This window comes from Prionailurus viverrinus, chromosome C1 (assembly GCF_022837055.1).
Source record: "Prionailurus viverrinus isolate Anna chromosome C1, UM_Priviv_1.0, whole genome shotgun sequence".
Taxonomy (NCBI): Eukaryota; Metazoa; Chordata; class Mammalia; order Carnivora; family Felidae; genus Prionailurus; species Prionailurus viverrinus.
Window position 1 is genome coordinate 55,109,872 of NC_062568.1, and position 72,089 is coordinate 55,181,960.

The 72,089-nt window shown below is 41.5% G+C and overlaps 1 non-coding gene and 1 pseudogene across 1 annotated transcript; both read left to right on the plus strand.

Moving 5' to 3' along the window:
• Nucleotides 1-30,274: 30,274 nt before the first annotated feature.
• On the plus strand, nucleotides 30,275-30,587 carry LOC125171614 (dynein light chain roadblock-type 1-like; annotated as a pseudogene).
• Nucleotides 30,588-32,613: 2,026 nt separating this feature from the next.
• TRNAQ-CUG (transfer RNA glutamine (anticodon CUG)) lies at nucleotides 32,614-32,685 on the plus strand. Its single transcript has one exon. It is a non-coding gene; the product is annotated as a tRNA-Gln (tRNA).
• The last annotated feature ends 39,404 nt before the right edge of the window (nucleotides 32,686-72,089 follow it).

The window sequence follows — 72,089 nt, forward strand, 5'->3', positions numbered from 1 at the left end:
TGCCTTAACAGGCCGGGCTCTTTACTCATTTTTCCTTGGCAGCAAGCATGACGTTAGGTTGGTCAGTAGAGGGAAGAAGAGAGAAAATGCAGGAGGAAGAAGCTTCCTCTCCTGATTCCAGAACTTTTCTTTCATTTTTCTTCTTCCTTCAATACCACTACCAGACGCTTTTGCCCCAGATGCACACCCAGAGCATGCTGTCCCTCAGCAGACACTCAGCCCCACCCCAGCCAGCGACCACCTTGCTGCAGTCTTCCCAACAGGGACACCGTCATCCCAGGCTCCATTCATCTTGCCAGCAAGCTGACTCTTGGGAACCCAACTGCCTCTGAGCATCTGCCCTGCAGAGGTATGTTCCCGGATTGCCTGGTCTCTGTGGACCAGTGTTGGCTCAGGCAACCCAAGAATGTCACCATCCAGTGGGGCTGTCATCCTCTCCAGGAAGGCCTGTGTCTGCTCTGGGAAGGAGGCCCCTCCTTTAAAGTCGTTCCTCCCTTGGATGTTCTTTCTCAGCCTTAGGGTATTCTTTTGAGTTTTGTTTTCACCTTCCTAATTACACCTATGTTATAGTTAATAGTTCTTTACAATAAATTTTCTGTGTCCAAATTGCTGTGTGATTTCTGTCTCCTGATTGGACCCTAACACACATGTTTACATATAGGAAGAGAGAAAAAACACTGAGACAGAATGGCAAAAGCTTAACAGAGGTTGCCTCTGGGTAGTGCGATAATAGGTCTTTTCCATGTTGGTCTTTGTGGATTACACTACTTTCCAAAATATTTTGTGAGAAGCCTTTTATTTATTTTCATTTCTATTTCTAAGATTCATTACTGTGCCAGCAAAAGTTAAACCTTTATATGAGTTTATCTTTTTGCTACATAATTCAGATTCAAAACCAAAATGGTCATTATTAGGTGTCTATTCAATCAGCAGATTGGATGGGGATGTGGGGGTCACACAAAGTCCCCCAACGCTGACTTTCATTTTAAAGTCACCCTATTGATGCAAAGCTGTTAAGAACTGCTGTTGTAAATAGAAGACATTTTTTAAAAATACTGTAGCAATCTTGAACAATTTATCATGCAATTTTATTGCAGTCTTCTGCTATTTAGAGATCTGTGTCTATACATATAGCAAATTGGCTTCTCACCATTTCAGCAAAAGTACCGCTAATGAAGGAGGACCCTGTGGTAGGATGAATTCTAAGATAGTCCCTCAAGATTCACAACCCTTAAGGTATAAACTCCTTCTCTCAGTTATTCAATCAAACACCGCAATGAAAGGATTGTACAGATGTCATTAAGCTTCCAAACCAGCTGAGCTCAAGATAGGGAAATTATCTCTAATTATCATGTATTAGGCCTGAACTAGTCCTATGAGCTCTTTAAAAGCAGAGGGTTTTCTCTGGCTGGTTGCAGAAAAGGAGAAAATCCAAGATCGGGAAGCACAACAGGGATTCAACATGGAAAAGTTCTCCACTGCTGCCTGAAAACGAAGGGACCAAGTAAGTGGCCAGAAATATGAGCTGAAAACAGCTCCTGCTCATAGCCTGAAGGGACAAAGGACCTTAGTTCTACAGCCACAGGAACTGAATTCTGCCAACAACCTGAACACGCCTAGAAGCATATTCTTCCCTAGAGCCTCCAAAAGAGAACAGAGAACAACTAGAAGGCAGATAGGCTGGATCTCACCGGCCACTCCTATCCTTAAGGATTTAACAATGGACACCGACTTTAAAACTCCTGGAGGCAACTAGAGATTCCTTGGAAAACTGAGCCTTGACCTTCTCGCATCCATGTGGCTATCCCTGGTGTCCCTGGTGTCCCTGGGAAAAGGCATCTTGGGCACCACCAACACACACACATCAGGATGAGGCATTCAGGTTCTGGATTACAGAGTGCACACATTCACTCATTATCGGACATACTAGGACTACCTTTCTTTATTCACATTCCTTGAGGTTTTGATTTTAAAGACTGACTCCATGGTGAGCAAAGACTTCGAAATGACCACTACTTTTTATGTTTTGGTTACAACTTTGCAATTGAGTAACCTCTTAGTAACAGCCTTCTGTTCCAACACTTCTTTCTACTCCTCCTATTAACCCTCTCCCTTACTCATTGTCCTTCTTGCTCTTATTTTCCTAACATGATCTGATTTGGTTACTTTTTGCTTTTGCTTTTAGTTTTCTGGATGGCCACCTTTTCTCCACTCTGCTTCTTGTTTTTGGTCAGTTGCACAGGGCGGGAAATAAGAGGTATACATTTTGGCCTATCAGCTTTCAAATCTTGAAAATTTGAAATCTGGTTTCAGACCACTTTAATAATTTCTGCCAGTTATCAGAGAAGGAGAAGCTAAACTCTTAACAGAGGAGAATGAATCTGGAAAATCCTAAAAAGAACAGGTTTGCCTGTGTCACTTTGAACTTAGATGATGTCGCCAGAGGGAAGAAATCGCCACCCTTGGATGGGAGCTGCAGGATTTCCTCTGCCCTCCAAGTGAGTTTGTTTTTTCCCCGGTTTCCTGATAGATATTAATCCTGGTCCACTAATTCTGAATGCTCCCTCTGCAAATGGTTATTTCTCTAGTCTCCTACAGCCACTTCAAGAATAGGGCAAAACAACGCTTTATTTCCCTTTTGAAGTCGACTGGGAATTGAATGACAGAAGCCATAAAATCACAGCAAAAGCCCTTGAGATGATCAAGTTGGAAGGGCAGTGATGCATGTTTCCTCTGTTGACAAGACTGACATTAGAGGTTTGAAAAGTCTTTATTGATGTTTCAGGCAGCACTCACAGAGACAGAAGATGATTTCGAAATCGAGTTGAAAATTCAGCTATCAGAGGAGTCCCTCACCTGCCTTCCCTCTGCACAGAGTAATTTCCTTGGGGACACTTCCCCATTGCAGAAGCTAGAAACACCCCAATACAGCAGCAGGGGCCGGAATAGAAGTTAAATATACAGGAAACAGACTTGATGAGTGTTACATGTTGAATGGTGTCCCCCCACAAATGCTTATGTGGAAGTCCTAACCCCCAGTACCTCACAAGGTGATCTTTGGAAATAGGGTCATTGCAGATGAAATCAGATAAGTTAAAATGAACTCAAACTGGAGTAGGGTGAGCCCCTAACCACTATGAGCAGTGGTCCTTCTAAAAAAGGAAAATTTGGGGCTGCCTGGGTGGCTCAGTTGATTGAGTGTCTGACTCTTGATTTTTGGATCAGGTCACCATTTCACGGTTTGTGAGTTTGAGCCCTGCGTCACGCTCTGCGCTGACAGTGTGGAGCCTGCTTGGGATACTTTCTTTCCTTCTCTCTCTCTGCCTCTCTCTCTCTCTCAAAATAAATAAATAAACTTAAAAAAAAAGAAAAGAAAATCTGGACACAGGGACCCCCACAGAGAAAGAATGGCATGTGAGGATTGAAGGTTATGTAACCACAGGCCAAAGGAGTACCAGAAGCCAGGAGAAAGGCCTGGAACAGACCCTTCTAGCACCTTCAGAGCATGTGTGATCCTGCTGACACCTTGATTTGGAACTTTTGGCCTCCAAAACTGTGAGACAGTAAATTCTGTTGCTCTAAACCACCCAGTTTGTGGCACTTTGTTACAAGAGTCCTAAGAAACGAATACAATGAAGACAGTGACTGTCCCCTCTTGGCTTTTGAGTGCCTCGGGGCAAACAATACATCATCATTGCCCTTAAACCCACTGCCCAAATTAGAAAACTTTGAACAGGAGGAATAGGCAGGGCTGCAAAGGTCTTTGACCTAGGAGCAAACCAGAGATCCCCTGGGAGCTGCCCAGTAGACCGCGGCCCAGTCCAGAAATGAATGCTCACGATATCCCTCGGCACCAGCATTTCTCTGTGATGACTGTGCCCAAGAGCTGCTACCTCATGCTTACGATCCAACATTCTTTTCCGCTGAAAGTGGATGGGAGCAGTAGTTGTCTAGAGATCATTAGTTCATTCAAATATGTGTGTGTGTGCGCCTTTCAAAAAAATGCTTATTTATTTAGAGAGAGGGAGTGCATGCACACGCAGGAGGGGCAAAGAGACAGGGGGAGAGAGAATCCCAAGCAGGCTCTTTACTGTTAGCACAGAGCCCGTTGCAGGGCTCGATCTCACGAGCCATGAGATCATGACCTGAGCTTGAAGTCATGAGTCAGACGCTTAACTGAGTGAGCTACCCAGGCGCTCCTGTCTGCCTCTTTTTAAATAACAAAACTGCTCACTAGAAAGTTAAGTTCTTTAAATTCAGTGTAACAACTTTTTCCAGTATAAAATATTTAAAAAGTAGGTACTCTAACACTATTTTTCAAATTTATCTGTTGCTCACAGTTACCTAAATAGAACTTTTGGACACTTTACTTCTCTTGCTCATTTTGGGAAAATCAATATTGTTTTAGCAACTCACCGTTTTAAGTAACTACTGTCAACTTAGCCTGATTTGTTTTTCTTTCTGTGTCAAGGTCTTTTGTGACGATAAAATCGAATTGACTCATTTAAAAAATCTCCTGCACATTTCATAATTTTTTTCCTGATATTGAAGCTTGCACATGTTGCAGCTGACAGCAGTATTGCTTCGTTTCACTTAATATTAGCATGTAGTTTAAGTAAATATATACAAGTGCATGCAGGTTATGCCCCATTTTTTTAAAAAAAATTTTTAATGTTTATTCATTTTTGAGAGACAGAGAGAGACAGAGCATGAGTCGGGGAGGGGCAGAGAGAGGGAGACACAGAACCCGAAGCAAGCTCCAGGCTCCGAGCTGTCAGCACAGAGCCCAACACAAGGCCTGAACTCACAAACTGTGAGATCATGACCTGAGCCGAAGTCGGACACTCAACCGACTGAGCCACCCAGGTGCCCCAGGTTATGCCCCATTTTAACCATAGGGATCCCACCCTTATATTCTAAGATACAGGAAGCATGTTCTTTAGAAGGGACAGGTAGGAGTGGAACTTTCCTCCTCTTCATTAACATCAGATTTATGGGTGCTTTTAGCATCAGATTTAAAGATGGATACAGGGGCGCCTGGGTGGCTCAGCTGGTTGAGCGTCCAACTCTTGATTTCGGCTCAGGTCATGATCCCAGGGTCGTGGGATCAAACCCCGTGTCAGGCTCTCTCTCTCCCTCTCTGCCACTCCCCCCCCCCCACACTCATGCTCTCTCTCTCTAAAATTAAAACAAAACAAAACAAAACAGAAAGATGGATACAAATCAGTGTGTGTTATTCTGCCCTTAGCTTTGCTCGTCCCATTCTCTGTAATGTAAACCTGCAAGGGGAAGAATGGCTGGCTAGGGAGGGCAGGGATCTTAGGCTTGTTTTGACGTCTCAGGTTTCTCAGACTCCTGCCTAAATTTATTTCACCTCATTCTCCAGGTTCCAGGATGAAGGAGTCACAAATGCAGAAGTAAAACAAAGTACCTTCATCAAAATGCAAAAGAGACTCTTCATAGTAACAAAAGAGAAAACTCTAATTTGATAAAGGAGGAGGGTGGATTTAAAATGCATGATAATGTCTCAGACTTGGATGAGGAAAGAAGCTAAAGATTGTTTTTGAAACATGATTTGGCAGTTTCTCACCAACCCCAGTTTCTTCTGGATTTTTCGTCCTTGTACATTCTGTTACTTTTCAAGAGCCACCCAAGCTTCCATGGCAGGAAGCTGTCCAAGGAGTCCCAGTGTTGTTTTGTGATTTTGTGTCCCCCCCTCCCTGCTCCATATTCACCAGGCATGTCCAGTATTTCCACAGTTGGCATCTTTTTGGTAAGCATTTTCACCACAGAACTAATTGGCTATAGGGCAATTTTGCCATAAAAGAAAAAAATCACACAAAAATAAAAGAGACATTCATTGAAAAGGACATGTGGAGCATGAAAAATAAATAACAAAGTCAAAAATATTTCATTGTGAAATACAAAATATTTGAATACATTTAAAATGGGGGTAGTTGTGTGGCAATACTGTGCAAATGTGGACTGTACCTAAGCACATCTTCAGAGTCTTTCTTCCATAGTGTTATATATACATATATAGTTTTTTCTTATTGATGCATCTCCTGTGCATTACACTTTTTCTATTTTCTGAAATTTCGTCCTTCACTGAGAGGTGTCAGTTTACAAATACCAAGATGCGTATCTGTAACTGAGCTTGTACTGCACTGTGAAAGCCTTCCTCACTGTTTATTTTTGGCCTATTGTCCCGTGCCTGTTGATAGACTTTCCAAAATTCTATGGGAAATGCGGGTTAAAAGCTCTGTGCCACTGTATAGACCACTATACATACACACACACACACACACACACACACACACACACACACACACACATATGTATTACAGAAATGGGTGTAACTGTATCAATGGAGAAATGAAACCAAACTGTCAACTACTTGATGGAACCAACAAATTGTCAAACCGACTGTCAACCAGCTTTTTTTTAATGTCTTACTGTACAATTGCCTTATGCCAGTTAGCTATGTGGCAAAAATGTGTGCCACAAAGATGCTTATAGGGAAACTACCAAGAAACTTCATTAGAGCCACCCTCAGGGTCAAGGACAACATAAAGAGAGTATGTGAACACATCAGAGAAACACTTTTCTCCATTGCAGCAAAACCGACTCAAAGAGCATGCCCTCCTGGTAGAGGGTCACAAGCATCATCTTTTTAGATGACAGACAGTACATTATACTTTCACAACTATCTCAGCTATCTCTGGCCAGAATACCTGAGTTTGTCACGCAAACACAAAATGTGATCTGTGGGAAATAGGAGTAATCTTGCAAAATGTTAAGATTCTCTTCTTGACTCAAATCTTGGCTAAAAATATTTCACTGGGAAGGAGTTTTCTTACCAGCTGGATGTGGTTGATTAAGGAATTTGTCTGGAACAGATTGGCTAGTCTCACCTATGTGTGATTTTACTTTGTCACTCAGGATTTTCTGAATATACAAAGGCCCCTAGAGACTCAAGCGGTGGGTACAAATGTGCATGCAAAAATCCAGAAAAAGCACTCTGCTACATTTTTCCTTGCTTTATGATTCATCAAGGCAGACTGAAATCATTAATGCCACCCTAAAAGAGAATAATTTACTCTGGTCTCACAAGTAGGATCAGGGCCAATAAACTGTAACAAAGTATTATATTTAGGACACACATATAACTCCACACGAGGATAACATAATCTACACATGATTCATAGAGTTAGTTCCAATCAATTCTCCTCCTGTGAATACATGGGGCTAATAGGTCTACTGTGGCTTTTGCATTTCCATCCACATTTTGATGCATTCGTTCACTAGCAAGCACAAATTATTAATCAGAGTAGCCTTTTTCATGCTTCTGCTATTTGTACCCAGAGCCATCTGGAATGCAAACCAAGAAGAATAAAATTCAGAGGTCAAACATACCCAGTTTGCCATGTAAAATTAAGGGTTAAGATGGGAAGTTTTAAAAAAGCAACATATTGTTGGGATGAGCACCGGGTGTTATATGTAAGCAACGAACCATGGGAAGCTACCCCAAAAACCAAGAGCACACTTTACACACTTGTGTGTTAGCCAATTTGACAATAAATTATATTATATTAAATAAATAAATAAATAAATCAACAAACAAAAAACTTCCCTCTATCCACTTCGAGGACTCTGTTCTGGTTTCAACTTTATGGCTGCCTGCTGCTAGCATGTCACGTGAAATTAGCTATCAGGCATTTGAAGGTGAAGAGCTGATTTTACAGCTCATTGACGTCTAAGGGATGTACTGCATTTAATTAAGATAGTTCTTTATATAGGGTTTAAAAATATTTATAATGCTTCCCAGACTGTCAACAGATGAAGTTAACCAAATAAGTGGGAAAAAAATTTTGCCTCCAGATAATAATGAACCAGCCCAAAATTTACATACTGTTCATGCACGCACACATAAAAATTCTACTTAAAAAAAGTGATAGGGTGGAGAGAAAAGTTACATAGATAAAGAAGAGTAGTATTTTTAAAACACAGCAAGTATTCAATTATAGCTGATTTAAATGTACCATCAGGGGTGCCTGGGTGACTCAGTTGGTTAAGCCCCTGACTCTTGATTTTGGCTCAGGTCATGATCTCAGGGTTTGGGAGGATCAAACCCCACATCAGGCTCTGTGCTCATGGCACAGAGCCTGCTTGGGAGTCTCTCTCCCCCATCTCCCTCTGCCCCTCCCCCCCCCACTCTCTCTCTCTCAAAATAAACTTTAGAATAAATAAAATGTACCATCAAATGGATTTAATCACAGAGAAGAAATTACCAACTAGGAATAAAGGCTGTGTTCTCTAGGAGATAGAATGTGGGAGTGAAGGTCACATGACTTTTTGGCTTACCTGTATACCTCTACTACTACTCGGTGACCTTCTGTCTACATGCTTTGGGTTCTAGTTCATCCATAGTGGGAAAGCACCCATCTGACAATCTAGAACAATAATATTTCCCATATACCTCTTAGCTTTAATACTGAAGAATTTTGAGACTATACCATAAGTGAAAATATAAATAGAAACATTTACTGTGAGTCTCCACCAAGTAAGGGAAAAAAAGGAGTGGCTGTGGTTTTAGAAACGGTTGAGAGAAGTCCCACTTAATGATAGAGAAATAATAATGACACCATGACATAGCGATTTACAGTCTCTTACTGGAACTCCTTTGCAGTGGATGTGTTTCAGAATTTAGAAATGTTAGGAATTTAAAACTGTAACAGTACATATGTCATACATTATATAATATCTGCATTATAATACGGGCAGTATTCCATAATTAAACATACTCATATTTCTGTAGCTAACTGTAAGTTTGTACTAAATGAAGTAAAATAAAAATTATCAATAGCCTCATAGCAGGTCATGCCATGTTTTGTCACCAAGGGAATTATAAAATAACTTCCAGTTTTCAGAAAAAGTTTCTGGAGTGTGGCTAAGGGCTTATACACCTATATTATCCTTTTCAATGCAGCATCACCCACAAATTTCATGAGCACCTGTCAAAGATGCACTAAAGTTGGTAAAATAGGTAATAACATCCCTGTCTGATAATGTGGATCTGAGGGTTTAAAGGTGAAATAATTTGGCCCAAGATCTTATACCTGGTTCTTGGGAAAGTGGGAACCAAGCATTAGTTTACAGAAATGCTCAAATGGTGGGAATGCACAATGAAATATCACCCCAGCACTGTCCTCAAAGTCCACACTCTTGAAGGAAGAGGTAATGACCTCATTTCCTGGTTCACTGCCACTTCCATTAATAACTACCCTCATGGGGGGTTGCCTGGGTAGTTCAAATAGTTAAGCGTCTGACTCTTGATCTCAGCCCAGGTCATGATCTCACGCTTTCATGAGCCTCACGTCAGGCTCTGAGCTGACACCATGGTGCCTGCTTGAAATTCTCTTTCTCTCCCTCTCTCTCTGCCCCTCCCCAGCTCACTTGCTCTCTCTCTCTCTCTCTCTCTCTCTCTCTCTCACACACACACACACACACACACACACACACACTTTCTCTCTAAATAAAAAATAAACAAACATTGGGAAAAAATTAAGGGGCACTTGGGTGGCTCAGTTCATTAAGCATCCAACTTTGGCTCAGGTCATGATCTCACGGTTTGTGAGTTTGATCCCCGCATCAGGCTCTCTGCTGTCAGCACAGAGCCCACTTCAGATTCTCTGTCCCTCTCTCTCTTTTTCTCTCCCTCTCTGCTCCTCTCCCACTCACACTCTCTCTCTTTCTCTATTTCTCTCTCTCAAAAATAAACATTAAAAAAATTTTTTTAATGAAATAAATACCTTCCTGGTGATCCAATGTCCAGCCTTATAGTAAATTGCATGTATCCTATTTCATGTGCTGAGAGAGTTTTTTACATACTTCTCTAAAAAGGAACTTCTCTAAATAAAAACTATTTCTATTACCTTCTACTAGCACAAAAAAAGGTTTTTCTTTGCTTTTTTTTTTATAACTTCTTCGTAGAAGAGCATAGAAGGCAGGTTTCTCTTATTTGTGCATGGAGTTCCAGGCTCTTGCTGAGAGGAAGGAAAAGGATATATAAAATGACAAGAATGAGACAAAACCTAGGAGAATGATTATCAAAAGAGCACTCCTTCCCAAAGAGTGCAGTATGCAAAGAAGAGGCAAGGGTACCATTTCTATGGAGAAATCCGACAAACATTTCCTCAGCCAGTGATCAAGGTGATGGCATGGGGATACAATATGCCCTTGACACGATGAGAAGGGCACTTTTCCTCTGTGTCTTCCCCTCAAAACCCCATAATCCCAGTTTAATCATGAGAAAGACATCAAAGAAACCCATATTGAGAAGCATTCTACAAGATACCTGACCAGTACTTCTCAAGACTGTCAAGGCCATCAAAAACAAAAGTCTAAGAAACTATCATAGTCTAGAGGAACTTAAGGGGATGTGATCACTAAGTATGATGCGGTGTCCTGGATGGGATCCCAGGAGAGAAAAAGGACATTAAGTAAGGACATTAAGTAAATCTGAAGAGAATATAGACTTTGGTTAACAGTCATGTATCAGCATTCATTCATTAGTTGTTACAGGTGTACCATACTAATGTAAGATGTTAACAATAGGGGAAATTGGTGTTACATGGGCAACCGCTGTACTAGGTTTGCAACTATTTTACAAATCTAAAACTATTATAAAATAAAAAATTTATTTTAATTTTTTAAGTGTTTTATTTATTTTTGAGAGAAAGAGAGAGAGGCGGCACGAGCAGGGGAGGGACAAAGAGAGAGAGAGAGACACAGAATCTGAAGCAGACTCCAGGCGCTGAGCTGTCCGCACAGAGCCCGACACAGGGCTTGAACTCACAAACCGTGAGATCATGACGAGCTGAAATCGGATGCTTATTAACTAACTGAGCCACCCAGGCACCCCAGTAAAAAATTTATTTTAAAAATATTCTTCACAATATGCCAAATATATCTAATTAAAAACAGTAAAATGGAAAGAAATACATAGGATAAGAAATAGCTTAACTTACAATACTCCTATAATAATGTTCTTCATTGTCTGATATATAAAGCTGGATTTCTAGAAATGTTCATTTATTCTTATCCTAAGTTTTCCTATTTAAAATCGGGAAAACAGATCTGTAGAATTTGGAACTGTGTAGGAATTTGTTCACCCTTTTGTATCACGTTTGCAAATGTAACTCATGCATTAACTCAATTGTGCAAAGAGAGGATATAGTTCTATTCTTTTGTGTCCTAATCTTCCTTTTGACTTCTCACTTTCTGGAGGGAAGAATAACTTCTTGTTTTATGTCATTCAAAACTGAACCTGTTCTACCATTTAAAAAATCCCTTTAGGGGCGCCTGAGTGGCTCAGTCAATTAAGTGTCTGACTTCCACTCAGGTCACAATCTTGCAGTTCAAGAGTTTAAGCCCTACATGGGGCTCTGCACGGGTGGTACAGAGCCTGCTTGGGATTCTCTCCCCTTCTCTCTGTCCCTTCCCCATTTGTGCTCTCTATCTCAAAATAAATAAATAGACTTTAAAAAATCTCTTTATGTATATTTTTTCTGGTGTGTTCATCATTTATTTTTTAAGTTTTTATTTAAATTCCAGTTAGTTAACATACAGTGTTATATTAGTTTAGGATGTATAATACAGTGATTCAACACTTCCATACATCACCCAGTGCTCATCACAAGTGCACTCTTTAACCCTCATCATCTATTTAATCCATCCCTCCACCCACCTCCCCTGTGGTAATCACCAATTTGTTCTCTAAGTTAAGACTCTGTTTTAGTTTGCCTCTCTTTTTTCCCCCTTTGCTCATTTGTTTTGTTTCTTAAATTCCCCATATGAGTGAAATCATATGGTATTTGTCCTTCTCTGACTGATTTATTTTGCTTAGCATAATATTCTCTAGTTCTATCCATGTCATTGCAAATGACAAGATTTCATTCTTTTTGATGGCTAAGTAATATTCCGTTTAGTGTGTGTGTGTGTGTGTGTGTGTGTGTGTGTGTGTGTGTACATATTCTGTTTAGTGTGTGTTAGTGTGTGTGTGTATACATATACCACATCTTCTCTACCCATTCATCAATCAATGGACACTTGGGCTGTTTCCATAACTTGGCTATTGTAGATAATGCTGTTATAAACACCAGCGTGCATGGATCCCTTTGAATTAGTATTTTTGTATTCTTCGGGTAAATATCTAGCAGTGTGATTGCTGATTCATAGGGTAGTTCTATTTTTAACTAAAAAATACTTTTAAATATTATGCACTCTCTTAAGAAAGAACTATTTTCAGGCACTCAGTTTGCTCAATCTTCTTTCTGATTCCCTTATTTTTTTTAAAAATTTTTTTTCAACGTTTTTATTTATTTTTGGGACAGAGAGAGACAGAGCATGAACGGGGGAGGGGCAGAGAGAGAGGGAGACACAGAATCGGAAACAGGCTCCAGGCTCCGAGCCATCAGCCCAGAGCCTGACGCGGGGCTCGAACTCACGGACCGCGAGATCGTGACCTGGCTGAAGTCGGACGCTTAACCGACTGCGTCACCCAGGCGCCCCTCTGATTCCCTTATTAACTGAATTCTCTAGATGGTGACTAGATGCACTAAGGAAAAACATGACCCCTTGCAAAAATGTAGTGGAAGGAAAAGTTGGTGCCTCTGGATTATATGGTCTCCATGGAAATCTCCTGCCCACCAGGTTGCCAGGCATCTACAGCCTCTGATGCTAAGGACCATTGCTGATAAACTTGGCATACTTTCTTCTAGCTCAGAGAAAACATGTCTGAGTTTCAGCAACATCCTACCAGGTTACAGCATCCAATATTTACTCCAGTCCAAGACATTCCTCCCCAAACCACATTTAATTTTCCTTTCTGAGAGATCAAGACTATTTTTTAAGCTGTAACTTAAAAGATATTGTATATCTTTAGGTCAGAATAAAACCGTCAGAGTTAATCTCTTCCTATACCCTCAGATACATCCTAAAACTGAAGATCCTTCTTCCTCCTCAGTAGGGGATTTTCATTAGTCAGACCCAAAATAGAGTTGTGTAGAGTTGGATTATGTCACTTGGTTTCTCTAAGGTCAGATGTCATAACCCCATGCTTTCTAAAGGGCTTGCTGTGTACTTGCTCAGCAACTAATTCAGAAAAGGGCTGGTACAACCCAGTGCTTCTGAAGCAGTGTGTACTCAGACTCCTAACTGCTATTGACAGAAGGATTAGTTTTATAAAGAAGACCAACCAGGTCTTTTATGGATTAGCACTTGGGGGAACTTGGAAGTCTTCCTTGTCTGGAACTGTTTGGACTTGTCTAATATGCAGACAGACGCTGGGCCCCTTCCTACTCTGAAGCTCCCCCGTGAATATAATGGGGGACCTCAGGCCTTCCCCTTTCTTGTGAGCAGTAGAGCTTGCAGCTGGAAAGCTTTTTGTGCGCCTTGTCATGCCAATAAAGTTACTGAAGTGAGGGTGACAGGTTAGAAATGCATCAGGAACAATGAGGGGAACACTGTCCCCTCCCTTCTGATTCTCTGAAGGTTTGATCTTTCTGTGCCAAATGGCGAACTTTAACTCTCCTGTCTCTTAGTTTGGCAGGACAAAAGAAAGGTTGAAGAGATTGCAACTTTAATAGAAGACCTTTTTTGTTCAAAGAGGAGATTCCAAGGTAGATTCGGCCTTCCTCTGCATCCACTACTCATTGCCTCACACTCCTTGAACGAATGGCACAATTAGCCAATACAGAGACCTGGGAAAAGGCTGTCTTCCATAGGGAAACAAAGACTCCAAGCACCCCATGATCACTGCAACTAGGTCAGAGACTCCTGAGTCCCTCACCACCTCTCTTCCATCTTCAAACCCTCTATGCTCTATGGAATCCCATTTATCCCCCAACGGCCTACTGTAATATCCTCTCTTCTAGGACATCTTCATTTATCTCAATCTATCCCTCTCTTTCTCCTTGGAAATTTGTAACTCTTGCCGGGATTCTGTCCACTCCTAACATCACCTTAATTCATCGTATCACACCGCATTACAATTCACTGTTTGCACTATTTTCATTTCTAGAATATTGGGAACTCCTTGTCTTATGCATCTCTCTTTCCCCAGTACCTTGCTTAGATCTAGTACAGAGCACATGCTCAATAATTCTTTGTTGGATTAATGAATGAATACTAGGAGCAACAACTGCAGATAAAATCCAGGAATTATAATTGTCACATGTTCTCAGGGAAGAACAGTCCTTCCCCTAGCCTCAGAAGATTAATTATGACTGGTAGAAGGCTGTAATCTTCTAACCACTCTTTACCAGTGATTGAACTAGCAGGGGGCATGGATCTATGACTTGCCCATGAAACAGTAGCCTCTGGAAGGCTCCCAGGGAGACATCTGTTTTCCTGAAAGAAAGGATGAAAACATACAATATTCTCCTTTCTACTCTTTGTCTTCTCTTGTCTTTCCATTCACAGTGCCCACTTTAGTATTGGCACATGGCAGGTTCTCAGTAAAATATGTGTTGAATGAATGAATGGATACTAGAAGCAACAATTGCACTACCTTGTCCAGGCACTACCTTGAATGTGGATGTGGTGGCTGGTGCTGCAGGAGACATCTTGCCACCGTGAAGGAAAGGTTGAGCATTCTAGATCTATACTGGGCTGCTGAACTGACATCCAGTATTTGTCGATCCCCAGACTTCTCTATGTGAGAAAAGCAAACCCCTATTGACTTAAATCACCATTAGTCAGGATGTTTTGTTACTTGCAGCCAAAAACATCTTAACCAATACAGGAATCATATTCTTTTCACTGGTGCCTCCTTACCACCTACTGTGTTCCACTACACCTCTTCTGTGGGTGCCTCTCCATAGTATTGAGTATTGAGAGCCTTCACAGTTCCATGGAAGAGAAAACTTGAGATTTTTCTAGGTCTATAAATTTCTACATTAAATCTTTAGATATGGCCTAGTTGTTCACAAATATATTTGAGGACCGCAAATAAGAGATTTTAATGCAGTGTTATGTGCTACACTGGAGGTTTTGATAAACTGTTCTGGGAGCATCACACACATACAAAAATAATTACTACTAATACTGAGCAATCTCAAATGTGTTACCCTATTTTCAGCAACAAGAAATCCCCACCCCCTTGATCTCCTGCCACTTTCTGTTTCCTTCTGGCAGTGAAGAATAAACCCTCCTGTTTTCACTAGGTCTCTGTCACTGGCAAGTCTTAGAAATAATGTTACTGGGGAAATAACAAATAAGCAAAATAAAGTCTTTACTGTTCTATTTCCTCATAGATGAGCTTTATAAATTTAGGACCAAAAGGATATATATTAGTTCTTATTCCAGTTGACTCTACAAAAGCAGATCAACGTGTCTGTGTGAAAAGCTCATTTCCTCTTCGGGAAATTTATTTACTGACTTTCCTACAACTTTTCTCTCTCTTTCGTCCCCACAACAGTTCTCCCTCCTTAATCCCACCACAAAACAATACTGTACATGGGACTCTTCAATATTGTGACAGAGGTCAATAGCCTGATTGATGAGTCAACCATTTCACGTTCATTGTTGTCCATTGTGGCCTACTGAGACAAATACATCCACTCAGTAGGTATCTTGTTTTCCAACTTCTTTAAATAAAATACTTGTGATGAGTGTATGTGCATACTGTGACCACATGCATTAAAGTAAACTGTGGTGCTACTCCCCAACTTTTTTATTAGCACAGATAGGTTCCTTCACATTACTCTTTTATTTACATTTCTTGAGGACAGGTAGGGCATTTTACAGGTCTCCAAGAGGTTAAAGTAAATGTAAATGTAATGATTTACATCTTTTTACATTTACATTTATAGCTTAGTACCACAAGCCTTCTTGACATGGAATTAACTTGACCTATATGATAAATGTTTGCTTTTTACTGAGGAAGAGTTTATGGTCACTACACAGATTCATCATCTAAAGATGAAGGATGGTAGAGGAAATCTTTTTCAAAAAATTTTTAATGTTTATTTTTGAGGGGGGGAGGGGCAGAGAGAGAGAGGGAGACACAGAATCCGAAGTAGCTCCAGGCTCTGAGCTGTCAGCACAGAGCCTGACATGGGGCTCGAACTCATGAACCATGAGATCATGACCTGTGCTGAAGTTGGAGGCTTAACTGACTGAGCCACCCATGTGTCCCAGGATCGTAGAGGAAATCTTGAAACAAGCATTATACATTCACATTTATAGTATCACAATGTTTACATTTTTATTTTACATGAATGATTGACTACTGATAAACTACTGTGTGTGACTATTACCAGAAACTAAACATTACATGATCATTGCCTCACCAAAAAATTAAAATCTTCTCAAGTCTGATAAGTAGTGGCAGATTTGTTCCTCAAAAACCTTCTAGAAAATATTTTTTTAATACAATGACCTATCAGGAAGGGTTCTAAAATGATAAGAGAGAGAAAAAATTCTCACAGTGTACATCCCTAAACCTTTCAGGATGAGTAAAGAAAGGAGAGAACAAGAGAAAAAGGTAGGAAACCAGAGATTCTGGATGCTTGGGTCTGCCATGCCATATGGGCTCCCTGGACAAAAGCCATCTGGAGTGGAACAGATTGTTTCACGATGTTAAAGCTGCCAGATCACAGGATTTCTGGGATTTCTCTCTATTCCCTGGGGCAGGCTAGAAATTTAATTCTAAGCATATCCTAGTAATGGGATGTAAACTGTGTGTCCTTAACCAAGGAAGACAGAGGGTCTCATCTTTATCCATCCAATCTTTATTAGAACTCTAGAAATGTAATTCTTTGTGAGTGGGGGACAGGGGGTGGGAATTTAAGGGTCAAAAGTTTAAGAAACATGTTATACCATCCCTGGAAGAGGCATAATGGACAGAGCAAATGAAAAGTCTTGAGACATATTTGATCTGAAAAAAAATCTTGTATTTCTCATACTTATTTGATTTATAGAAACTTTTTTGGTTTGCATTTGGGGAAAAAATTGCTGTGGAATGATGGACAATAAAATCTCTTTTCTAGTACTGCCTCTACATGCTTCTAGACACATCACTCAGGTATGTGCAAATGTAAAACAAATACTCTTGTTGTTCTTGGGAAAGACCAGAATGCATACATTCTGACTGGGAAGTTCAGTGCCTTTTTCAATAATGTCAGTTAGATGTGGTTTTTGATGGGACCTATACTTCTGCAAATTAAGTTTCCTTCAGGAAAAATGTGGCCTTATTAATGTGGATTTAGGCAACATAGACTCCAATAGGCCATAGGAAGTGCCCTCATGTCAGGAGACTGGAAATGCCAAAGCCCAACACTGACCCCTCTGCAAAAGCCCCAAACCTACGTCATCAAATTCTGGGACATGTATTGACATCAAACTAGTGAATTTTCAAGTCTTTTATAAATCAAAGGGCAAGGTCATGGGGATGGAGTTGCCCCTAAAAGAAGTAAACAAATTCAAATATCTATAATCTTGGGAAGGAACAATTCTTACCCAAATTCCTATACAAAGTTAAAGAAGAATCTTTTCCTTTTTCTCAATCTGTAAGATGTTGGGTCTGGACTCCAGTGAGGGAAACATAAACATGCTACCTGTGGCAAGGGGCAATTGTCTCCCATTTAAAGAAGATAAGTAGGTCCTGCAAAGTGGTTGTTGACAGGGTCTAGGAAGAAAGGTGTCCAGGTGGGTATCCCTGTGATGGATGGGGTGACTGATGTTGTAAGCAATCCTGTCTGCAGTCTTCGCCTCTGGGATTTAATTCATTTCCCACAGTCCCAACTCTCAAAAGTTATAGCTTGGTCTCAACTTCCACTGGGGGATTGCAGGAAGGGTCTGTGTCCACTGTCAGGATAAAGTAGGATAGAGAAAACAATAGAACAGAAAACTGGTCACAAAATGGGGAGAGCGCAGAGCAATGGTGGGGAGGCAGAAAACTGGATTAGACGAGACACAGCCAGAAGAGATACGTGGAAATTACAAGACTGTTAAACAGAATGGGGCCTCAGATGAATGTGACAGAAATTCCAGAGTGATGAATCCAGAACATTTGGGATACACATTCAATATAAGACATTGCTCATATATTTCTCTGACAAATAAGGAAACAGCAACGGTTCTATAGAAAATATCATCTTCATAGAAATGTCTAGTATTATTCCTCATGGCCAAGGACGACAATATGAATGGTAGTAGGTATTTCTGAGTGTGCTTGTGGGAATTCCAAAGAAGGGACTAACGGTAAGAAAAAATATGAATGTGTAATATGAGAGTATTTTAACTCCACATACATCTGGAAATAACTGCCTTTGTTATTTAGTGTTGATAAAGTATCAGGACCTTGTTTTTCAGAGTCACTTTTTTTCTTAATGTTTATTTATTTTGAGAGACAGAGAGGGACAGCACAGGCAAAAGCAGGTGAGGGGCATAGAGAGAGAGGGAGGGAGGGAGAGAATCCCAAGCAGGCCCTGTGCTGTCAGCCTGTCAGTGTAGGGACTGAAACAGGGCTGGAACTCACACACTGTGAGATCATAACCTGATCCGAAATCAAGAGTCAGACGCTTAACTGACTGAGCCACCCAGGTGCCCTCAGAGTTACTTTTCAGTGAATAGTATGCTACACATTTTGTTATCAATCCTCTCAACTTTGGTTGTCCTCTATGCCTTCTCATTAACAGAATATTAAATAAGCAAGCATTTTTTAAAAACCAAAATGAAAGAACCATTCTCCAATAATTTCAGAGATTTGTTTACTCTTCTTTACTAAAGAAGGCATTCCAGAACATAAGGCCCAGAAGATCCTCACCTCTGGCAGAAAAGCATTCTCTTGTACAAACACAAACCTACTATGGATTCTTTGCTTTTAAAAGTAACATTATAATTTAACTGTCCTATGTGAAGAATAGTAGTGAAAGAGCTGACCAAGTTTAGCTGGATATTCTGACTCACACACACAAAAAAGCAAGTAACTCTGTAAATACAATTTAAACTTAGCTGGAGCCAAGGCAAACCAAGCTGCTTTGACGGTAATGTTAACATTTAGGACACCATGAATATTAACTCTGAGCTTGCTACTCACTGGGGAGTTCTGTGGACCAATTTGCTTAAACTCAGAGGCTAAAACACCTTTTTAAAATGTCAAACATGTGTAGAATATAAAGGAAAAGAGCAAGGTAAATGCAATTAGCAAAAATAGAAAATTGGGGAAAGTGAAATTTTGGCATCTGTATTTTGACTTCACATAGAGATAAGTAGTGGCTGTGAGTCAACTGAGCATAGGACTTTGGGTCCAAGTCTTGCCTTACCTAGTTGTGCTCTAGAAGCTTCCATGAGAGGCACAGGCGTGTCAGCTTTTGACTGTACTGGCTGCCTCAGGCCTGCTGGTGAACAGCAATGGTGTTCCATATTTCAAAACTGTACATCGGGCATTACTTTTGAAGCCTTCTAGCCATAGAGCTACTATTTTTGAAGCCTTCTGACCATACAGTTTTTAACCTAGAATGAGTTGTTTACATCTTAAGTAGTAATATGTGGCATTTCAAAATAGCATTTTAGAGCTATATAATGAGTATACTCAAAATAATATGTAAGAGACATAATGGTCAACCTCCATTTATCCTATGGCATGCCTGTGAAGCTCTCTATAGGTTTTTCTACTTTTCCTGACTTTTAAAATAGTTCTTGTGTCTCTGTACCCCAATAATTTCAGGGTGGTCCTTAAACAACAAAACAGGTCACTCTGAGGAAAAATTGTGGTAAAAAACTAGAATTAATTTGGGGACTTGGGAGAGACTTTGAGAAGGTCTGGGGAAAATAGGGTTCCCTTGGCACTACGTTGGAGTCACCAAAGGGTGACAAGGAGTTGGTTCAATGGCTACAAGGAAAGCTATAAAAGCAACTCAAACCAAAGGCTCTGGAGAAAGGCATTTGTAAGTATGTCTCAAAAGATTTTAAAATGTACATTCCACTCTAGGAGCTTATCATCATAAATAAACAACGATGGATTATGAAAAGGTGTAACAAGGAAGTTCACTGCAGTTCTGTTAATAATCATGAATATTGGGAGCAACCAAAAGTCCCAGCAATAGGGGATTGAGGAAATAAATTAGAGTACACTCAGACAATAAAATAATGTGCCAGCTATTAAAGATAATGTTAGATAAATGTCTCTATCACCAACAAAGAGGTGTTTATAATATATTGTTAAGAGGCAATGCAGGTTACACAACAGAACATATAGCATGATGCTATTTTTATTTATACACATGTGGATTGAAAAGTGGAATTAGGGGCGCCTGGGTGGCACAGTCGGTTAAGCGTCCGACTTCAGCCAGGTCACGATCTCGCAGTCCGTGAGTTCGAGCCCCACGTCAGGCTCTGGGCTGATGGCTCAGAGCCTGGAGCCTGTTTCCAATTCTGTGTCTCCCTCTCTCTCTGCCCCTCCCCCATTCATGCTCTGTCTCTCTCTGTCCCAAATAAATAAAACGTTGAAAAAAAAAAAAAGTGGAATTATATGCATCAAGGTGGTAAAGTGGCTAACTTTAAAAGGAATTAACTATCCTGGCATTTTTGATTTGCCACAACGATGGAGGGACCTGCTGGCATTTGGAAGGATGGGTCAATATGCTAGACAGTCCACACGAGGAAGAAGTGTCCCACCAATTGATGTTTCTTGAGGAGTATCCTGCCACATGGAGTAGTTATACATACACTGGATGTAATACTGTGGTATTGTGCATAGATCCCTTTGTCTTTTCACAATATTCATTAATGCTATTACATATAAAATTTATCTGAAAATGAAGAAGCCAATGACTTGCCATACAAACCTCTTTGGAGAAACCTGTGTAAATGATCTGAACTAGATAAACCCAAATTGCAAATGCTTTACCCAAAAAATATTTAACTCCATTTCCTCTAGGCACTAGAGGCACTTCTGGGTGCCCTAAAAGGTACAAAAATGAATAAAATATGACTCTTGCTCTTAAAAAGTACATGATCTCTATGCAAAAGACCAAAAAAAAAAATCAGAAAGAAGTGAATGCCATAAATGAGATGTGTGTGTGTGAAAAAGAGAGAGAGGCAGAGGCAGAGGGAGAAGGAGAGTGAGGGGGGGAGGAAAAAAGGGAGAGAGTGAAGGAGAGTGGGAGGGAGAGATAGAGAGAGGGGGAGACAGAGAGGGAGCAGGGGAAAGGGAGGGGGAGAAGGAGGGAAAGAGATCTCAAAATCTCTCCAATATCTCAGAATTAATTCAATGCCCAGAGAATCTCTGGATTTTGAAATCTTCACTAAAGGACCAGCATATAGAGGCACCTGCTGAATGATGGTGGTACTTATCTATCTGTCCATCCATGTATTCATTACAATCAACAAACAAACATATATTAAGCACCTATGTGCCAACTGTGGGAATACAAACAAGAGGAAGACCAATCTCTACCCTCTAAGTGGGAACAGATGGGTAAACCAGTAAGTACACTATGGATTAAAAGCCCCGCAAAGACAAGAGATGAGAATGAAGAAATGGGAGAGCTGTGTGGGCACAAAGGAGGGAGGAAGAGTCGATTCTACTTGGGACATTCGGAGAAAGCTTCATGGAAGAAGTAATCCTCCAAAGGTAGGGAGAAGATGTAGGGAAGCTAGCCTGAACTCTCTGGGTTCTTCCAAGTATGGCGGTCATGACTCTGTTGATTCCAAGTCACAGACCCAACCCGACCCCACTAAGGAGAAAATGGGAAGGTACTCGCTCAAGGACCTAAAGGGCAGGAGTGTGGCTAGAGACTCCTGGAGCCAGGGATTCAGGCTAGTCACACTCTCATCTCTTCCTCTCTCTGAAGACTGGCTTCTTTCTCTCCTACCACAGTCCAGTTTTCTTCACAGAACAGAGGCATGGCTGCCGCAGCTATGGACTCACATCTCCCAGCTCCTCCTCAAGAGAAAAAAGTTCTCTACCACCCAGGTTTAGTTATTGAAACCCTAGGGGAGTTTGATTGGTTTCTTGAGTCACCCACTCAGGACAGGTCACTGTGGCCAGAGCAGTGACTTCCATGATTAGTCTTGCTTGGCCATGGGCCTACCTTTTGACTAAACACTATGTACAGGCAAGTGGGATCATGTAAAAGTATAAATTCCCCATTTGATCCATATAGGGTAGAGAAAACAGCTCCCCCCAAGAAAGGGGGACTATTGCCAGAAGGCAGGAGGAACACAAAATGAGAAATATCCACCATGCCAGGACTCCCCCAATCCATTCCTAATTTCCAACTGCTGACAGAATCTCTCGTTCCGGGGTTCATATTACAGCAGCAAAGATGAAACTACAAATGTAGCTGCATGAGCTGACCTCTAACTGGATTGAGGTGGTACAAGTCCCTTCAGAGCTGATTGAGTCACAGCCAGCTAGACCAGCACTGGGGTCTGGCAAAGAGCAAGCCTGCAGACAGAGAAGGAATGCTGACCTTCTGCCAGGGGCAAACACCTAGAATGCTCATATCCTCAAGGCCACAGTCAAAGCCACCTACTATAGTTGCCCCTGAAAAGGATGGACTAGAAGGCTGCAAGGCTGCAGTACACGCTCATGTTGCAGAGCAGTAAGAATCTGGGAGAGAGGGAATGTCAGAGGGGATGTGAATTGGAATGGGTAGCACAGTTCCACTGGCAGATACGAACTCCCCAGTCCCCTTGTACTCAAGTGGTGGGAGGCTTTCTCCGTGTGAAAGCACCATCCCTCACAATCCCTCATTTGCCCTTCCCCACTTTATGGTTTCTCTTGCTCACTCCTAACCACCCTTCCCACTTTATATTTTCCTTATTTCCCTTGTTTATTCTCTGTGTCCCCCACTAGACTGTAACGTCCACAAGGACAGGGATTTTTGCCTGTTGTTCACATCTGGGTTCCCTAAAACAGTGCCTGTCACATGGTAGGTATTAGTGATATTGGAAAATTATCTGTTAAAGGACTAAATTTCCAAGAATTCAAAAGGGAGATTGTCACCTATTGAGGAGAGAATTGTTTCCCCACCCCATAGGTAGGAAGCTACCTAGCGTAACATTCCTGGACTCACCTCTCAATTCCTTCCTCCCCGGGGAAGGTGAAGTGATGAACTCATGGATGCATTTGAGACAAAGCGCAAAGCCTCAGTCATCCTCTGGAAAGGCCTGCCTTCTTCCTCTGTGCCCACCTGTGCGTGTTCTGTGGGGCTGGCTTTGGTCCAGCACCGCTGTGGCTGATAACAGAGGTGTTTCCATCTAAGTTCTGCAGATATAGGTCCTATGCCTGGAATCAGCTTTCTTGGTAATAAAGGTGATGTTTTGATCCCATACTTGCCTAACTTGTCTGTCTTAATTCTCTATTGGTTCAAAACTATTTATTGGTCCCTGTGGAGATCTAGCATCACCTAAAAATGGCATAATCAGGGGGCTCCTGGCTGGCTTGGTCAGCAGAGCAGATCTTGAACCTTGATCTCAGAATCTCTGGAGTCCAAGTGCCAAGTTGGGGGGTGAAGATTGCATTAAAAATTTTTTTTAATTTAAAAAAATAAAATAATAAAATACATTAAAAAATAAAAATGGTATAATCAATAAAAATGATCTTGTTACAAAGTAGCATATGGTAGCACCTAAATTATGCCCCGTCACAGATCAGATTCCCTGGAAACAGACCATAAGACTCTGAGATTTGCATGCAAGAAGTTTTGTGGGGGCACAGTTCTCAGCAGCAGCCACCTGTGAGGGAGAGAAAGGCGAAGGACTGGCAGGCGGAAGGACTGAACTGTGATATGGTGGCAGGTGGCCAAGGCTGGTGACCCTATTTCCCTCTTCCTTTCGTTGGCCAGTCACTGCATGCAGGCAGCGTCAGGCCAAGGGCATAACCCTGGCCCAGGGCAATTCCCTGGGAAAGACTGGCAGGAGTCATAAGAAGCACATTCCAGGTCCTTCCAGCAGAATCTGTGTGAGCACCGTGGAGTTAATCTACCTACCATTCCCCTGTAGCAGATTAGCTATAATGCAGAGTAGGAAGTGAAGTTGGTAAGAGAATGTTTTGAGCTTAGGCCTGGAAAGATGAGTGAGTGACAGGGAAGAAAACATCCAAGGGACATCACGTGCACTCAAATTCAAGTGGGTCAAGGGGAATGCTTGTCGGAGAGACTGGGGCTTAAGGAGAAAGGAGAAGTCTGGAGTACCTCTGTGAGGTGTCATCCAAAGAGAAAGAGCAGATGCTTTGTTTGTGGACATGAGCAGCAGGAATTCATACTCCCACTTGCAATACTCTCCAGTATAGGATGGATGCAGTGAACAGTGGGTTCTGTTTTTCCAAACTTCTGCAAAAGTAAAAGAAATCTGTAGGTGTGTAAGGGACCCCAAGAGGTGATTCTGGGCTTGCATAACACCCTGGGTGTGCCTCTATCACTGTATTTACACTCTGAGCTGATACAGACAAAAGACTTTAAAGGGACACATCTGATCCCCTCCTGTGTTTATTTTTTTTTCAATGTTTATATATTTGAGAGAGAGACAGAGACAGAGAGATTACACACATGAGCAGGGTAGGAGTAGAGAGAGAGGGAGACACAGAATCTGAGACAGACTCCAGGATCTGAGCTGTCAGCACAGAGCTGGACGTGGGGCTTGAACCCATGAACTTTGACATCATGACTTGAACCAAAGTCAGACACTTAATCAACTGAGCCACCCAGGTGCCCCTCCCCTCCTGTGTTTAAGCACTGGAACCCTTGGCCAGAATGGCTGAAAAATACCTCTGCTTCCTTGCTCAATAGGGACACTGTGACAGGTCTTCTCCACCCCCCCCCCCCAACTCATTAGCTCTACACAGTCCTATCTCAGGCATGCACACTAGCATGGATTCGGAACTCAAAAGAAATTAGAGCAGATCCAAGAAAAGTCAAGTTGGGGAAAATAGAAGATTTAATGAAAATTCACAATCTTGCCCAGAGACTACCTTCTGTCTAATAACTGGGAGCTATTAGATTAATTATAATAAGCTTTACATTGGAATGGTCAAGGTCATTCTGTGAGAAGTTACAGGGTTTTATGCTTATCGGTAGATTGTCAGAGCACGGACTTGTGCCAACAGGACACATAGGAATGAGACTCAGTGATACAGCAGCATATTTGTGATTAAGCCTGGTCACTGTGATACGTCACTAAAGTTGTCCTGTGCACATATTTTATATGCACAAAATTTTGGGTGAAAAATAAAAGCTCCTTTCAAACAAAAGAATGCCTATGCTCAAGTGTAATGAAAGATAAATTATTAAGCAAGAAGTGTACATTATTAGCACAAGGCAATTAGATGTATTCACCGAAGAAAAAGTTCGAGTACCACAAGTAGTTCAACTTAAAATAACTCTTGGAATCCACATGGCAATTTCAACTTAAAATGGACATCCTGAGATTTTTCTGCTCCACTAATCTAATTTAAATTTTTAAAACACAGTAAAAATCTCCAAGGAAATATGAAATAGGATAAAAAATTATAACAGTTAAATTTAGCTGTTTAAAAAAATCAGTATATAATTATTAATCCGTGACATTTAGAGCTTAAAATTTCACAATTCTTTATTGCACTTCTATAATTTGATGTCTAGTCAATTTATGGTGTGTACAGAATGTATTATAATATGCCAGAATAGTACATTTAAGTTTTAAGTAAGTATCCAATCTACTCACTCATATTCTCTAGCAAAGTGCTTAAGTGTTCACTGAATTTTTTTTTATTTTAATTAAGTTTATTTATTTATTTTGAGAGAGAGCATGAGCGAGGAAGTGGCAGAGAGAGGGGGGGAAAGAGAATCCCAAGCAGACTCCGTGCTATCAGCACAGAGCCCAACGCGGGGCTCAAACTCACAACGGTGACATCATGACCTGAATTAACATCAAGAGCCGATGCTCAACCGACTGAGCCACCCAGGCACCCCTAAATGTTCACTGAATTTCTAAGAAAAATAAGGAATAATTTTAATGGCAATTTATATTCCTAGATCTTAAGGATATTTCAGGGAAATAAACATTAAATTTTGTTTGACAGCTGAAAACTAGTAAAGTGATATACCAAGGCTATTCAATAAAGTTTGGGTGAAAGTATATAAATGCAATGATGCATCAGTGGTCCTGACTTTCATATCCTTACTCAAAGTAGTAGGCTTTTCTTCAATAGTAGAGTTTGAAAATTAAATTCAAAATATCGCTTATTTGAAAGGGAGACACTTTTGCATGGCTGGTGGGAATGCAAACTGGTGCAACCACTCTGGAAAATAGTATGGAGATTCCTCAAAAAGTTAAAAACAGAACCACCCTATGATCCAGCAATCGCACTACTAGGTATTTATCCAAAGGATACAAAAATGCTGATTTGAAGGGACACATGCACCCCAATGTTTATAGCAGCGCTATCAGCAATAGCCAAATTATGGAAAGAGTCCAAGTGTTCACTGACTAATGAAGGGATAAACAAGATGTGGTGTATATATACAATGGAATATTACTCAGTGATCAAAAAGAATGAAATAACGTGGCTAGAACGTGGATAAAGTACATTATGCTAAGCGAAGTAAGTCAGTCAGAGAAAAACAAATGTATGATTTCACTTATGTGGAATTTAAGAAACAAAACAGATGAACATAGAGGAAGGGAAGGAAAAATAAAATAAGATAAAAAGAGAGAGGGAAGCAAACCATAAGAGACCCTTAAATACAGAGAACAAGCTGAAGGTTGCTGGAGGATGTTGGGTGAGGGGATGGGCTAAATGGGTGATGGGCATTAAGAAGGGCACTTGCTGGAATGAGCCAGGGGTATTGTATGTAAGTGATGAATCACTGAATTCTACTCCTGAAACCAATACTATGCTATATGTTAACTTGAATTTAAATTAAAAAAACAAAAACAAAATCACTCATTTGATTTTATACTTCCACTTCCTATAATACAGCCTAAGAAAATAATTCTAAAAATAGAAAAAGCTCCATGCTCAAAGATTTGACGCAGCATTATGCATAACTGAAAATTTTAAAATAACTAAAATGTCCAATGATATTTGAGGATGTAATCTTGAGTATATCAGCTGTATGGAATTGTATGTGGGCCTTTTTGCATGTCAGAGTCACATAACTGGGACATACTCTGACCCAGTGTGAAGATCACTGTACCTGGATCATTTCTTCAGGGATGCCTAAAAATGTACAGTATATCTTTTCTATTTTGAGGTAGCAAAAAGTGGTATTTTGGTATCTATAACCACTTCTCTCTCTTGTAACTTATTCTCACGTTAGTTCTGAAAGTATGATCAAATAAGTCTACAGATTTAAAAGAATGCCTGGAAATGTTGCCAAATGTCAACATATTATAAAGTCAATTGTGTGGTTGACCAGAGAAAAGGGCATACAGCAAACAAACAGAAAACTCCCTGTTCTCAAATTGTTTATGCTCTTGTGAAGCTAGTACGCTAGAAAAAATTTTGAAAGCCTCGTTGAAGCCTACTTTAAAATATAGTATAAATCAAGTGCATAAACCCTGAGGGGTTTTAGCATAAAAGGGGCTAAACCAAGTCAGGTGGTGCTAATCAAGGTCAGCACACCGGAGCCAGGAACGGGTCAGGACCCACACAGAGCCTGCTGCAGTGTTTCTGCAAAGTTTTAAGGGGCATGAACAATGTACAGTCACTGATCCAGTTGGTGGCATATTTGCTCCCTTCATAATCTGCTTCCTATATAAGCTGTTACTGAGGAAAACAAATGCAGACACATCGAGTCTGTGAACAGATGGTGCTTCTGTATGATGAAGAAAAAATGAGGGTGAGAGGGACAGCAAGTTTAGAAAAGATGGCTCTCTCCCCTGCCCCCCCCCCCCACCATTGTCTGCTGGTTTCCTCCTGGCCCTCCTCCTGCTAGCCCCAGCTCTCTCTTCAGCTCCTCCCACCTTTGTTAGGATGAAAGAGGTTACAGGTTAGAGAGACAGAAGATGATGCTTAATCCTAAATCCCCTTTGTGCATTTTAGTGGAGCCCTTGTCTTCCAAAGTAAAATAAAAAGGCTAAGGCAGCTGTAAAATGGCAGCGAGGCCGTGCACAAAGAGCACGGGGCATATGGTGACCTTCCTTTTTCCGAGACGGGTTGAGCCTCCGTTGTCATGCTAGGGGGTTGTTCTTAAATGTCATTTGGAGGCTATTGTTTGTCTGAGGCCCAGAAGAATGTGACCGTCTTGCTGAGTTGGAGGGAAAAAGAATCCAAAAAGGGTTTATGGAAATGCCTGGAAATTTTGCCAAAATGTCAGTGTACTAATTGTCTGCCGTATTACATCTAAGGCAGCTCCATCTCTGTGTATGGGTTTGAAAGTGTATGTGTACTTTGTTATTGTCCTTTGGTTCTTTTTGCCTTGTTTTGGATCAAGATTCTATAGTATTACAGCAAAGGTGGTGTGGTGTGTGTTACAACGAAGTGTTACACTATAGTGACGGTGACCACCCTAATCAGATTTTCCAGAGTTGTTCTTATTTCTATGTGTCTATTTAGTACTCTCCTACTTGTCAGATCACGTTTGTCCATGTGTTTAATTCCAAAAATAAATTACTATTGGTCCCCTGTTTATTATGAAAACATGTACATGATAGGCATGAATAAATACTGAAGGAAGGAAGGAAGGAAGGAAGGAAGGAAGGAAGGAAGGAAGGAAGATAATGAATAAATGAATGAATGAAAGTGCTATACTAGGAGGTGTCCAGAAACTTAGACTTCAGTTCTTTTTTTTTTTTAAGTTTATTGATTTATTTTGAGAGAGAGAGAGAGAGAGAGAGAGAGAGCGCGCGCGCCAGGGAGGGACAGAGAGAGAGGGTGAGAAAGAGAATCCCAAGTAGGCCTGGGGCTGTCAGCACAGAGTCCAATGTGGGTCTCAAACCAATGAGCCGTGAGATCATGACCTGAGCCAAGATAAAGAGCTGGACGATCGTGACCTGAGCTGAGATCAAGAGTTGGGCACTTAACTGACTGAGCCACCCAGGTGCCCCACTTAGACTTCAGTTCTAACTTCACCACTATTTGTGTGGCACTTGACCAGGAAAAGTAACCTCCTAGGTCTTTGGTTTCTTCATCTAGCAAACGTCCAGACACATCTCATTTATTTCTGAGATCCATCCAGACCCCAAGAACCTATATTCTAATAAAAGATGGCTTCATCCTTCATTTTTAAGCCCTTTTTCTTGGTTCCTGGTCTGATGACTTAATTGCGACTAATCAGATTTACTGGTCCTCGACCAAACATGGGCAATGACATTTAAGTTTCTCTATCCTAAGGTAGGTGGAGAGCCCAGGACTGGTAGTCACTCAAAGAACAACCTATCACGGGGGGAATATACACAGAAACAAGATCATTTAGGCCTACTGTATTTCTTTAAGGAGAAAATGAGTATAAGCTTTAGGGCAGAGGGGATATCAAAGTGTAGAGGCAAAAATTAAAGGAAACTTAGTCAAGAATTTCAATAGATGATTTAAGAATAATATACTAAGTGAACTGAAAGACGTAAAAGTGAAATATGAGCAATTTGGGGCTTGTGTGGGGCTGTTCCATAATGAAGACAAGACATCTGAACATACAGCCAAAGAAAGAATGCCTTGGACTTAGCTGCATGCACTCAAAATGTGGTCCAAGTTATAAGAGAAGACATGAGGGGTATTTTTGAAAATCATTTTTATTCTGATATTTAATGTTGCTACAAAGAATGTTGTAATCTAATGCAGTAGCTAAGTGAAAGCTGATAAAAATATAAGAAATGCATCCCTTCAGAGCCCAGGGTCTCTAAGGGGCCCTCCAAGCTGGAGTAAGGTGAGAAATCCTAAGCAAAAGAGCTAGCAACTTCTCCTCCAACACCCCTACCCCTCAGCAGGCTGGAGGAGGAGGAGGAGGAGGAGGAGGAGGAGGGGGAGGGGGAGGGGGAGGGGGAAAAGTGGGGAAGAACTCTGTGTCTGTGCATGTTTGGGGGTTCATCTCCCAGGAAGACCCCACAGTACTACCATACATACTGCAGAACACCAACACTGAACAAGCAGCGTGTGCTGTTCGCTACATTAGCAATAGAATTAATGTTTTAGTTAACTGATTCCATTTTTACCCGATGCTTTTTACTGATCGAACAGGGAGATAAAGGGATCTGTTTTTAGAACTGATAATTTTTTAAAAGAAAGAGAATGAGCGGTGAGCGGCTGAGTGCCAGTGTCACAGAACTACCCAATCAGTGGGAGATGGCAGAGGTAGAGGAGACACTGAAGCCACTTCAGAGAAAGGAGTACAGGGAATCATGGTGGTGAGGACAGGCCTTCCCATCAAGAGCACCATGGACAATCCCACCACCGCACAGTATGCCAACTTCATGCACAACCTCACCTAAATGCCCGGAGCACCATGCATGAAATTGACCCCCAGAATGACCTCAACTTCCTTTGAATTTGCCCCAAGAAAAATGAAATTATGGTTATACCAGATTAAGACGATTTCCTGAGTGTGATTCAGAATCCAACTGAATCCACGCTCTTGGCTTCCTGCATCATTCCTTAATTGAATAGCCTCCAAGAATTATAATATTAATCATGTCAACAAACTCACAGGTGAAAATCACCTTTAGAGCCTCCTTCGACAAATCCAGTGACCAAAGTCATCAAAGTCATCCCTCTGCTGGCCAATCACCCTGAGTTCTTGGGAGGGCCTTCTTTCTTCGCCTCCAGATCCTGAAGCAAGAGCTCTGAGCAGCCCACACCGTGCTTCCTTCTGTTCAATTTGTCACCCTTGGAAAAGGCTGTTTTTCTTTAACTAAAAATAACTGAAATGCTAAAAAGGATAGAAAGAATGATAAAGAAAGAAAAGAAGAAAGGAAAACGGGGAGGAAAGAAGAGGTGAGGGAGGCAAGGAAGAAAATGTGCAGCAACGCTTCTGTACCCAAAGTCAAAGATCTTGCTGCTGTCCAAGTCCAGGCTCAGAGTGTCGTTTCTTGCTAAAATCCTAGCCTTTGGTCCTGGCCAGGAACGTAAACTGCCGGTCAACAGGATAAAACTCTGAACTTGTCTCCAGTATCTACCGAAGTTCCCAGCAGCATCCAGAGACAAAAAACAAAACAACTGAAGTTTTTGCATGGCCCTGAAGCAAGGAGAAGAAACTGTCAGCTGCTCTCCACTCCCTACTGCCTGTGTCCTGTGAGCCCCCTCCTTGCTTAGGAACACTCAATTGAGAGTGAAAATTTTTTTCTAAACATAGGCTATCCACATTAGATTTTGCACAATTTTACTAGCTTTGCCATCGATCAAAGTACCTATTCCGTCTAAAATAATAATAATAATAATGATAATAATAATGATAATGATAATAATAGTAATATCATATATTGAGCACTTATCTTGTGCTGGGTTGTGTTCCAAGCACTTTTCATGTATTAACTTATTTAATCCTCATAGGAACCCCACTGGGAAGTTACCAAATATTAGTCCCATTTACAGATGAAGAAATTGAGGCAGATGAGGTAAAGATGTTTACTGAGGTCGTGTGACCAGGATCAACTACAGGCATTCTGGCTGCAGTGTCCATTTTCCTAATCCTGATACTGTGTGATATTAAAAGCTTTTTTGTGGGAATTAAGCCTCCTTATTTTCACTTAACTTCCTCCTTGTTAAACCATACGTAATGCTTTAGCTTTCGTTTCTTCAACGAAATCTGGAATCAGAATCAGGTAAAAAATACATATATAATGTAGATCTACACATATATGTATGTATATGTATATTGAAACAGAGTAGTTCAAAGAGATTGAAGTCTGAAAAAGCTTTGGAAGCATATTTGTTCATTTTAGAAGATTTTCAGCAAAAATGCCAGTGCTTTTAATCTCTGCTCCCATATGTTTAAAATAAAAAGCTTTCATTAGAGCAAGTCATTGAACTAAGATGTAATTTTAAAAAGAAAGAAAGAAAAGAAAGGGAAAGGAAAGGAAAGAAGAGAAAGAAAGAAAGAAAGAAAGAAAGAAAGAAAGAAAGAAGAAAAGAAAGGGAAAGGAAAGAAGAAAAAAGAAAGAAGCAAAGGAAGGAAGGAAGGAAGGAAGGAAAGAGTCCTGAAAATGACCAGAGTCACTGTCTTCCAAGAAAAATGATAAATAGGACCACAGATATAAACAGTTTTAAAAATCTAAAAAAATATGTGTTTGGGTTTAGTTTGGATATTTTTTACATGTACCTCTAATCAACAAGGATGGCCACTGTTACCATTTTGGAGCACTTCCTCCAATAAGCATTAATATTTCTAACCACAATCAATGCTTACATCATTTAACTCTTATATGGGGGTTTGGGGGGAATTTTTGTGCCTTAGAAAGGGCCCACATAGCCTTGGGGAAAGAAATGGTATTAATGTGTTAAAAGAAAGCACTCGTGGCACCAAAAAACCCACAAAAAAGTTCCATGAAGAGGTTAGTTCTGCTTTAAATAAAAGTCTATGTTTAATACCGTTGAGCGTTTACTACTTCTCATCCACAGAATGGACTCTTGCAGCATCAGAACAACTTGCCAGGTGAATAGCTAGATTCTAGTTATTAAAACAAAGATCCAGGGCTGGCTCAGTTGGTAGAGCATGCAACTCTGAATCGCAGGGTCATGAGTTCAAGTCTCATGTGGAGCACGGAGTCTACTAAAAAACAACAATGACACAGATCCAATCAAATAAGAGTTTTGAGATTATGAAAATGAATAAAAGAAATTAATGACTGGAAATGTCTACGTTTTAAACTTTAACCCAATTTTTTACCCCATTGTCAAAGACATAGTTTCATTTGACCATTTCCTTTCTTGAGTTCCTTGGATAGGTTTGGTACAATACAACCACTACTAGAACATAGCTCAATGACCTTTAAAACATTAAGATGTGGGGCGCCTGGGTGGCTCAGTCGGTTGGGCGGCCGACTTCGGCTCAGGTCATGATCTCGCGGTTCATGAGTTCAAGCCCCACGTCAGGCTCTGTGCTGACAGCTCGGAGCCTGGAGCCTGTTTCAGATTCTGTGTCTCCCTCTCTCTGACCCTCCCCCATTCACGCTCTGTCTCTGTCTCAAAAATAAATAAATGTATAAAAAAAATTAAAAAAATAAAATAAAACATTAAGATGCTTGCTGAATTGGAAAAAAAAATAAAGAGAGGCCAGATTTTCAACTGTAGTCCAAAATCTCCCTGTGGAATGTCTAATGCATGAGGAGTTTATAGAAAAGATTGATAATTGTGTTCAAGGGCATCCACATTTTCTTATCTGTCCCCCAACACAGATTGTGTGATACTTGTCAGTTGTGACCTTATGTAGCTCAGGTAAACGTATGTAACTTATAGTGGAGTTGTAATTTTGTGGGCAGTATGGTGTGACCCAGTGGTTCTTAACCCTAGCTGCTTAGTAGAATCACTGGGTGAGTTTCTTGAAAACGCTAATGCCCTGGCCCTAGCCCAGACCAATTTCTTGAGTATCTCCAGGTGTAGAATAGGGGCACTGGTGTACTTTTAACTCCCAGAGAATAGTATTATGCAGCAAGGCTTGAAGCATACTGGTACAGAGAAACCACACAGGCTTTGGAGTCAGCTAACACTGAGCTCAGAGACTGGCATTGTCCCTGATTGATTGTGCAAATTTGAATCTTGTTTCATTGTCTGGAAAAGGGAGATGATAATCCCTACTTCCATAAAGCCACTGTAACTATTAGATGAGAAAGTATGTGGAACATGCTTGGTAAACAGTAAACGCCTATTAGTGCCAAATTCCTTTCCTATGTATCTTCAATTTTTTAAAAAAAAATTATTTAAATTTTTAAAATTTATTTTAAAATTATTTCAGCAATCTCTACACTCCAATGTGGGGCTCAAACTCACGACCCAAAGATCAAGTTGCATGCTCTTCTGACTGGGACAGCCAGGTACCCCTATCTTCAATTGTTTTATTACTCTAAAATGTAATTTTGCTAAATTATTTCCAGCAAGTAGCTCAAATATCCAATGTCTTTTCATTCTGTCTCAAGGAATTGCCTCTGCAAAGCTATGGAGTCCCTGGCTAAGGAGCTTGTCTGCTGGGACTATGCAAGAACAAGCCAAGTGTGAATGCCACATTTTGAACAGCAAGTCCATATCCATTGCCTCGACATCAGAAGAACAGAAAGGTCTTCCTGTTATCTGTATCTGATCAGATCTAACATGTAGATTCTTCTCCCTTTAGGAAATGACTTGAAGCAGTCCAGAGTGTGCCTGCAAATGCTCCCTGTTCAATGACTTGCTGAATGATAAGGGTTCTGGTATCCCTTCCCAGTGATACCCCACGAACGTGGGCTGCAAGGGGAATCTAACCCTAGGAACTTTCTTCAAAATAAGATAGACAAGGTGGCATTAAGACCACAAGAGATCTCATCTTAATGACCTTGAGATGCCCCATGAGCTAGCTTTGTGACGAGGCACAGAGGAAGTAGATATTGTTGGATACATCAGAGGTCGTCGTTACATGTGGACCTTGCAAGGACAGCAGCTGTGCTTTCCTGACAGTCTGACCCCAGCGTGGGGTGGGTGGGGCAGAAGTAGCTAGCTTTCTTCCCCGGCAGTGCCCTTTTCCATCTCCAATTCAAGCCTTAAACAGTTGAGATTTCCCACCCCACTCAACATTCTGGAAAGGACCAGGAATTTTGTTGACTTCTGTGTTCACTTCAGAAAGAGAGAATTATTTATATTTTTGTTATCATATTTCAATGACCTAAGTTAAACCCTATCCTCTCTTCCTTAGTATTATTTTGCCATGAAGCAATATATGCATTTCGGGGTTCAAGTTTGGATTCTCACCAGTTAGAAAAAGCTCATAATGTATTCGTTGAGTCAAAGACCGGAAACTTTAGTACCAACAGCCATGGCAACTGCATCAAAAGAAGGCCACTGGAATCTATCTACTTCAAATACGTCCACATTTCTTGTCACATCTGCGGTGCATTGCAGGGCTGAAATCTGTAGCTTTTCAACATAATATGTGTCTAGATCAAACAATATTAAATAATCATTAAAATCTGCTTTGTCCTTCTTGAAGAGCTGCTCATAGCTTCCCATTGTGCTATGTGTATTAAGAGAACGCTGGATGTTATATAAAATGTGAATTGCAACTGTCTTGTGTGGTAGACAGTTTACTAAAGTATTATCCAGAACACATGCTATCTGATTTACTAACTTATTATCCATTAAAAAAATCCTTGGGTAAATAAATGTGTAACTAAAAGAATTGTTACTCTGTATAATCAGATGAATGGATACAAACAGGGAAGATTGCTGTCATTATGCTGTATATTGTGCTAAACAGATGCACATGATTTTTTTCAGATAGTGTGCTATATCAAACTGCTTCCTTCCGTCTAGGCTTTGCTTTTATCAATAAGATGTTTCGTATTTCAAATCAATCGTTGCTCTCTGAGAAGTCCATTCCCGTCCCCATCTCCTTCTCCCACCCTGCTGCCTTTCCACCATGCACCAGATCGTTCAGTCACTGGGGTTGGCACAGAAGAGAAATGGCTAGAAACACTGGGTCTCTAATGTGTTGTTAGCACTGGGTCTGCCCTTACCCCAAGGAGTATATCACACCACAGGACATGTCGGAAACTCAAGTCACAGTGAGTGGAAAAAGATTCTTTGGAAGTTAGTTGCCCCACACAACTGTTCCAATAGTTAACAGGCTAAACCACATTAACATCATTTGTGTTTTGAATTCTTCAGTAGGTCACAAGGGTGGAGCTGTACTGATCTCCCTATTTTTCATTCATTCTCCCACTGGCACACCTATTTCAGGGAACTGGTAAGATTTCTTTTTTTTATATTAAAGTTTATTTATTTTTGAGAGAGAGAGGATGCATGCACACGGAGAGGGGCAGAGGGAGGGAGAGAGAGAGACAGAGAAAGACAGAGAGAGAGAGAGAGAGAGAGAGAGAGAGAGAGAATCCCAAGCAGGCTCTGTGCTGTCAGAGCAGAGCCCGATGCAGGGCTCGAACTCACAAACCGTGAGATTATGTGTGACCTGAGCCAAAATCAAGTCAGACACTTAACCAACTGAGCCACCCAGGCACCCTGGGAATTGGTAAGATATTTAAAAGCAGGCAGTAGCCATGGGTATAGACAATGGTCTTTCCCTTTCATTCATCCCTTCATCCCATCCCATCCACCCATCCCATCCACATAAGAAAACTCCGTGGATACCTAAAGCATCAGGTAGGATGCTAGGAATGAAAGGCCCTCAGAGACTTGCTAACAAGGCCCCAATTATAATATGGAATAATAAATGAGATGTTCATGCATGAGCTGCCATTGGAGCACAGAGGATGGGCACCTGACCCAACTACTGCACTCATCGCTGCTGGCACCAGGGAAGCAGGTGACGATTAAACTGAAAGAGTGGGGATACCAGGATAAATTTCAGAGTTTGGATTTGGCAAAGTGGGTAAAATGTGGAAGCACTTATTAAGATAAACAAATAAAGAGGATATGGTATCTGCCTAGTCCTTGGCCATTTGCCCTACCAAACACTCTTATTTTAAAGCAGTTTTATTCTGATATAATTCACTTACCATTCAATTCATCCATTTAAAGTGTTCACTTCAGGGGTGCCCGGGTGGCTCAGCTGACTGAGTGTCCAACTCTTGGTTTCAGCTCAGGTCATGACTCCAGGGTCATGAGACTGAGCCCCACATCGGGCTCTGCGCTTGGCCTGATGAGAAAGAGTCTCTTTCTCTCCCTCTCTCTGCCCTTCCCCTGCTCATGGTCTCTTTCTCAAAATAACAATAAACATTCAAAAAAGAAAAAGAAGAATTAAAAAAATAAAGCATGGGGGCGCCTGGGTGGTGCAGTCGGTTAAGCGTCCAACTTCAGCTCAGGTCACGATCTCGCGGTCCGCGAGTTCGAGCCCCGTGTCAGGCTCTGGGCTGATGGCTCAGAGCCTGGATCCTGCTTCCGATTCTGTGTTTCCCCCTCTCTCTGCCCCTCCCCCGTTCATGCTGTGTCTCTCTCTGTTTCAAAAATAAATAAACATTAAATAAATAAATAAATAAATAAATAAAGCATAGACTTCAATGTCTTTGAGTATATCCATGGAATTTTGCAACCATTACCACAATCAATTTTAGAACATTTTCATCACCCCAACACCACACCCCTTAGCTGTCATCCTCTAATTCCATGCCCTTACCACCCAGCCTTAGGCAGCTACTAATGTCCTGTTTCTATAGATTTGCCTATTCTAGACATTTCACATAAATGAAATCACCCAATATGAAATCCTTTACAACTTTCTCATTTAGCATAGAACATTTGGGTTGTGCAAACACATCTGAGGGAAGGCAGCCCAGGGGTCCCACCCTTGGCCACAACTGACTGGATTGGATCTGATCCAATGACAGGCAATCCATATGGTGGTCAACAACTAGGAAGGTGGCCTGGCAAGAAAAGATGTGCCCGAGAGTCATATTCTCTCAAGTTTGAACTGCAAAAATACTGAGAGAATGATTCAGTGGGATTCAGTGGGAGCATTCAGTGGGAGCTAAAGCTGGCAGAATGCACAGAGACCCCATGAGCTGGAGTTGGGCTTTGAAGGGTCAAGGCAAGCCAGGGTTATGCAGGAGACACTGTGGGAAAGATGAGGAAGAGGGAAGTTAATAGAGGTTATGAGGTTAAAAAAAAAAAAAAAAGACACACAGCCTGTAGGGTGGACCAGCCACACAGTTGCAAGTACAAAGTAGGGCAGAGTGTGGAGGATAGGTGAGTGAGGTTAGCAATGGTAAGCAGACAGAAAGCATGCTGGGTCCTGTTAACGTTAATGTTCTAAGAGCTGCTCTGGAGTCCCACTTTTCCTGATCGACTATGGTTTCGTTTCCCTTGAGGCCTGGCTTTGTTTTTTGTTTTTCCAGCCTTAACAGGTTTTCTCACATGTGTATCCTTACAACAAAACCACCGTTACTTGAAATGATTAAAATGAGCTTAAAATGAAAAGCAACTAAGCAGGATGAGGGAATAACAAATTCAATCCAGGACACGCTATGTATGAGGTGTGGGGTTCCAAGCTGAGTAGGTGTGGATATAAATGCACCTGCAGGAAGGAGATCGGGGCTGTGAAAGGGATTTGTGAGTTATTGGTGCAGACAGAACCCTCAGATACAGTAAGATGAGGGTGAACACAGAAAGAGAAGCCTACAAAGGGGAATAAGAAGGGACAGCCACAGAGATGGGCAAAGAACCAGGAGAAGTGATTGGGGACCAAAGCCATAACTCTGGTGTCACCGTGTTCCAGCACAAGTACCAGCAACCTCTATAGGGTGACTACTTCATTTATTTCCTCCACATGCTTAGGAAAGCAAACGGATTCCTCACTCTCAACTCTGATTTCCAATTAACTCAATGAACATTTACTGAGAACTGACTTATGTAAAGCACTATACTGCAGGAAATATCTACATGGCAGGGCTGGCGGGACATGATTAAGTCCCTAGGCTAAGGGAAAAGGCAGAAAGACCTAGTGCTTATTGTGAGCTGACCGTGGGTAGCGAGGCACCATGCTCAACCCTTGTTTATCTTGTTTAAACCTCTCGACAACCAATGAAGAAACTGAACAATCACGAGCCAAAAACAGACAAAACATGGCTTTTAATCCAAGCAGCACCAGTTAGTGATGGTGAAACCTTGCTCTAAGACTCCATTGCAGAACAGGGTAAAGTACATGCCTCTGGGTCTGTTATGAGTATTACATGAGTGCCATAGATTGAATGTCTGTATCCCGCGAGCCCCCACCCCCCGCCCCCCGCCGCCAAATTCACATGTTAAAACCTACCCCCACCCCAGTGTGATGGTTTTTGGAGGTGGGGCCTTTGGGAGGTGATTGGGAGCCTCCATGAAATGGATTGTGTCCTTATAAAAGAAACCCCAGAGGGCTCCCTCACCCCTTCTACCATGTGAGGACACAGAGAGAAGGTGGCCATCTATGAACAGGAAATAAGGTCTCACCAGAACTGAAATCTGCTAATACCTTGATCTCAGACTTCCCAGCCTCCAGAGCTGTGAGAAATAAATGTCTGCTGTTTATAAAGCACTTAGTCTCTGGTATTTGTGACCCGAATGGATTAAGACAATGAGATAATATGTGTGTGCAAATCCTCACACCTAGAAAATACTGAATACAGGGGGAGCCGTTCCTGTCATTGTCACCATGTCCACTTGCTTGTGAGAGGAAGACCTACTTTTAGTCCCAGGTGTTTAGAATGAATACCTGTCCACTACCGCCCATGACAGGCTATGAGGATGAGGGATGGATCTGCCAAGAATCCCACGATTCAAGGCAAAACACAGGCGGGGGGGGGGGGGGGGGGGGGAGGGGTCAGAAAAACTTGGTTCTGGCGCTGCCACTCTTCTGCACTCTGTACAGGTCACCTGTCCTCGGCTTCTCCACCACCTCCCCGACTTCATCTGCTTGTTTTACAGCTCGACTGACACTGTGCCATGAAAACATTTTGTTGACTTTAAAAATGCTATGCAAAGGTTACTGGGAAAGACCAGTCAAGTCAGGCTTGGTGAAGGACTTTCGGATATCCGAGATCCCTTTTTCAGGCAAGCGCACACTTGGGAAGGGTCCACTGTGAGCACTTATCAGTCCCCACCTTACTTAGGCAGTGACCTTGAAGTAGGGAACACCTAAGTTTTAAGGCTCCAGTATAGGCAGAGGAAGAGGCTCCAGGAGACACGAGGATGCCAGGAAGAGAGGTGTGAGGGGGAAAGAGACACACAACCACAACCACATCACTAATTTCCCTGCAGGTCTCTCTGAAGGAGCCCAGATGCCATGGCCCCACAAATCCTCTTTTGGGCCACCTGGGGTGTTGGTGCCATCTGTGGCTACATTGATCTGACTGAAACCCTCATAATTAGCCATAAACTAGTAAAACAGAAAGCTAGGGGAAAGACCACATCAGTGGAAGTTGCCTTTGGAGATGAATTCAGACCACCCAGAAAGGCACTTACTTCTGTGAAGTTTAACAAATCCTAGTGCACAACATTATCAATAACAAATAGATGTAAACTCCAAATCAGACCCTCTAATTCTGAAACCAACAGAAAACAACTGAAACAGACAGCAGACATGACAGACAGTTATGAGCACGTGCTGCACAACAGACACCATTGGCTTAAAAACAGATTTTACTACTCTGAGGTGCGGAGAACTGTCATCAGAAGGATTCTCCAGATTCTGTTGTGATTCGCTATTATTTGGTGAACTGCATTTAGGGCAGCTCCCTGGGCAAGGAAAAGAGTGTTAGGATGTAGCCCCTGCTCTCATGAAGCTTACTTCCTAGTTAGGGATTCATAGGAAACCAGAGCAAAAGGCAGGATATAATGAGTGCTCAATTGTGTGACCCCAACCGTAACAGTTTGCCATTTGGCAGGTATCAGTGAAAGCTGGAAATATCAGAAAAATCTCCAGAGAGATGCCAGAATTTGGGCCAGAGCTCAGAAGGGAAGACTTTTCACTTAATGGGAATAAGCACCTGGCACATAGAAGGTGCTTAACCAGTATTTGCTGGATTTGTTCAATGCTGTTGACATGCAGACGGGCATGAGCAAGGTGGATGTCCAGTAATGTCATACTGCAAAACTTCATTTCCCTCCTTCCTTCTGATGCACCTGGATCAATATCCCCCAGGGAAGGTATTCAAGGTCATATGATACCATTTCCACTCCCAAGTAAAGGAGAGGCAAGGGTTTGGGGAATGAGCAGAAAGGTCCTTTTAGCACAGAGGACCCAAACATTCCAATCACCGCCTCTTACAGCTCCTTAGAAATAAACCTTCAGGTGTACGCTTTCCAGCTTGAACCACTTCATTAATGTCGGTCCCTAACTCCCACGGGCAGGTGCTCTGGCGCATGCTGCTGTTCAGAGAAGCCTATAAATCCTTGCACTCCCTGGAATCCCTGTTAAAATTCTGGATAAATGTCCTGGAAAATTAAAATCCACTCATAACCTGAATGAAAACAAAACAAGACTCTTGCAGTCTTATACAGGTGAAACAAAAAGAATGATGCATACAGCAATTCCACAGGTTCAACAACGTGGACAGATAAAGACACAGAAGTAGCGATAGGACTGGCATGGTTCAGAAGCCAAATACAAAGAAAGAGGAATGTTGCCTTTTCTTGTCATATGATTTTGTCTGTTTGTAGACAAAAGTCTACAACTTGCTTTCAGCATAAATGTGCGATCCATTTCCATGTTCAGAAGCACAAGTTTTAGGAACTCTGAATGCATTGGAAGATCTGGCATTCCCCTTCCAGCAGAGAGCCACAAAGACTTGTAGAACTGGAGGAACTGTCACTCTACAGAAGAGAAAACTGAGGACCAGAGAGGCTAGGTGACTTGTCAAAAATCATAGCAATAGAGGCGGCCGGGTGGCGCAGTTGGTTAAACGTCTGACTTCGGCTCAGGTCATGATCTCACAGCCTGTGAGTTCGAGCCCCACGTTGGGCTCTGTGCTGACAGCTCAGAGCCTGGAGCCTGCTTCAGATTCTGTGTGTGTGTGTGTGTGTGTGTGTGTGTGTGTGTGTGTGTGTCTGCCCCTCCCCTGCTCGTGCTCTTTCTCTCTCCCTCAAAAATAAACAAAAAAATTTTTTTAATTAAAAAAAAATTATAGCAACAGTTAGACTCAGCCAATCTGCAGAATGTACATGTTTTTTCACCCCTAGAATTTTGCTTCTAATCTATACTCAGCATTTCTCAAAGTGTGCTCCACAGAACACAAGTGCCTAGAGTATAGGCACTCTCTGGAGAGGAAAAGATATTTCATGGTCAGATGAATCAGGGAAAGGCTGGATTAAAGAAAATTAAGTGGGTTTTTTCATTTATTCATTTGAACTGTAGAAGGCCTAGGACTTCTAAAAGTTTCCGTGGGGGAGGGGGAACGGCTGTTCTGAACCAGGCAGCTTCTCAGATATTTCATGGGCTGGAATGGTTTTTAATAATCTGTGTCTGAGTTTTGTAAGGCTTTCTTCCTCTCTCTGCAGAACCTTCTGCACCAAGCACAGAAGACATAAGAGGTGGAATCTCTTGGCCCTGATACAGTTACAGCTTAAGGGTTTTGTTTCTCCTTCCTAAAAACCCAAAGTGAGAGCGGAGGAAACCCAGCAGTGACCCAGAGCTGATTGATGGCATGGAGAAATCTGGTTCACTCCAACCACAGGCAGCTTATACAAGCTGGGGTGACCCCCCTCCTGTTAAATGGATCATCTAAGTATCAGATCCAACCGAAGTTCCCGGCAGAGAGAGAGTTGTGCCTGGGGGCGGAGGAAGGGAAAAATGCAGAAAGAAGGGGCTTTTTCTCAGCTTTCTTTGGAAGACTCTGGTCAGCAGCTCCTAAAATGCCTCTCTCACCCTGCCAGGGAGTCAGCTCTGTTTCTATAAAGGTGTTAACTATTTTCCTCCTCCAGAGACCATGGGATCTGTTTCTGGTTCAGTGACATTGCCTGTGGGTCTTGTTCCTGACTTCTATGACCGGAGTCACAGGAATGGTGAACAAACAGTATGTGGAAAGGTCTAGACCTGGTAAGTAGCTTTTCGTGACCACTGACAGGTTTCCAGAGTTAGAGCTCCCCCTGCTGGCATCCAAAGCACTTGGTAAACCCTGCCCGGAATTCTTTTATTCCTGCAAGAGTGTGTGAAACCCTGATTGAGTAAGCTTTCAGTCAGCCACTTTATTCTCATATTGTGGCTTTTTCCAAGGACTTGAGCTGACAGAAATGTTCAGCCTTTGTGATTCTTACTTTCTCTTGGCCATGTCTCCTTCACTGAAAGACAGTCCAGTTTGTCCAGTTCATATGGCACTGGACTCCTCTAGGCTGGGATTTAGGTTTGGGACATTTCCCAAATTTAAAACCTGGATGTCCTCGTAGGACAGGTTTCTCATTAATAAAGTTACATTTCTCAAATATAAGATGATTTTTCTTCCCCATCCAGATGGATAAAAGAAGAAAGAAAGAAAGAAAGAAAGAAAGAAAGAAAGAAAGAACCCTGTTTTTCTATCACAGGAAAAAGACATGTCTTAAAAACAGTTTCCTTTAATTGGGATCCAGTAGATGCAGGGTAGAAAAATACCTCAAGAAAGTTTCCCTTTGGAGTAAGGTCTATAACACAAATGTTGGGAATCTGGTCTCACCCTGCTCTGATTGCTAAGCCTTTCCTTGCTATAGGACCCTGTGGCTTCTGCCGAGTTGAATGAACAATAAACCTTCCCTCATTTCTAACTTCATCTTCAGAGACCAGACTCTCCGGAATCCCTGGTGGTTGCATAATTTCATGACCCTCGATTTGGGGAATTCCTGCTAGATAAAGCTTTAATAGACACCATCTTATTTTAAATTGAGAAAGAACGCTGTGAATCTTTTTATTTTCTAAAAAGGAAGATGAAGGGAAAGAAAGAAGGAATAGAACCAAGACAGTCTGAAATGGATATCTGGCTTTATGGAGCAAGATAGAAGCAAGGTTTTCTGCAGGTTTATTTTTTCGATCAGACGATGACTCATCATCATCCACTGGCACAGAATTTGGAGGCTCCTTAAGACCTCAGAATCAGAGAGTATGTTTGCTATGTTTCCTTTTCTCTAAAAAGTAGAATGTGTGCCCATTTGGGAGCTCATGGAAAATAAGAAATGGAAAGGCACCAAATGCAAAAACCTAAATAAAGGCATACCTCCTTCAACCCAATGAATAATTATTCAGATTTACAAAAATGAATAATAAGGGAGCAAATCTTCATTTTACAGAAGGATGCACCATGGGATTCCTTTACATTCCAAGTTCCCCTGATGCATAAAACATATGATTAGATTTAGAAAAACTTGATTTACACTTTTTTTTTTTTTTTTTTAAGGAAAACATCTTTGCAGAAAGATTAGGTATGATTAGATGCAAGAGCTCTTCTCTCCGGAGGGAAAACAAATGAGCTTAGCTAACAGGAGACGGTAGAGTTAATAACCAAAAACTCTTCATGCCATTTGGGAGAGTTGATTTCAGTTTTGTAAGAGTTCTTAGAAGATTTCTTAGGCAACTCCAAATGAATGCTTACAGGGATGGAAACAGAACTCCTCTAATAGATTGCCTCACACACTGGGTGGAGGTCAACCTTTCCTGAACTTGTGAGTTCTAGAAAAGTGCAAACACGGCAGCTGGGAAATGGTGGAACATGGCCCCATGTGAGGCAAAGGGAATCTGCATATTATCCCTGACAACTAACACATTCCCTTCTCCTTCTGAACTGTTTGTTGTCCCTCCATTGCTCTGAGGCAAACACTGTCAGATGAGAGACAGACAGACAGACCTGTGTGGCATTGAGACAGCATGGCTGAGGCTAAAGGAAGAAATCTGTTACTCCAAATTAATCCGTGTGTTCCAGGGAGGTCTAAGAAGACCTCAGAGCTTGAAGAACAGAGCTGGTTTTTCTAGTTGTAATTTCCAGTATTTCCACAGACACGTCTTCCCACAAAGTCCTGCCACAGAAGGGGCAAACAATACAGTTAAAGAGACGATACGTAAGCTGATCTCTCATCTAGCTGCCTGAATGGTCACAATCCGCTTCATTTTTAAATTTAGATTCAAATGGTAATTTGAATATGTAATTTGGTAATGGTAATCATTCTAATCGTAAAGGAAAAAAAACAAAACCTCAGTTTACACACTATCTTTTCTAATAAAGAAACACTACCCCGATCCATTCTGAAATGTCCAAAAATCTCTGTCACATTACGGCCCAATCCCTGATCTACTTGTAGCTTTTTGATTTGAAAAGCAGCTATGAAAATCTCTACCCAGGTTTTGTTCTCACCCTTTTTTTCTCCCCACAGCAGCACTCACTCCTCTCTTTCTTAAAGTCACAATAACGTTAAAAACCAATGCAGATGTCCACTTCTGTTAGCTTCCATCCCTCTTCACGCTACAGTATTTATGATTTTGCACCCGTTTTGGTGATGCAGCACATTCAGAGCTCATGAATATTTGATACTGAATTAAACCGTTTGACATTCTGTTCCATAAAGAACACCATTTAGTTCAGAGCAAACCATTTGAAAGAGAACTCATTATTATGATACCACGATTTTATTTTATTTTATTGGAGTGTTTTGATTGTCAAATAGACAATACATGTCTTTCTTATTCTCTCTGTTTTAATTTTTTTTTTTTTTGTCTCAAAGATGAAACCCTGCCTTTTACTTTGCAAACTACATTGATTGTTTTCATTTAAATAAGGGAAAGTATTTTTCTAAAATATTAAATTGTTTAATTTGGGACAAATGGAATAATAATGTTTTGCAATGAGATAGCGCTTCAAAAATGAGAGATGTGTCCCCTCTGAAAAAAAGGGGGCCATGTTTGTATTTAATAACAAGTCAGCTAAAAGACGGTTCAGAGAACTAGCAGCAGCCCAAGTGGGAATGTGTGTCAATGAAAAGTCCATAATTGTGTTCTGTGCATGTCGTTTTAATGATATAGACTCACTTAGGCTTGCACAGACACATTATAAATGTTGGATCATTATCAACATGATTGCTCCAACAGAATCACTGGCTTGTGCATCTATCTGATCAGGGCAGTGTTGAACATAACTGGGGTTTCACTGGGCAAAGTGGATAAGGCGGTGGTTTCTCGCCCTCCCCACCCTATTGTGTGGTGGCTTCTTCAAGGGATTTCCAGAGCTCATGTGTAGGAATGAAAGAGTGCCCCACGAGGGCATGACCCTGTGTGTCCTGTACCCTAAGGTAGAGACTGACCTCCCGTCAGGGATGTTTGGTAACCTGATCGACAGCCTCATCACTGGTGAGGGGACATCACTGGCAGTTGCTAAATACACAGAGATGCTCAGAGAGAAAGACTTGCAAACACAAAGGGATAGGAAATAGTTCACAAAAGTGATAAAGCAAGTGTGTTCTTCAGTACGGTCATTGATTTCATTTAACATAGCTATTTTCTTGTTTGATTTTTCTTTTCCCTTTAATTTGACAAAAGCAAAGCAGGAATTGGCTTTACAGCTTAAAAAAAATAGCCAATAAAACAAATCAAACTACATAAACCACTCTTTGAAATCATAAAGATTTTTCCTTTACTTTCAATAACGTATAAGACTTGGGCATGTAAGAAATTTTGTTTAAGTTAGAGAACCAGTTCTCAATATGCCATTATCAGTTGTAACTTGCTTAAATATTTTCATTTCTTCCTTTTCCTCCCTATAAGAAGTTTTTTCTTCCAAGAGTCAAATTGCTTTATAAAAGTCCGGAGTGATATTCTGCGTGCTTAGTACTTGCTGATTCATATTCTAATACTGAACATGGCTTTTTTTTTTTTTTTTGCCATCCAAATGCTTCATTTGGTGCATAATTTAAATGAAACCATATTCATACATAACTAGGACAAATAGACCCCTGTATTCTAATTCACTATATAAAACACCAAAAATATTTAGAATTTCTCCATTTTCTCTTACATTTGATGATTCTCCTGCATAACATTATTTAAAAACTACCAGAAGCACATGGTCTATATCTGACATTACTCCCAGAATAATAGATAGCTCTCTGTAACTTATCAGAATATAAAACAATGCTGGACAAATTTTTCTCTCTCCAATAATCTATTATACTTCAACAGGTACTGCACATATGTTTGTGATGATTAACGTTATACAGTAATCTCCTGTGTGCATCTAAATTGATCAAATATAATACCCAGATCATTACAATTTACGTTTGTGTTATTAGTTGCCCCTTATTTACCAAAAGGTAGCTTTTATATTTTAAAGTTAATAGCCACAAAAGCTGTAGTCATGGAGTTGGTTAAAAGGAAGTGCTATGTCTGCAGTCCTGGATTGTATTTGTTTTTTGGCTGGTCGGTTGGTCGGTTTTGCTAATGTGAGGACCCAGTGTCCTCAGGCTGTAAAATGAGTACGTCAAGTCCAATTACATGATTTCTAGGTTTCTTACAATTCTGTTCTAATCTGAGGGCTGGTTTATAAAACAAAGTTTGGTTTACTATCACAAAATAATTTAGGCTAATTCCTCTGTGTGTCCTCATCAGCCACCTGGCGTCACTGTCCGATCACCTGGTGGGTGTTCCTAATCTGAGGAAATTTGGGGAAGACTCTGGGAGTGGATGTTATTGTTGTTTGAGTTTAGTTTTTGCCAATTTTGTTTTGTTTTCTTTTTCACTCAAGTAATTTGATTTCTCTTTGGCCTTCTTATTGTCCTCTCTCTCTCTCCGCCCTCTTCCTCCCCCCTCCAGTATCCCTGATTCCTCTTTGAAGCTTGTTTGTTTGCCTCCTTTCTTCTCCCCATCCTTGCAAGAGTTTCCTTCTCAGGCTTTCTGCTTATTCACCATTTCCTTCAATTACTTGTTTTTAAATCACTTTAAATTTAGACCCTCATGAAAACTTGCCAGTTTGCCTCAGTACTCTAGGGATTAGAGGGTCTCATAACCTGTAACGGAATCAGGAGGCTACCCAGGGTAGAAAAGGTAGAGTTGGGTTTTATTTGCAGAATGTGGTTTTTCATGGTCATGAAGACAAAGATCAAGAGAAGACAAGAAGGTAAAATTGTGATGTGGCTTCTCTAGGGGCTCAGACAGGTCCAAGAAGGCTTCAATATATAAAGACTGGCCCCAGAGAAAAAGAGTCCATTTCTCTCCCAGAGGTCACCTAAATGTGGAAAGACCCAGATCTGTGTTTGGCCTCCTCTGTGAGCAGGGTGAGGGCTTCCCAGGGACTTTGAAGTCACCAAATTAGTGGCTGGCACAACCTGATCATGTCATTCCCACTGACCAGCAAAAACACACTAATGGAGCTTGACTTATTGTTCACTGTAGCCCTCCCAGCACCATGAGTAAAAGGCTCACCACAACCTCCCATCCAGTCGTCTTTAACAGAACAGCTTTAAGTGAAATGTAAGCCACCCAGGGCTTACACACACCAAGATTAATCACACCAAGATTAAACCAATTTAAGTCTCAGGAGAAAGTATGGCATTTAAGAAATATAGTGAAGTAGGTCATCGAATAGGATATAATAGTAGAGGCCAGCACCCACAGAGCAGGAAGAAACAGTTTCTCAGAAGTCAGAAAACCACTTTCCGGGGCGCCTGGGTGGCGCAGTCGGTTAAGCGTCCGACTTCAGCCAGGTCACGATCTCGCGGTCCGTGAGTTCGAGCCCCGCGTCAGGCTCTGGGCTGATGGCCCGGAGCCTGGAGCCTGTTTCCGATTCTGTGTCTCCCTCTCTCTCTGCCCCTCCCCCGTTCATGCTCTGTCTCTCTCTGTCCCAAAAATAAATAAAAAGTGTTGAAAAAAAAAATTAAAAAAAAAAAAAAAAGAAAACCACTTTCCCCCATTGCTATCATTGGCATTTGATGCTGACCATATTTTCTACCAAGAAATTGTGAGCATAAAGTTATTCCCCACCTAGTCGGTGCTTACATTACTGACATTACACAAAGCTCACAAGACTCTTCTCCACTCTGAGAGTTGCATATATAAGAACCTGTCTTGATTCACTAGGTAGTCTCCACCTTAAACTCCAAAAGCCAAAGTTAGTTTGTGCATGTGGGAAGGAGTGGCAGAGATCCTTGGATCTCTGGGGCAGAGAATGAGACACAGCTCAGTCAGAAGCCTATCTTGAGATCCATGCTAAATAAAGCACTCCAGAGCCCTCAGCTCCTCTGAACCAGCCAAGTTCAGCAAGCATTTCTTGGGGACCCACTTCAAGCCTAGACCCCAAGGACACTGAGCGGAAACAGCCTGACCCACGGGTGAGCTCCTGCAGCAGGTGGTTGAGATCCAGAACCACCTCTGCCCAGGCTGGAGGAGCCCTACCACCTGCTAGACATGGTCCGATTTGCCATGGGCAAGAGAACCTCCAGCAGCACTGTAGGAGCTGGGAATGCAGGCTCAACAAGGAGAAAAACAGCTGCTCCAGGTGCTATGTGGACTTGAGCCATCTGTCAAAGCATTCTCACCTCCAAACGCAACCTCCGCACATCAACTCCCACACGTTCTGGAAGCGAGCCTTCCAAGATGACCTGAAAATGCTTGAGATTGGTGCCATCTCTATAATCTTCGAGGGGACAATTTCTTATATGGATACACTCAAGTTCATCCAGTTTGTTTCAGAATCACAATAAACACACTCTTTGAATCCAATATACAAACTCCTGCTGCTGGGGCTGGGCCAGACCCAGACCCCAGTGGTTTTGCCCAATTCCTTCTTGCTCCATGGTACACAGTGTCTTCTTGCGCAAGCTATCAGTGGTCATAGTAAAGCAATTGGGGGAAGAGATACGAAGAGGGGAAGGCACGTAGTATTTAAGATTTCTCTTGAAGCTGTGGGCAACACTGGTATGAGAACTTAGGCTATCATCTGAGATATCTGCAGGCTCTCTCACGGTTCAGATCAGCTCGGCTTCTTAAAATAAACAAGCCTCATCAATTGTGCGAGCTGAGGTTTCTTTGCACTTCACGACTTAGCTACCTTATGTGTTTTTATGGCAACCTCCCTCCCACCCCACCCCACCATTTATCACGTCATCTTATCACAGTCTCTTTTGGAGACGCAAATAGCACACTAATGTTTCCTTTTGTTAGGGTGAGTTGTCAATCTCTTCAGAAATGGAACAACTACAGACAGCTCTTTCTTTTGATCATCTTTCTGACACTTGCCTGAGCCTGGCTGATCCATCACAGAGAGCCTGGCTCAGGGGAGAGGCACATGCCGACAGTCAATCAGTATGGATGTCACTTTGTGTCCATCAAGAAAATATGGGATGTGAACTATCGTGTATTTTGTTCTCATAAATAGCCTTCCTATTTCCTAAATCTTGTCTGTTTTTCATGGGCTGACAGTATAACTACAACACACAGAACTCTGCCATTTTAACATGCAAGTGTGAAGACTGACCTCTTTGTACCATTTTCCTCTAGCTTACTGACCATGAAGGAAGGGGAACACAAACACAGGATTCGAAATGCCATACCTTTGGCTTAAGAACACCTTGTTAGAATTAGAAATGCTTAGTTCAATTAGTTCAATTAGTTCAAGCTCCAAACTTTCTCTTGGAACCTTTTCTTCCCATCTGATGGGTGGGGGGAAAGGGAAAGGCAGGTGTGAGGAAGAAACTGGGGAGGCTGGGATGGAAGAGGGAAGGAGATTTTGTATTTATAATTTTGTACTGGGTAGGCGGGCCAAGAATTGGTTGTAGATTGCCTCATTCCTTTCTTTCTGGGAACAGAAATGGATAAAAACAAACAGACAACAACAACAAAAACCCAAAAACAAAAACAAAAAAATACAAACCGCCAATTGTGACTATCCCTGAGCCTGCCTATGACCTGAGGCTAGAACTGTAATTGGCCCTGTGAGACATTTAGAATCATTACCTAGGCTTTTAAATAGAAAAATCGGTAGAAAATCTAAACGCCCACTAATAGAAAATGATTAATTATAGGGGTTCATACTATGGAATTCTCTGATACCATTCAAGAACAAGGTAGATCTTGCTGCTCTGATACAGGAGTGGAATTTTTTTTGCCCCTTCTTCCCTTCTAGGTTCTTTGGTTGGTCCGGTACTTAAGTTGACATAAGACAGATTAATAGGAGAAAAGCTTAATTTTGTACATACAGGAGCCCCAAAGATGTGAGACTTACGGGCAAGTCAGGAAGCTGAGGCTAATATATGCCTTCCTCAGCTAAGGAATGAGCCAGGGGCCTGGGGCTTCAAAGACGGGAAGGCAATTCACAGGAAGATAACAAGAGCAGATGTTTGGTAGTTAGAAGCTTGCCCTGCCACGCAGATAGGTCTTTCAGATAAAAAGTTATCTCTGGTAATAGCTCTCTTTCTGCACCAGCCCTCCTATCTAAATTCTTTTAGGCAGTTATGGGAAGGGTAAAAGTTGTTCCTGAGTCTACTGGGTCTTGATGATGTTTAGCTGAATATAATCCACATGTCAAAGTGGCATATTTTGGGGTGACATATTCTATTCCCCTTCACTGCCACAGAATAGTATCCAACATAGTGTGGAATGAAAACTGCTTTTTTTTTTTTTTCAATGTTTTTAATTTATTTTTGGGACAAAGAGAGACAGAGCATGAACGGGGGAGGGGCAGAGAGAGAGGGAGACACAGAATCGGAAACAGGCTCCAGGCTCCGAGCCATCAGCCCAGAGCCTGACTCAGGGCTTGAACTCACGGACCGCGAGATCGTGACCTGGCTGAAGTCGGACGCCCAACCGACTGCGCCACCCAGGCGCCCCGAAAACTGCTTTTTGTGTCATGATATGAATAGTGCAATCTCATATTTTATTTCTAATGCAGGATACAAACACTGGCTCTTAATAATGATTAACCCTGAGTAAGGTAACAGGACCATGGGAGATCAAATTTTATTTTTTTACTTTTCAGCTGTTTGTTTGAATTTTTTAAAACAAGTATTTATTTGCTTGGCTGTTTCCTTTAAGCCAACAAGAAAATTTTACTTTCCTTCTTTCATTCATACATAATCTCCTGGGACAAGAAGGGTTTTAGGAGAGAAAATTTGTATGTTTTCGTTGCTTTGGAGAAGAGGGTCGGTCAGTGGATCTATCTATCTATATCTCTGGGCCAAAAGAAAAAAAAATAGGATAAAAAAAAAAAAATCCATGTTTAAAAAACTCCCAGGCAGACTTTGCTCTCCTTGGCTGAGAAAATTAAGATTTTCCTGTGCTCTGCCAATGCAAGTGAATTGAATTGGATTTGTTTAAATGGAAGAGAAACTGGTTCTTCTAGGCCTCCCACAAAGATCTAGGGATTCCAAGACAAAGAAATAATAATCCCTGTGGCTTCTACACTAAAAAGAATTCTGTAGAGTCAATATAAACAAACATCCTAATAAAAACCCTTTTACTTTAAACACATATCTCTGAGAATTATTTTTACTTGTCTTTTTGACTGAAAATAAAAGATGTCTTTAAAAAATAAAAAAAATTTTAAATGAACCCCTCATTTTAAAATTCAGCAAATGTGCCAAGCCACAGCACTGGAGTTTTGTATGAGAGACTCTAACTCCCAACAAAAAACAAGAAGTATTGTACCAAAAGCCTGGGGGCTGGGGTTGAGAAACAGGGTAGTGATATTCAAGGATTAAAGTAGGAAGAAAAAAAAAATGTACCGTGTGTACTCATGGAGGTGCTTTCCAGTCAAGTGGAAGGGGTGACATTACAACAACTTGACTGCACAGAGGACTTGAACCAGATACTTTTTTTTGCTCCTGTGAATTGAAAGACCCAGAATGATGTGTGAAGAAACGAAATGCAACCTGATGAGAATTTGTAAATGAATTTTAAAGCCTCCTGACATGGATGGCGTGTGGACCCAAACATACTTCCTGTCTCCTGCTCCAAGACTGGCCTGGATTGGGACTGCGGAATAACAGGGAAACAGAACACGCGCGCACAAGCACACGCTGTCCTTTAGCCGCGCTATGAGGTGACTGCTTGCTAGGGAGAGAACAAAAGAGATGCACAACACAGAAATGTAGAAGTATTTCACAATCGTCCTACTTAGTAACAGGAAAATAGGATTACAAAGCTTTTGGAATAAGTTTGCTCACAGATGTTACCCGAATGGCAATTTTTAAATATAATCACAAGAGAATGGTGCCAAATGTCTAACCGTGGGGAAGTAGTTTACAAATGACGGCATACCTAAGAATGGGATGCAGCCTTTACAAACGATGTTTTATGTTTACTGACATAGAAAGACACCATAGAAAGCAATAATTATATAAATCATATATTTGCACATAATGCATATGGGTGATTTCATTGATATTATATATGGTAATATTATATATTTTATCATATAAATACTACATAATTTAAAATTCACATTATACTAAAGTGAGATCTGACTGCAATATTCCATAAAGAACTTGATCCGTTTTTGTAACAATGTCTGATATACATAAAACAAGGTGCAAATGGTATAATCTAGAGAGAACCAAGTATAAAGATGTGATTTGTATATTATACATGTTGGAAGAGAGACCACGGGGACGGTATTGACTAGGAGAGGGCACCATAGGGTTTGTTATGGTACAAGATATGTTTCGATCTAGATGGTGGTGATGTGGATATGCACTATTTTTAAAGATCTTTTAAACGTTCAGAGGTGCACTTAGGATTTGTGCACTTTTCTACGTATATTTTATATCTCAACGTTAAGAAAAGCGTAGGACCAAGATAGTAATGATAACATTTTCGGAAAATATGGCTGATTTTTACCTTTCACAGTCTCTTTCTCTATTAAATTTTTTTACAAGAACCACATGTTTCTTTTACAATCTGAAAAAATAAGAAGAAAGCAGCTACTTTAGAAAACAAACACAGTCCTAAAGACCAGGATTGCGGCGATGTTTCAGAATCAAGACAGAACGTCCCACTGCCAGACCCGTTTCTCAACTTGTGGTAGATGCATATTATTTACCCACAGCATTTTTTCTAGACATTGTGAAAATTTTCCCCAATCCCAACTAAATCAACAGTTTTCACTTCGTGGCTAAAAGGTGTAAGTAACATGGAGACCTAATCCTCCTGCCTCATTAGGAAAATATCCAACCAAAAGAGGTCATAAACCAGAGCAGTGTCCAGCCCGGGAGGGAAGTGAATGAGAGAGGAGATGAAGGAAACCCTGTCTCGGATTCCTGCAGCTCTGGCCTACAAGTTGAAGGGCTCCGTTGAGGTGTGTTGCTGTGTACGTGCCAGGTTATGTTTATTTCATGTTCTGAATGATTCCTTTTTAACCTACCAAGTATTTATAGCCCATAGAAACTCAGAGATGAAAGTTTTTTCCAATGTGCAAAAGCCACAAATGACAAAATCTTGTTAGAGTGGCCGAAGCCAGGAGGGCTCTCAAGCCTGTGTGTGCGTCTGTCCGTCTGAAGCCCCGTTCATTACGACTGAGCTTTTCTGGGCTGGTCCTCAGCAGAGAATGGGTGACCCTAGGAATCCAGTGCGACCACTGTGTTATGAGCTGAAGGAGAGCCATTGAACACAACAAAAAGAATGCTTCAAGGACGCATTGCAACACAATCAGAACCATGCCACGGGCTCTGATGGCTAGGAGGTGACAGCAGGAGTGACACAATTAGGGACAGGAGTGGTTCAATTTAGGGGGAAAAAACCAACAGAAGTATGCTGTTTGTGGGACAAAGAGGCCGAGTTCTAAAGTACCCCCAATAAGCAGCTTCCACAAAAAGCTGACCATGTGCACGTGGCAGGCTCTGCAGACGGCTCTTTCAGCCACACTCGGACCTGGCACTCTAAAAAGAGTCAGGGGCAGCGGGCTTGCAGGCAAGGGAGAGTGGAGCCGCGTGAGAATACGCGTGTGCCCTCGTCTACCACAGACAGTCCGGGCCAAACAAAGCCGTGCCTGGCAGGACTGGTGAGTCTCCAGCCTGTTTCTGCTCTCCTCCTGCTTCTTCCCCATTCTCCCCTCCCCAGAACTCCCCGCTTTATGCATTCCGAAGTGATAAGCCGGCATAGAATCCCCACATCTCATTTGTTCAGCCATTTTGGTTACAAAGCTCAGTCAACCCATCAGTGAATGCTTTTCCTCTAGACAAAAATTCACAGCAAATAAGAGCTTTATAATCTTCTGGAAGTACAGGCTGGAAAAAGCTACGTCTCACCTAGAGGCATACTAATGAAGTGCGTTTTACCCTCATTGGGTACCCTTTGTTTACCCTCAACAAAGACTAGTATCAAGAATAACGAGGGGGAGATACCAATGAAGGAAACAAGTGGAATAAAATACGCATTTAGCCAAATCGTTTTCCTGGAATACCAGGCCCAGGTTAGTCCTTTACAAATATGTTCACACCTCACCCATGCAAAATTATCTCAACCATGTTTTAACATGCTGGATCGACGACGATGTTCTTTGGCACTTCATCTTAGCATGCCCCTCTTGAGTATGGGGAAATGGGGCCCAGGGTGTCAAAGAACCAAGTGTGCATACTCTAAACACTGGTATCTTTGACTTCTAGAAGGGTTCTGGGTACACATTTTTAACTTTTCTAGCAGTCCTTATGGGAAATATTTCTTCTGCAAGTCTGAATGCAGTTTGCTGTAACATTAGTGAGAGGAAGCTACACGCATCTTTTGGAAACGATAATCCCTCTAAATCCTATCAGTTTTAGGAAACATTCAACAGCAGTAGGCGCAAGAGTAGTCTGCCTTGGAAAAAAAGAACAGACTTCAAATTTACCACTTTGTAGGCACGCCAAGAACAGTGTATTGGATTCAGGGATTTTGAGTATGATTGTGCAGTTTGTATCCTGAACAAATCTAGGAGGTGCCACTCAAATAAACTATAAGGTACAAGCTAACGTACCACACGTGAAGGCGTTGCTTACCACTAACAAAGCCGATGAATGTTTAGTTTAGGTTACTGTTATCCCGAATCAATGTTAAGCACTTACTCTTCTGTTCTCTTCTGCATCCGAATTCAGGTATACCTGTGGTATCATGTTTGCACACGCCTTTCCCTTTGTCTATCCAACCCCTGCCCACAAGGTCCATCTACCACAGAACAGGTAGTTGGGTGCCTTCACCCTGCCACATAGCAGTACGTAACAATACTGGTTGTTTCCATGCACTGAATTTCTACTCTGTGCCAGGGCCTGTGCTGAGGGCTTTACGGACTGTTATTAAGTCCTTTACAACTAAGAGAGGTCAAGTGATCCCCCCGTCCAACTCGTGTCTGTCTGACCCCAGAGGCCAGTGCTTCTCTCCAGTCCCTCTGACCTTCCATCAGTCCCCACAGGTGCTAAGCACTCTCTGTTCCAGGCATGAAGCTTCCTGTACCTCCGAAGCTCCTCCCCAACCTCTCCCATCCTAACCACCCCTCCCCTCCTCCTCCTCCTCCTCCTCCTCCTCCTCCTCCTCGGAGTTCCCAGCTTCACCATTACTTCCTCCAAATACATTAGGCGTCTCCAGTGCTTACCTCACTTGGACACCAAGTGTTAGTTTATACTTGCACTCAGTCAACACCTGTACTCCTGCACTTCAAGCCTGCCAGGCAGGCCTGTGCCTATTACCCATACCAGTGGGTGCCTAATGCCTGGCACATGGTAGGGCTTATTAACACCTAATGGATAATGGATGAATGGATGCATGGATGGATGGATGAACAAATGGGTGAATAAATAGCCAAGGAGGGCAAGGCAGATACTAAAATAACACTCCTTCTGGGTACCTGGGTGGCTCAAGTCGGTTGACCGTCTGACTTTGCTCAGGTCGTGATCTCATGGTTCATGGGTTCAAGCCCCACGTTGGACTCTGTGCTGACAGTGCACAGTCTGTCTGGGATTCTCTCTCTCTCTCTCTCTCTCTCTCTCTCCCCTGCTCTCTGCCCCTTTCTCTCTCAAAATAAATAAACGTAAAATAACACTCCTCTCCAAATTGCTTCTAGTATAGCTGCATGTGATTTTAATTGGGAAGAAAACTCACAATGGACATTCACTCCTTCCTTTGAAAACCACTGCTGAGTACCTATCAGGTGCTTCAATCAGCCTCCCCAAGGAGGACCCCCACTCCATGTTGCCCTGGTCTCCCCAGCGCAGCCCTCGGCTTGTCACCACTACCACACCTGCCTCTCTTTAAAGACGGCTTCCTGACCTTCTCTGGATGATGAAATCCCAGCCTCACCTCCCACAAGCTAGCATCTTTCCTAGATTCTGGTAAAATGCAAGGCTTTCACCGTTTCTAATGTTAATGTGACTCAGTCCCACCACTAAGTACAATATTACTCATTAGTTACGTGTACAATGATCATATTATAGTGATATAATACACTGTGACAATCTTGATACTTTAGTCTGACAAGCCAACAAACCTGACAATCTCATTTTAAGGCATCTGCAATTTAAAGAAAAAAAATGTACACTCTAATGTCATTGCGTCCTCCCCATGAGAGGAGGGATTGAACCCGCTTGGAGTACGACATTCTGAAATGCTGTCAGAATCCTTAAAGTGAAACAAAATTCCTCTTGGTGCTCCAAGGGAGAAGACAATAGCAGCCACTACCTGAATAGATACCTGTCACTCCAGACGACAGCCTGCCTGCTATTCAGAGACGGATGCTTTTGAGGGGGACGCTGTGCGGAGGCCTCAGTGGGCGTTTCTGCTGGTTACCACACTCCAGCTGCTGGAGGCCGGAAGGCCCTCACCTGGTGTGGCTGGTCCCTCACCCGCAGGCTGCAGTTCTGCATCTAGGGAACAAAGGCTACTGTTGTGAATGGACACAGTAGTCTCGTTAGGCTAGTAGACTATAGTGCAAAGATATGTTGAACCATCCCTTGTGAAGATATAATGTTCCCGTTCAACTCTGTTAAAGTTTTTGTTTTTTTTTTTTTTAACTGTGCCTGCCCTCAGATCAATGTAATTTTTTTTTTTTTGGCTTTTTTACATATAGGCTCTCAAATTAATTACTCATGTCCTTTCAAAACACACACACACACACACACACACACAATTTAGCTCCATGCTATAAATAGAAAAGCAAAAATTCTAGCTAGCTCTGAGCCTTCAGAAGAGGAAGAAGCCCCCAGGAGCTTGTAAAATCCATCAACTGTGGTTGCATTAGAGCAGGCGCCACGCTTAGCGGCTGTTTTTGAAAACGCTGAGCAGGACCTGGACCTTGGCGGTCAGAGTCAAGCCCTCAGACTTGAAGGGCGGCGTGTGTCTGGAATCATTCCCCAGCCTTAATAAGAAGCTCCGGCCTTCCCAGGCATCAGATTAGTGCTCCTCTGTGACCCCAGCACGCTGGCAACTCCAAGTTGCTGAGAGGATGCTCACCTTTGGGGAAAAGAACGCTCTAATCTTGATCCCGTTCGAAGCTGCAAGAACCCCCCCCCCCTTCCAGTTGTGTGTCCTTGGTCTTTTTTTCTTGTTTGCTTTTGTGGTCTGGGTACACTGATCCTTTCTTGCCTGGGTGAGAGAGCAGCGCCGGGCCTGTGGGGGCTCCCTCCCTCACATCATCATCTGGGTAGCAGGCTTTTTCAACCCCCAGTCCTTCTTCACAGGTAGGAAGCACATCACAACTCATTAGTAATTTACTGCTACAGTAATTTTTATAATTACTGCCAGGAGGCCTCATTAAATTTGATCTAATGAATAAATATTGTATTTTTCAACGTGATTACCAGAACAGCTTAAGCTGAGTGCCATAAACAATTATTTTCCTCACTACTCAGGATGTCGGTGACTATTGATTTTTATTTCATAAAGAATTTACTGTAGTAATACCAATAAAAATGACTTCAGGAATAGGCAGCATCCCCCGTGTCGATTTGCAAGCAACATACAGCCCCAGAAAACAGCTGAAGGGAAAGGCTGGGAGTCAGGAGGAAAGAAAAATCTGTCCGGAATAGAGGTCTGCTGAATGGCTGTAGCCGAGACAAGGCTAGGTAGGGACTGGCTGGGGCTGCTCTGACTTCCGATTGTGAGCGGAGATCAAACTTGCGATTCCTGGCATGTGGGTAATGAGCTCCCACGCTGAACGATAACGCCAGCGGTTGATTTTTGCATTTTATAAAATAGAGTCAATAAATTCTGCTCAGTTACAAATTTCCAAAGTAAATCATGAAGACCAGGCTTTAAGAGAGGAGACTCATTACTAAACCCTGGTTATTCATTTGCGTTTCATTTCCATTATCAATTATCTTGTGCTTTCTTGCTTTCCCTTTTTTTTTTTTGGTTTCTAATGTCCTGTAATAAAATTTCACATCTTAACTAGTGGGCTGGATACTTCCTCACATCTTCTGTTTTTTATTCCACTTACTGCCCCATCTTCCTCATACTTAAGCTACTATGAAACATGAAAGGATCTTCTGTGATTTTTATTTCTCCTCCTCTAACCAAAGCAGCAATTTTGCTGCCCCAAGTGACCCTCAGTTTTGCTGGCTGGCTCACTTACTGCTCTCATCAGACCTCTTCCCCACTCTGGAGAGGTCATCCTCAACCCTGGTTGCACATTAGAATCCCAGAGGAACTTTTAAAACAGGCCTGCCTGCCCCAAAGATTGTGATTTAATTGGTCTGGGGTAGGGCCTAGCTGTAACTCTTCTTTTTGGAACTCACCGGATTATACCAATGGGTGGCCAGGGTCTAAAACCACTGCCCTGGGAGGCAGATAAATGAGACAGACACAAGCCAGAGAGCTCCAGGCCCAAGACCACCAGAATGCCCTGTGTGTGGTTTTTATGGGCTGAATTCTGTGCTTCCCAAATCCATATGTTAAAGTTTTAAATTCCGGTACCTTAGAAATGTGACCGTATTTGGAAATAGGGCCTTTCAAGAGGTAATCAGGGTAAAATGAGGTCATGTGAGTGGGTTGTAATCCAATATAACTGGTGTCCTGATACGAGGAGGAGATAGGACACAGACAAGCACAAAGGGAAGATCAAGTGAAGGTACAGGGAGGAGACGGCTATCTGCAAGTCAAGAAGACAGGCTTTAGAAGAAACCAACCCTGCCCACATCTTGATCTCAGACTTCTAGTCTCCAGAATCGTGAGGAAATACACTTAAACCACCTAGTGTGTGGTAATTTGTTCTGGCAGCTGTAGCAAACTAAAATAGTAGTCTGCACATTTATGGAGCCTACTGGCTAAGAGAGTTGATTCTGGAGATAGACAGAGCCAGGTGCAAACCCCAGGGCTGTCACTTACCAGATTTATGTGCCTTGATGTTCTGGTTACCTATCTGTGTGTGTCAAATTACTTCAAAACTCAGTGGCATAAAACACCCTTGTCACACTCATAGATTCTGTGGGTCAGGAATTTGGACAGGGCATAATGGGGGCAATTTGTTTTTTGTTCTACAATGTTTGGGGTCTCAGCTGGGAGACCGGGAAGATGAGAATGACCCCACAGCTGGAGTCTAGCATCATCTCAAGACCTGTTTTCTCACATGTCTGGTGGCTGATGCCAGCTGTTGGCCGGGACCACATTGCCACGGTTAGCCAGAAAACCTACATGTGCCTCTTCGTGGAACCTCACAACATGGTGATTGGATTCCACGGTTGAGAATCCTCTCTGGGAGACAGAAGCTATTCCACTGTTGTAAACCCAGCCTCATAAGTCATGAAGCAGCAGTATTTCCAGAGTGTTCTATTCATCAGCTCAATTACAAAGGCTTGCTCAGGTTCAAAAAGAGAGAAAGTAGATTCCAAGGCAAGAGAAAATGGCAGTGTTTGGGAAAAGCAGGTGGGACAAGAAATATTGTTGTGGCCATTTTTTGGAAAACATGATCTGCCACCCTCAGACTAGTTTCTTTGCTTCCTTGAATCTCTCTTTCCTCATCTTTAAACTAGCATAATGTAGATGGACTCATCTGGTTGTTATGATTAAAACGGCAACTTTAGAGCAGGGTGCCTGACACATAATAAGTGCTTAGGAAATTCTAGCTGCTCGTAAGATCTAGGGCCAGTGTCCCTTAATATCTGGTCAGGCCTTAAAGGTTGATGAGGAAGTAGGGGAAAGAGGTCAGGAAGTCAATGGCTAATGTTTAAAGTTGATAAAGAAATATCTGGAGAGAAACATTATTTGAGATATGGCGGTTATCCCTCAAAAGTTACAAAGTTGGAATTAAAAGTGGTTGCCTCCTGGAGAGGAGGAGTGGGTTCTGGAAAAGTGAGGAAATGCATTATTGCTTTTTATTTATTTATTTTGAGAGAGAAAGAGAATGTGTGAGTGGAGGAGGTGCGGGGGGGGGGGGAGAGGGAGAGGGAGGGAGAGAGAGGGGGGAGAGGGGGAGAGAGAGAGAGAGGGAGAGAGAGAGAGAGAGAGAGAGAGAGAGAGAGAGAGAGAGAGAGAGAGAGAATCTGAAGCAGGCTGCAAGCTGTCAGTACAGAGCCCGACACAGGGCTCCAATTCATGAATTGTGAGCTCATGACCTGAGCTGAAGTCAAGAGACAGATGCTTAACTGACTGAACCACCCAGGTGCCCCCAATTATTGCTTTTCATTTTGAATCCTTCAGAACTATTTCATTGTTTTAACCAAATGCATGCATTGCTTTAAGAAAAAGGACCTGTGAAAAAGACACACCAAAAATGGCTGTCCCAAATAAATATCAAAAAAATCACTATTACTTCTTGTTTTTATAGTGTATTTAAATTAACGTTTCCTAACAGTGAGGCATTATTACACAATTTGATGTTAAAAAAAAAAGGAAGGCTAAAAATTATATGCAGAGTATAATCTTAGCAATGTTAACAATACTCAATGTTCAGCATTCAATCCATGAGTAACCCAAATATTAACTGTAGTTATCTGTGAGTGGTAAAATTATGGGTGATTTTAATCATGAAACTCCAATTTTATATAATAGTTAAGCAAAAGATATTTTTATAACCATCCAAATATACTGAAAAAAAAAATAAGAATGCATCTGAAAATAAGAATATAAAGGGTACCTGGGTGGCTCCATCGGTTGGGTGTCTGACTTCGGCTCAGGTCACCATCTCATGGTCCGTGAGTTCGAGCCCCGCATCGGGCTCTGTGCTGTCAGTTCGGAGCCTGGAGCCTGCTTTGGATTCTGTGTCTCCCTCTCTCTCTGCCACTCCCCCACTCACGCTCTGTCTCTATCAAAAAATGAATAAACATTAAAAAAAATTTAAAAAAAAAAAGAAAAGAAGAATATAAGCTTATTTCTCAGATCTCTCTCTTTTCTCCTCCCCAACATTTCAGTCAGCATTTTCAAATAAAGTATTACCTATGGTTAATTTAAAAGTGTTAACTTCTTGTTAACAAAGAAGTGTTGAAATGCTCAGGTCAAGATGAGTGAGACTAAGACTAAGGAGGGTGGCAATATCCTTTAGCATTTAGAAAGACTGAGGGTCAGAGAGTGACTATTAAACCAAAAGAAGCAGCAAAAATTCTCAAGGATGAACTCACTGGTGGGAAAACAGTTCCCTTAATAATAATAGTAACTTCAACATACAAAAATGAGTTGTATTTTTATATACAAGCAATAAATGATCTAAAAATGAAATTGAGAAAGTAATTTCAGCTATAATAGCATCACAAAGAATAAAATCCTTGGGAATAAATTCCAGGGAGATGTAGGACTTGTACACTGGAAACTACAAAATACTATTGAAAGAAACTATAGAAAAACCTAAAAAATGGAAAGATATCCTCTGTTCATGGGCCGGAAGACTTCATATTGTTAATATGGCAATACTCCCTAAATTGAACTACAGATTGAATATAATTCTTATCAAAACTCCAACTTCTTTTTTTTTTTTGAAGAAACAGATAAGCTGATCTTAAAACTAATATAAAAGTTGCAAAGCATCTTGAATAATCAAAACATCTTGAGGGGCGTCTGGGTGGCTCAGTCGGTTGAGCATCTGACTTCAGCTCAGGTCATGATCTCATGGTTCGTGAACTTGAGCCCCGTTCAGGCTCTGTGCTGACAGTTCGGAGCCTGGAGCCTGCTTTGGATTCTGTGTGTGTCTCTCTCTCTGCCCCTCCCTTGCTTGCACTTGGTCTCTATCTCTTTCAAAAATAAACATTAAAAAAATAAAAAAATAAAAATCTTGAAAAAGAAGAAAGGTGTAGGGCTCACACTTCCCAATTTAACAACCTACATAAAACTACAGACCAATGGGATAAGATTGAGTGTCCAGAAATAAATCCATATATCTATGGTTTACTGATTTTCAATAAGGGTACCAAGCATTCAATGGGGAAAAAAAAAAGTCTTTTCACAAATGGTGCTAGGACAACGGGTAAGTTGAACCCTTGCCTCACACCATATACAAAATGAACTCAAAAGACCTAAATGTAGAAGAAAAAATAGGCACATATCTTCATGGTGTTGGATGTGGCAATGGATTCTTAGATACAACACCAAAAGCACAAACAACAAAAGAAAAACTAGATAAATTGGATTCTATTACAATGAAAACTGTGCATAAAAGAGCATAATCAAACTGAAAAAGACAGTCTGGCAGTTACTCAAACAATTAAAAATAGTTCTTATATGACCCAACAATTCCACTATTAGGTATATACCCAAGAGAATTGAAATCAAGTATTCAAACAAAATGTTGTGAACAAATGTTCATAACATGGGGGCACCTGGGTGGCTCAGCTGGTTAAGTATCCAACTTCGGCTCAGGTCACAATCTCACAGTTCATGGGTTTGATCCCCTCATAGGGCTCTCTGCCATCAGCACAGAGCCTGCTTCAGATCCTCTGTCCCTTCCCTCTCTGCCTCTCCCCAGCTTGAGCTCTATCTTTCAAAATAAATAAACTTAACACACACACACACACACACACACACACACACACACACACACACACACAAATGTTCATAACAGCATTGCTCACAATAGCCAAAAGGTGAAAACAGCCAAAATATCCATCAACTGATGAATGAATAGATTGTGATACGTCTATACAATGTAATATTACTTGGTCATAAAAAGGAATTAAGTACCGATGCCTACTACAAGGATGAATCTTGCAAACATAATGCTAAGTGAAAGAAGCCAGTTGCAAAAAGCCACATATTGTATGTTCCCAGATGTCTAGAACAGACAAATCCATAAAGACAGAAAGCAGATGGGTTGCCATGGGCTGAAGAGGAGAGGGAAAAGGGGGAGTGACTACTTAATGAGTACCCAGCTTCCTATGGGAATGATGAAAATGTTCTGGAGTTACACAGTGGCAGTGGTTGCACGACATTGTGAATGTACTGGAAGCTACCAAATTGCACATTTTTTTTAAATGGTAAATTTTATGTTAAGTAAATTTTACTTCAGTTTTCTTAAGAACAAAAGTAACAAGAATTTAAACAGTAGGCAAAGACCCAGCAAGCTGGATACTGAATTGTTTCAAACCCAGTTCTCTGATAAAGCAAACTAAGTTGCAGTAGAACCTCTCCCTTACCCAGGGCAGCTCTCCAATTTTTAAGAGTCCCACATCTCGCCTTGCTGAACTCAATTAATAGAGTTCTTGGTGTCTGCCCTAATCATCATGCAGACAGATAAAATTTAGTTAATATCCTTCTCTCCCTCCCCAACACTGAAAAATAAGATAAATAGAATCTATCTCCATAATTTTACTTAGTCATTTAGTTCAGTAGCATCTGTTTATCATGATTTACAAGAATTTGGATGGCAATGAGAATTGCAGGAAACATTTGCATAAAGGAATTTTATTTACATATTTTTCCTCCTTAAGCACTAGGATACTCAAAATGGTCACGTCTTGGAGATTCAGGCAAGCTCCTGCGGTGATTATTACCTTTTTAAAAGCCATACCGTATGGTCTTCAAGGAGTATCCAGAAACATTTACAGCTATTCAATTTAGAAGACAAATTTGAAGATAAGTCTATTAAAGAACATGTAATCAAATAAAAATAAGGCAAAATACTAGTTCCTGCTGAAATGGTTCGCCTACTAAGTATGCAAGAAGACTTCCCTAGCATAAGCTCACAGAACAGTTTGTCCTTGGGTGTTTGAATAGGACAGAAAACCACTCTTCACCATATTTTTGTCTCTAAAACTTTAAAGCTTAGTTCAGTGTTCATATGTGTAAGTATATTTCAGAATTCTTTGTACAATATTCTATGTATAATAAAATTAGTTATGTTTCCTCCTCACATATATATATGCATGTACGTGTATATATATATACATGCATATATATATATATATACACATACATATGTATATAGTTAAATAAAAGAGGCAAGATAGAAAAAAGTAGGTAGTGAGTAATATCCTGCCATTTATCTGAGATGGCAAGAGGAGGGTACAAATATTTATACATATTTGCTTACATTTTTGAAAATCAAAGTATAAGTCACAAATTCTTTTAAATGTTTACCTATATGTAGAGAGAGGATCTGGGTGAGAGAACAGAAATATCACCTAGATTCTCTAAAAACACCTTATTTTTGTAAGCTTGACTTTGAAAATATGTAACTGTTTAACATTATAAAACTGAATTAAATCCTAATTTTTTTAAAAAGCAGTCTTAATAAAAATAAAAATAAAACAAAACAAATAGACCTCACAATGCATCGAGTTGGTGACTTAACCACATAAAGAGGAACTGTTCGAAATGATTTCAAAAACAGTAATGCGTACCAAAAGACTCACTCTAAGGACCAAACCAAAAAAACATTAAACTGTTTTCAGTAATAGTAGTTATATTTTAGTAATAATATTGGTACTATTCTGAAATCATATATATGTGTGTATATAGTGATATTACTAATACAACAAATATAAAAACAATAAAGCATATAGTTGCTTATATATAAGCACGTTTACATAATATACATGTACAGATATATGCAGATATATATATACAGATATATACAGATAAATAGTAGATATACGTGAAAGAAATGCGTTTTGAAAACAAAACACTTTGGAGAAATGGCTGATTCTAGGTTAGGGGCAGAAAACCTGTAAGGTAAGCCCGGAACATTTTGTTTTATTAGAAAACAAAAGAAACTATCAAAAACCATTGGGGTCATACTAGAAGGATTCAGGGGTCTATGTGAAGAGGCTCCCTCCCACTGGGTCAAAATTGGGCATCAATAATGAGAAGTGCTGGGGCGCCTGGGTGGCGCAGTCGGTTAAGCGTCCGACTTCAGCCAGGTCACGATCTCGCGGCCCGTGAGTTCGAGCCCCGCGTCAGGCTCTGGGTTGATGGCTCGGAGCCTGGAGCCTGTTTCCCATTCTGTGTCTCCCTCTCTCTCTGCCCCTCCCCCGTTCATGCTCTGTCTCTCTCTGTCCCAAAAATAAATAAAAAACGTTGAAAAAAAAATTAAAAAAAAAATAAGAAGAAGAAGTGCAATGGACTGAACACATGAAATATCTGAAAAATTTAGGAGGTCATATGATACTTAAACAAAAACAAACAAACAACAAACAACAATAAAAATCCCAAAAAACCTTGTTAGGTACCACTGGAGGAAACTAAAAACCTAATTTTTGATTCTAAAAATGGGTAAAAAAAAAAAAAAAAAAATCAAGTCCTTAATATACCTTTTCTGTACAAACGCTACCTGGGATAATTAAATCCCCCACAAGGGAATGTTTCCAGTTGATTAATGAAGAAGGAAAGAGAGAATTTACAGGAAATGTTTATCAGTTGCCATGAAAAATATAAAAAGGGATACAACAGGATAGTAAGAGTCCTCTGATGTCAGCACACAACATTAGCTATAAAGTATTGTTGCAGCTGAATCAGATCAACTTTCTGGATCTAACAGAGAAGACAGAGGAACATGTTAAAGGACACCCTGGGTTCAATTAGTAAAATGTGGAAATGAGTAAACTGGAAAATTCTACAGGAAATTTTTTTTTTTTTTTAACAAATAAACTGCAAGGGGGGGGGGGAGGGAGAGGAAACCTATTAATTAAAAGAGACTTTAAAGAAATAAATAAGAGTTAAGACCCCTGAATTCAAATGAAAACAACTACATAAAAAGAGTGAGGGGGTATTTGATATATTTGATATTTAGAAACCCTTGCTAATTTTATGCAGGTATATCATTTTTATTATTTTTGCTTAAAAAGAGTCATTACCTTTTAAAAATATTGAAGCCTTTATGAATGACATATAATGTCTGGTGTTTTCTTTTTTTTTTTTAGAGAGAGAGAGAGCAGACAAGTGGGGGGGAGGGAGAGAGAGAGAGAGAGCGAGCAAGCGAGAGCGAGAGCCAGCAGGCTTTATGTTCAGTGAGGAGCCCAAAGCAGAGCTCAATCCCAGGACCCTGGGATCATGATCTGAGCCGAAATCAAGAAGAGTCAGACAATCAACCGAGACACCCAGGAACCCCTGGGTGTTTTACTTTTTAATTTTCTTTTCATTTACCTAATTTCTACATCCAAATGTGGGGTTCAAACTCACAACCCTGAGATCAAGAGTCTCCTGCTCTTCCCAACTGAGCCAGCCAGTCACCCCAATGTCTCGTATCTTCCTGAAAATAATTCAGTGGGTTGGGGGGGAGTAAGGAAATACAGATGAAGCAGGATGTACCATCAGTTTATCATTGGTGAAGTTAGTGATGGAAGTGGGGAGAGGCTCTCTTTTCTCTTAAAAAAAAGTTCTATGCACTCAGTATTTGCCACTGAAAGTTCTCCCCTCAACACATGGTAACACTCGGAGCTACTGTATCTAATATTATCTTTGTAGGGGTGTCTGTTTGGCTCAGTTGGTAGAACATGTGACTCTTGATCTTAGGGTTATAAATCTGAGCCCTGAAGTTGGGTGTAGAGATTACTTAAAAAGAAAAATATCTTTTTGTAGCTCAATTTGTAGCTTATTTGTAGCTCAATAATACAAATATTTTATCCAGTAGAAGTATTTCTTCAAAGTTAGTATGATGAAGTAAATTATATTTCCCATAGAAAAATACATAATTAGAAATGCATAAATTCAAATGAATTGACTATGGCAGTTTCACGGCAAGCTAAGTATTATATCATAAAGAAAGGTAATGCCTCATAGGAGTTAATGCTTTCAATGTTAGGATCTACTCATTATTTCTCCTTCACCATAATTTTAGTTCTTTCTACCCAAATCTAAGGAAATATCCTGCCTGGGACACTCAATGAATCCTTTGATAAACATTTACTGAGTACCTACTACATGATAAGGGTATTTGGATCAAAGATGGTCTTGCTCTCAAGAACTTCACCGTCTTGTAAAGGGAAAAACTAAAATAAACATGTAACTATGAGTGGCAGGTATTATCTGTTATGATCAAGGTATATAACCAGGTTTATCAGAAGTCTTCACAAGGGTGTTTGGTCTAATATCTCCTTTTTCAGGCTAGGGGAACAAGCATGGGCTCTTCAGTCTTCAGAAGTTACTTAACCTTGTCGAGTCTCCTAAACTCTAAAATACCTGCTATGAAAAGCTAACACAGATACTGCATTGAGCACTGTGCGTTGCGCCTAGGAGGTGCATAACTATAGTTTTATTCCTTTGGCAAACATTTCTTCCTTTGGCAAATATTTGTAATGTTGCACTGACGCAATCATGCATTACCAGCAGGTACTTTCATCTGACAATGAACACTTTCAATAAACTTCCTTAATTCAAGGCACAGGATTATATAAAACAATGTTTCTTCTTTGGCCAGCTATGTACAGGTTGAGTTTCCCTATGGTCAACCATGCCTCTTATTTCGGTGTCTAGTGAAATAGCTTACCTCCTCTCCTCCCACCTGTGGGCTGCACCCACGTTTATTTCCAACCCTTGGCAGCTTAGGTCTCCAGAACAGCCACACACTCTCCCAAATTCCTAATCTACTATCTTCCTTCATCTCTGTAATTAAAGGATTACTTTACTTTCTACCTCTATTTTAACCCAAGATTTAGCCTTAACAATACTAACTACAGCATTATTCATAATAGCAAAAGATTAACAATCCAGACACCCCAAGATTGGAAACCGTTTAAGTAAAACATGGACCATCCATATAAACACTGTATAGCCATTTAAAATGTTTTGACATTGGGGTGTCCAGGTGGCTCAGTTGGTTAAGCATCCAACTTTGGCTAGGGTCATGATCTCACTGTTCAGGAGTTTGAGCCCCATACCAGGATCTGTGCTGACAATGCAGAGTCTGCTTTGGATTTTCTCTCTCCTTCTCTCTGCCCCTCCCCTGCTTGAACATGCTCTCTCTCTCTCTCTCTTTTTTTTTAATGTTTTTTTTTTTTAATTTATTTTTGAGACAGAGAGAGACAGAGCATGAACGGGGGAGGGTCAGAGAGAGAGGGAGACACAGAATCTGAAGCAGGCTCCAGGCTCTGAGCTGTCAGCACAGAGCCCGACGCGGGGCTCGAACTCACGGACTGTGAGATCATGACCTGAGCCGAAGTCGGACGCTCAACTGACTGAGCCACCCAGGCACCCCATCTCTCTCTCTTTCAAAATAAGTAAATTAATGTAAAAATATATAAAATACTTGACATTCATGGGACACCTAGGTGGCTTAGTTGGCTGAGTTGGTTGAGCATCCAGCTTTGGCTCAGGTATTGATCTCACGGTTCCTGGGTTCAAGCCCCATGTGGGGCTTTGCGCTGACAACGTGGAGCCTGCTTTGGATTCTCTGTCTCCCTCTCTCTCTACCCCTTCCCCATTCGTGCTCTCTCTCTCCCAAAAATAAATATTAAAAAAAGTTTTGACATTCTTAATGCTAAAAAAGTTGTACATATAGTAATAAATACTACCATATAAAACAAAATGCAAGGGAGATTGACAACAACCAAAATGTTAGTGACTTTTAGCCTTAAATGGTGTCTCCTTTGCTTCTTGCTCCTTCAAACAAGTCTTTCATCACTTGGATATTATAATGGATGGAGGCCTCTACCTGGAACATGCCAATTTCTCCGCAACCCGAAGTTGATTTCTTACACATCTCCAAGCAGATTCCCCAGCTTCCTTCTGCCACTCCAGGCTTTAGTCCATCCTCCACTGTCTCAGCAACATCTCCTTGGGAAGTTCTTGGCCCCTCTTATCTTCAGCCTTCCTCAACCTTGTAGTTATTTAAAAGGTCATCTTCCACACACAGGGCTTTAATGCCCTGTGGTTAAAAGCCTCAGGGGTTGACAGCATCCTTGCGGTATGATCCAGTATTTGAGTTTCCCCACTATCCATGACCACAGGAAGCCCTCAGCTCCCTCCCGGCCTTCTCTCCCTATTCAACAGGGTTTCTGCGAAAGTCACCTCAGCCAAGCTTGCCTCAGCACCCAGTATACCTTGTTCTCATGGACAGAATCTGATGAGCACCTTCTGCTTTTCTAAGGCAGGCAAGCTCAGCTTAGTTTTAAAAGAAAAAACAAAAAAGGAGACACAGGCCTCTTCCCTGGAACAATGGTCTAGCTCTGCCATTTCAGCTATGTGGCATTAGGCATTTTTCTCAACTTCTCTGGATTTACTTCCTCATCCTTAAGATACTACCCCACAAATGTGTCACTAACATTAAGGTAAAATAACATTTGTTCACCTTTCATTCCCTTTAGGACTTGCTATCACTCTTCACTCAGAACCTAATACTTTGCAGGCACACTTCAAAGCACTTAACTTTCTTACTCCATTCCCCTGGTATGCAAATAACCCAATTTTCTACCTGATCTTGAGCCATCAGGAGCTCCCTCTCATTTTTAAAAGCAAAATAAAACACAACTATGCCCCGCGGCAGCACCCCCTAACTGCTTTTGCCCCTCTTCGTTATTAAACTACTGAGTCTATTACAGTCTCTTTTTCATTCCTCAACCCCTCAGTTGATGTAGATAAAGGTGGAGAGCCTCTGGAACCTCAGGAACCCAGGCTGGAGAGACCAACGTAAAGACAATTCCTGGAGCATAAATGCCATAAACTACTCTTTACTCTTCACACCTAATTGTCAAAACTTAAGTTCTCTCACCTTCGCTGAAGAGCCAAAAAGATGGCGGAAGTAAAGCAGAAGCAGCAGTGCACCTTTTTGCAAGTTCACCTACCACCGCGTGGGCCTTGACCACCGGCTGGACTTGTCCCTCCAGCAGCTCACGCACTGGCTTAGTGCGCAGCTGCGGGGGTAGCAACGCGGGCCTGCTGCGGGCGAGGTAATGGCTGCTGAGGCGCCTGCGCAAGGCCCGGGTTTGGGGGAGGGGGGGGCGCCCAGGGAGGGGCCCCAGGAGGTTAAGGCTCACTAGGGGAGCAGGATCGCCCTGCCAGAGAAGATTGGCCACTACCTGGGCGAGTTCTCCATCACCTGCAAGCCAGTGAAGCTGGGCCAGTCTGGCATTGGGCCACCCACTACCTCCACTCCGTTCCTCTTTAAGTTGCTCGGCCAATAAAGGCACAGACTTCTCTTAAAACACACATCTTGGGGCACCTGGGTGGCTCAGTCTGTTGAGTGCCTTTCAGCTGAGAACATGATCTCGCAGTTCATGAGTTCCAGCCCCACATGTGCTGTCAGCCTGTCAGCGCAGAGGCCGCTTTGGATCTCCGATCCTCCTCTCTGCCCCTCCCCCACTCGTTCTCCCCAAATAAAGCCACTGATCTGTATCTTTTCTGTAAGATGGAAGTCATTACAAAACCCATGGGCCCATCAGTGCTATAAAATGCCTCTTCCTGTGTTCATTCCTACTCAGAATTCCATTTTTAGGTTTTTCTCTTTGTTCCTCCACTAGACTGTAAATCGTTTAAGTCTCGGAATCAGCTGTTACTAGTCACTATTCTTGAGTGAAAAATAGTTCCATTTCATATTAAAACATGGTAACAACAAAAATATCCCAGACAGCGACCAATTTTACAAACTCCCCTGAATTTAACCTTCCTAATCACATACCTAAAAGGGGGAGATAGATTACAATTTGGGTTAAGAGTCCCAAGTTTATAAAAATACCCATTTCTTTTGGATCTATCTAGAATACCAGTTGTATAACTTCCCATAGCTTGATCATTTTCTCCCCAAATGAGTACATAGGGGTATACAGGATTTCCAAGAGAAGTCTAGAGATTAAGTCAGCAAACCTATAGTTAAGTGGCAGACTGTAAACATTTTAGGCTTTGTAAACCACTGTGTCATGTGCTTTTTTTACAACCCTCTAAAAAAGTAAAGAACATACTTAGTGCAACTGCCATATGAATATAGGCTACAGTAGGATCTGGCCCACAGGCTGTAATTTGTCAACTCTGGTCTAAACTGGATTATGAGAGCTTTCAGACTGTGCCTTGTCTTTGGCTTCTCTCAGTTCTAGAGCAGGCCTCAAGATATAGCATGGCCTAAATACTCGAATGGTTCCATGGAACATGTGACTCTTGATCTCAGAGTTGTGAGTCTGAACCCCACACTGGGCGTGGAGCCTAAAGTATAAAAATTAAAAAATAAATACAGGCACCTGGGTGGCTCGGTCTGCTAAGTGTCTGACTTGGGCTCAGGGCATCTCATGATTCATGAGTTAGAGCCCC